Below are 70,731 nucleotides of genomic sequence, written 5' to 3' on the forward strand. Positions count from 1 at the left end.
CACATTTTATTGAATACATAGAAGATCATAAAATGCGGTGGTTGCAGAAGCCAGTCTGACTTGACATTCATGTCAAAATACCATTCTTTGGTGCCACGTGGCACATCTGCACATGCACGTGTGGGTGAGTACAGAGCATGCACCAAAATGTACGAGGTCAAAATATTCTACTGTATGTCAGTGTCAGATCTTCAATCCAAACAGTTAGCTTCATGTCAAAAAATATTGTACACAAATGTTTGTTGAAATCACTATAGATAGATACACACACACAAATATAGATATTAAAGTCCAGATTTAGCTGTTCTCTATTTGCTCCCTGGTACTTTTAGAAATATATATATATATATATATATATATATATATATATATATATATATATATATATATATATATATATATCATCTCAGATCTCAAGTTATATAACAATCAATGTGCTTTTAAGTGTCATGTGGACACCTCTTGTAACAGGACGGTAGGATGGACACAGAAGTTAGGGGCAGCGCATCAATCACATGCAGTCAGTTCCCAGGTTTTAAAGGTTTTTAATTGAACAAACACAAAAGAACAGAAGACTTAGCTCAGCCCAGAGCTCTATCAATTACTTACACCAACTAAACAACATCAGCCGGGCTGCTCGTCAACTTACCAGCTTACGTTTACTCATGAACCTCTTGACACATGTCTGTATGGCTCCATTTCGCTCCTTGCCTTTTGTTCACCTCCCAGACGAGGAGATCAGGATCAGGTGTGTCTCTGGCCACACCTGATCTCAATGCTCTTCTGACGGAGTGGGCGCAGCCTTCAGCCACTACCCTTCCCCTCAGGCCCTTACACTCAATGGCCCAATCATCTCCACCCTGAACCCTCAAGCCATGAACCCTCAGGGACTTACTGACGTCAGCTGCTAAGTGGCTGAGTGTGAGAAGCTGTGAGGGCTTGAACTGGTGTAAATAAGAATGGGACAGCGCCACAGCATCACGTAAATACATCCAAGAATCATTGTGTACAATTGTGTATTTTTAAAAAATATTTTTTATTCACTGATTTGAACGTCTTTCTTACAAGATGAGAAGTCATTTAAAATTATTTATTTACGCATTTTTGTCAACTAAATGTTTGATGGATGTAATAAAAAAACATGTTTGATGGATGTGTGTGTGTATATATATATATATATATATATATATATATATATATATATATATATATATATATATATATATAAATAAATAAAGTTGACGAGCAGCCCGGCTGATATTGTTTAGTTGGTGTAAGTAATTGATAGAGCTCTGGGCTGAGCTAAGTCTTCTGTTCTTTTGTGTTTGTTCAATTAAAAACCTTTAAAACCTGGGAACTGACTGCATGTGATTGCTGCGCTGCCCCTAACTTCTGTGTCCATCCTACCGTCCTGTTACAAGAGGTGTGTGTGTATTTCACGCTCTCTCTCTCTCTCTCTCTCTCTCTCTCTCTCTCTCTCTCTCTCTCTCTCTCTCTCTCTCTCTATATATATATATATATATATATATATATATATATATATATATATATATATATATATATATATATATATATATATATATAGATATATATATATATATCTATATATATATATAGATATATATATATCTATATATATAGATATCTATATATATATATATATATATAGATATATATCTATATCTATATCTATATATCTATATCTATATCTATATCTATATATATATCTATATATATATATATATCTATATATATATATATATCTATATATAGATATATATATCTATCTATATATAGATATAGATATATATATTTATATATATATATATATATATTTATATATATATATATATCTATATATATAGATATAGATATATATATTTATATATATATATATATATATAGATATATATATATATATATATATATGATATTGCATTGTGGGTAATCCCCTCCATCTAATGCTGACTTACGGAAAGTACATGTCTGCCACTGAGTACTCAGGCACTCGACAGTTTGACAATGTGACACCCTGAACCATCAACTACTCTGCTGGAGCGCGCCTCAAATTCAGGCCGTGTCTCCTACCGAACACTTTATGAAGTACACTGCAATTCAGTGCACTATAACACAGTGCACTAACACATGTAGTGCACTGTGTTGCTCATTAGCGCTGTATCAAATGGAACACTTACGTTAACCAATTGGCGGAAGTGACGGACGCAAATCTGTTCGCGGCACCCGCGAAAATTAAGCCGGAAGTGACGTCCGCAAATCTGCTCGCGATACCCGCGAAACTAAACCTGACAAAATGAACGCACTTCTTACCCTATTTTTGTCCCTTGTGTTCCCCTTTTTCCAACCTATGTGGAAACTGCGACACCTCCACAATCGCGGCAGGAGGATATAAATAAATTTATAAAAAGCTGGCGAAATGGCTCCTCCTCTTCCGCTACGTAGCCAAGATGGCGCCCGTTCAGTGCGAGTAGTGTCCATCGCTCTACACTACATTTTTTGACCGTTTGCAGTGCGCCATCCGGGTACTTTCAATGCACTGAATTCTGCTGGTTTTGTCAGTGTGGCGCACTAAGCACTGAAAGTCAGTGCTTGAAGTGCGCAAGTGCGCGGTAGTAGACACAGCCACTAAGTGCGGAGACTGGGATTTGGCCTTTGCTTTTAAAACTTTTATAAGCTTTTCCTTTCATGTGGTTATTATATTTTTCACTTTTGCATTCTTATGTTGTGATTTTAACAGAGCTTATGTTTTCTGAAGTTTGACTGAAACATACTTGTGCTATTAGTTGACTGTTGTTTCAAATGTTTGTTGAAACCTTGTGGAGAAAAAAAACACTATCTGAAATAATATTTTCGGCTATTTATCGCAACAAAATGTTAAAAAAAGAAATCCTCACTAAAAAGAAGAAATGTGGCCTGAGATGTACAAGCATTACCTCTTTGGTGCAGCAGAGTGTATTCAGTTGATTGAAAACATATTTAATACAGAAACATCTGAAAAGTTATGGCTACCCAAACACACACATACTCTTTTATGGTCATTGAACAGGAACTTCTTGATACTTTAGTATAAATTAGATTTTATTTACATGTTTACGTGAAACTTACACATGATGACGCTGAATTGTGAACAGGTTACAATGCAGCACATACTGTACATGAATGGACAACAATATTATTATTATTATTGTTAAATATGTGTCATAAATACTTAATAAATTAGAGGCTGGTGATTCTCTAGCGGCTGAGGATCAACTGTGGCTGAATCTGAAGCCGGGTCTTGCTGGCTAGGGCTGCCTTGCGGGTCATGGTGGTGCAGCGAGTCAGGATCTCCTCGGTTTTTGGCCTGGGTGGCACTCTGGGAGCCGTCTCACTTCCTGTGGACCTCTCAGATCCCGAACTGTCAGAGCTCGTGTTTGATCCACGGCGGTCGTACAAGCTGAGATCAGTGCTGCTCCCACTGTCACTAAACGTGGGAGAGGTGGTAGGACTGTCTGTGGGACTCGAGGATTCACTGCTTGAGGAGAAGTCTGAGGTTGAGGCGTCACTCTCCGTCGATGTTGGCGACCAGTTCTCAGAGAGGACATCCAGAGATCGGGCCTTTTGGAGACGGCCTGGCACTCTGGGCTCTGCTCTGGACTCTCCTGCAGAATTTCGTCGTGGGCTGTTTTCTTTGTTGCTGCCGGCGGGACGAGGAGCTTGAGGATCCCTGCTGGTCGCCAGGTTCAGAGTGGAACCGTGCAGCTTCCTCTGCATGCTGTAAAGGCCTGCCCGTGGGTTGTTGTATGGTTTCAGGTTCATGGAGGGGACGTAACCTGATTTGCCATTGAACCTGATGAGCCACCAGCCGTCATCAGACTTCCTCAACACTTCCACCACAGAGCCAATGGGCACAGACACCTCGTCGTCCCTCTTAGTTGAGTAACTCCTCACTGCGCAGTACAGGGCACCTAAAGGTCACAAAGAAGACAAAAAGCTCAGGAACTGCTGTACAGTTACATCTAGTCTTCATAAAAGTGAGTTTTAGTAGGAAGGAATAGATTAATGTTAACTTACAGTGGTTAAAGTCTACTTAACAGTGTTGGTTGTTTGTAATAGCTAGCCTTCATAGTAATATGAAGTAGGAGCTTCTGACAGGCATTGATTTTCACAGTAATGTCAGATGATGACTACAAGTAGCACAAACCTGTAAGCTGGAATCCAGCATCATCATCATCATCATCATCATCCTCTCCTTCCCATAACTCCAGGTACGGAGCAGGAAACCAAGCCAAAAGCTTATCCTCGTTCTCCACCAGCCACCAACCTGGAGAGCAAATAAAACATACTTTCAGCATAACAGAAATGAGTGTGTGTGTGTGTGGGTGGGGGGGGGGGGTAGCTCAAGGTTGTTGCTGATTTTCAGGAAGCAACTGCAATAAAAAGGTTTGGCACTGACCTGCAGGGTCTTTAATCAAAACATCCAGCTTCTCGTCCACAGAGACCTTAAACGGACGATTCTTGGTGTCCTTTGTCTCGTAAGCGGCCACGCAGCGGTGAGTCTGGGTGACAAACGGGTGAGTGACGCTGCCTGCATGCTGACGTGTCACATCACCGCCTCCTCCACCTGAGCCATCAGGCAGATCGTCAGACATCAGGATCATGATGCTGTGAGAGAGAGAAGTCAGTCATTTACTACCCAAGAACTTCTCTGAAACTCTCACATGACTCGACCTAAACACTGACAGGACAACCTACCTGTTCTTGGTGAAGTCTGACTGCAGGTCTTGGTCTTTGGGCGTGAAGAACTGAAATACTATGGAGCTCTGAGTCACAATTTGGTCGCACTTCAACAGCTTGTCGCAGTAGCTCTCCAGGAACTTCATGCGTTGGACGGATCGTGTGGATCCTTTCTGCTGGAGGCTGTTCCTCCTGGCCTGCCCTGGAGAGAGGAGAGGAAACAGTTTCAGGATTAATACCAGACTTGCTGAGAAGATAAATATAAGAACTATATATTTAAATCATTTTCATGACAATTAAATAGATGTCATTTCCATGGTATTTTCTGACTGCAGATATTAAACTGATTTGTGTGCTATTCCTCTAATTAATGTCTGCACATACACAAATGTTTATAGGAGACCATTTAAATACAAGTTGTAACACATCATTGAAATAATCTTACCTTTAAATTTGGGGATCACTCTGTCGTTTTTCTTGAAAGGGTTCATGTGAGGAAACCTCTTTTTCAGCAGCATCTGTTTGGAAGAAAATAACATTTTAATTATGTATTCTACAATATAAAAAGCAGACTTCATACACTAAGTTGAAGGTTTTTAGGTCTTACATGAAATTTCTTGAAATCCTTGAAGGACCTGTAGACGATAACTTCATTCTCGTCAGACCACAACACAGATATCATGAACATCTGTGGAGAGAGAATAAAAAAGATTTGAGAAACGTTTCACACAAACCCAAATACAGCAGAGATATTTAACACCTCACATAGATAACGATTGAGGTCTTAACTCACCTTCAGTTTTGGTGTGTCCCTGTGCACGGCTCCGGTGATGCGAGCACTGATTACAAAGCGTTGTTCACCAGCCATCGTCCACTTGTTTGTGTCTGAGCTCTCAGGATGAAAAGCTGCTTTCTTGACCTTCAGTCTCCAGCTGCTCTGCCTCTGCTGCTCTGCCAGATCAGAGCATCTGCTGTGGTTTATATGCGCTTCACATCACAGAGGCGGAGTGAACGTGCAGAGGCGTGGTCAGTGCTGATGGAGCTTCTGGGAATCAAATTTGGCAACAATGTGAGAGATCATGTTTTTTTAAGCGGGAATTTTACATGAAAACATGTTGACCTAGTTTCATTTTGAAACTGCACGTTCAGACGTGTCACTTGGCACCACAGAATACTATGACATGAATGATGACACTAGCTCATGCAACTGCAGCATCTTCTTTTTGCTTTATAAGTCATTGCAATCTTTTTTCTTAATATGACAATAAATAGATGCTTTTTTAATCCCCTTGGAGATATTATTCCCCACATTTTTCCTGAGTGATCGTAGTTTCAGAAGGAGCTCTCTCCCCATGAGCTACAGCTGCTCTTTCATCACCATTCAAGTGCAACACGGAACAAAACGTTCATTTTTCAGACTAATAATCATGAGATATTCTCTGTATTCTTTAAAAGTGACATTATTGTCATGAAGAAATATGTGATGTGTTACTGAGAGAAAGACAGAAACGACTGACATGATTTATGAATCAAAGGTGCTGCTGCTTTAAAAAAAAACACCCTCTGATGCAACTGACGGGAAACTTTACGATCACCAAACCAGTTCTTTGTTATAATAATGTGTGTGTGTGTGTGTGTGTGTGTGTGTGTGTGTGTGTGTGTCAGTGACCGGGAATCGTCAAGAAGTGGCACGAGATGTACTTTGAGTCAGTGATGTCACAGATCACTCAGGACACTACCATCACTTTTATGTTTGGTCAGAAACTTTCCCAACGTCTATATTTGGTTCCACGCTGTTTTCTTTGTGGGAAACAATATCTGAGGAGAAGTAAAGTACATGATGACCACAAACACTGGAAAAGTTTATATTTCTATAGAACGTTTCCTTTTCAAGATTCTGTGTTCAGATGTTTAAGAGCAGGTAAGAAAAATGTTCCCACAATTATTCTGCCTCACTTTTGATGAGATTATTGTGGAAGTTCAGTGTATTTTCATTTTTAATGGGAAAGCAAAATATTAGGAAATACATTGAAGGAAATCTTAACAAGATGCTGCTCCACTAAAATCACTTCTCATAGGTTGTAGATATTGTTACTGTAGGAACTGTTTTTCATCCTGTAACTTGACAAATGTCTTCATTGAAACAGGACTACGACATTGAAGATAGTTCTATTGTTCAAGTTATTTCACAACAAGTAGATGAATACTGCTTTAGGTGAGGGGGAATGTTTCAGGAAGGAGACAGAAGGAAAAAGCAAGCATGATGTAACTTCCAAAACTTAAGTACATATTAGATCCATTGTAGCAGATTTTTCTGTCTCCTGGAGTACATGCTGTCCAGTTATTGCTGCCAACATCAAACTCATGAGTAAAATATGTGGAGGCATACTATTTTATTAACCTCGCTGGCTCATGTTCAACAATGGACTGATGTAAGAATGTGACACACATTTAGTTTGCATCCTCTCCACCTGTTTGTAGGGTTTTTTACTCCATTCAATTCATTTTTTCCCCCATAACTCCAGGACATGCAGGTACAAATAAGAAAACTGTACCCCTCACTCTCAACGAGGCTGTGATGGAATGGTGAAACAAAAATGACGTGATGTCCTGACTTTTCCCTAACCGGCCGACAATATGACATTGGCAACCAAGAACTACAAGCAGTGAAACTGTCCCTGAAAGAGGAACATCACTAGCTAAAGGGTATAAAACTCCCATTCCTGGTTTGGACTGACGGCAGGAACCTGAAGTACATCCGCGCAGCCTAGAGACTAATTCTCTTACAGCCACGGGTCCTGAAATGTCACGCCTAATGGCCTTTCCTCACAGATCCAGAGGGAGGAGGAACCTACCTCGGGCTTCTCGTCCATCCTTCCTGATTCCTGTCAAGTCGTTGTCCTCACCTAGGAGATTAAAAAATCAGCGAAAGGTCCCAGTGTGTGTCATCTTAACCGCCTGTTTGTCGTGCTGGGGTTCACAGTCTGTCTGCTGGTTTCCACCCCAAATATGGAAGTCAAACTAAGAGGAAGAACCAGTCGATGGAAATGACGCTCTGCTGCTTGGTCCCCTGGAATCAAGCTAACAACACCCTGACCAGGTTTGCCACAGGTCACCCTTTCCGGTACGCATATGGTTTCCAGCCTCCACTGTGCCCCGCATTTAAGGTTTCTTGCTCTTCAGTCCAGATCGTCGTCCACCGCTGCTGCCAACCTTGGTCCATTTTGCCGACACCGCACTCCGGCTCTCCATCTACCAGGTGGGTCAGAGGGTGCAGCTGTCGCCCGGGACCTACTCTTGCGGGTTGAGTAGAAACTGGACCCAAGATTCATCGGGCCCTTCGAGATCGAAAGGATTATTAACAAAGCGGCAGTGAGACTCAAACTCCCGAGATCGTTGTGCAGCCACTCTATGTTCCACATATACAAGTTCAAACCCGTCCTGCAGACTCCCTGGGCTGCTCCTCTCGTCTCATTGAAGGAAGCCCGGTCAAGTTGGTTCATTGCCTACTTTGCTCCCGTCGCTGGGGTCGAGGTCTTCAGTGCCTTGTGAACTGGGAGAAGAGACAATGGGTTTCATCGACAGCACCCGGACCAGTCTTCCAGTACTAAAGTGTTTGCAGGGGACACACTTGTTTGGAAAATGAGGGTCTTTCCTCTGGTCCTGAGGAAGTCTAGCTCCAGATCCCTCCGCCCACCCAACTGTGAACTCTGACTGCGGCCTCGGAGTACTTCTAATCTGGAAAAAAGCTTTGTTCAATATTCGGTTAGCTGTCCCGTCTTTTTTTATTTATTTTAACATGAACCATTGAGCGGTTTTATTTTACATCCTTTAGCAACATCTAGTGGCGCTTGTGGATAGCTGCCCTGAAGAGGACGTTACCTTAATGAACCGTATGATCAGTCATCATACTGGGTATGGTTTAAAGCTTGCTAACTGTGTTTCTGCCTCTTTACTTCTCTGGGAGTGTAAGAGATGAGGACATACACTACTTTTGAGTGTGGGATCATTTTTAAATATTCAATCATAGTTGTTTTTTTTGTTTACTGGCAGATGGCAATGTCGTGGCAAGGGAAAGCAGACGAGAGAAAATTACGCAGGGATGGAGCTTCAGGCCAGAGCAGTGGGACAACCTGGGGCTTGGGGTCATCCACCTCCACCACAAATTCTGGGTCTGGGACTTTGAGAATTAGTGCTGAGGTGAACCTGGACTCAAGGTCCTGAAAGGCTTCCTTGACTGCAGAAGTCCAAAGGAAGGGAATCTTGCAGATGAGGGCAGTGCATGGGGAAGCAACCAAGCTGTAATCCCTGATGGACCTCTTATAGAAGTTGATGAACCCCAGGAAACATTGGAGCTGCTTGTGGGAATTTGGGACAGACTAGGTAGTGACAGCAACCTCCACAGGGTCCATTTTGTTGCTGCCATGGGAAATTAAGTATCCCAGGAATGAAACTGTGAAAGTGTAGAAGTCACTCCGCCTTCACAAAAAAAGAGTTCTCCAGTATGCATTGAAGTACAGATTGGGCGTGGTGCTTGTGTTTCTATTGGTTCATGGAAAAGTTGAGGATATCATCGAGGTACACAAATACGTGCCGGTTCAACACATCCCGGAGCATGTTGTTCACCAGGATCTGGCAGATGGCAGAGGCATTGGTTCAGCCAAAAGACATCACCAGGTGGTGCCGTGACACCAACCCCCCCCCCCCCCCCCCACCCCCCAAAGAACTTGTAATACAGTCAATGTAAGGGTAGTGTTGACGCAGCCAGGAGTAGACAAACATAATATTGAAGACAGCTTCCACGCAAAAGACACAATAGACAAACTTAGATTAGCTCTTGTGGAGAAATCCACTCGGTGGATTGCCAAGGACAGAAACCAGAGGCTATTCTCGTGGTCAGGCGCACGAGGCTATTGCGACTTACTAAATAGAAAACGTGTCCACCCTGTTCAGTGGGATTTTGTGCTTGTAGTCCAGCAGGTGAGTACCATTAAGTAAGGGGCAGAAGGAAGGAAAGAATCTCGTGGTCGGGGACAGAAGACTGAGTTGTTTACCAAATCCTAACCAGTAGGGTCAGCAACAGGAAAACAGTCTGAGCGAAAATGAGGGACTCTTTTGCTCTTTATCCCCATAATATCGGAAAGAAATCCTCACAAAAAAGTAAAATTTGGCCAGAGATGTACAGAGTAATGATAGCTAGCCAAATACACACCTACTCTTCTCTTCTCTATTAATTGAACAGGAACCTCTTGATACTTTAGTATGAATTGTATTTTATTTACATGTTTATATGCAACGTATTATGATACTGCATTGTGAACAGATTATGATGCAGGACATACTGTACATGAATGGGCAACAATACAAATAATCATACAATAAGCAACAAAACAATCAAAATATAATAAACTGGTGATCCTTTCCCATCTGCTGACAGCTTGTTTGACACATTTCAACACATTTGTTTGTGGATCAAGAAACCTTCACACTGGAGTTCACTCTATTCATTGAGCTTTTCTCTGCTGAAGTATAGTTTAGTGTGCACTATAACAATTTAAAACTTAAAGGAACCCTTAAGTGGCTTTAAAGCTAACCAGAATATTTGCTTTACTTTGGCAAGACAATGTCACATTCATGTTCTTGTTCCTGCTTCTTCTGATGCTTATTGTTATTATGGTATGTTGTGGTCTTCAACATATTACATTACATTTATTTATCTTGTCAAGGTTATGATCTCTTCAATTTCTGGTGTGGCAAGAAACTTAAATGGAGATATAAACAATGCTGTACAAAATATTCTTGACCGACAGACCCAATGGGGTCAAAGAGGTTCATTATTTCACAGAAATAAGAGGCTGAATCTAAAGCTGGGTCTTGGTGGTCAAGCCTGCCTTGCGGGCCATGGTTGTGCAGCGGGCCAGAATATCATTGGTTTTTGGCCTAGTTTGCACCCTGGGAGCCGTCTCACTTCCTGTGGAGCTCACATATCCAGAGCTGTCAGAGCTAGTGTTTGATTCACGGCGGTCAAAGAAGCTGAGATCAATGCTGCTCCCACTGTCACTGACACCAGGCTGGAAAGAGGCTGTGGGACTGCCTGTGGTACTTGTTGATTCACTGCTTGAGGAGTAGTCTGAGAAGTTGCTCTTGGTGCTTGTTTTTCTCTCGGTGCTTGTGTTGCTCAAGCTGGGTACACGGCCGTTTGAGGTTGAGGCGTCACTCTCCCTCAGTGTTGGCGACCAGTTCTCAGAGAGGACATCCAGAGATCTTGCCTTTTGGAAACGGCCTGGCACTCTGGACTCTCCTGCAGAATCCCATTGTGAGCTGTTTTCCTTGTTGGTGCCGGGTTTACGAGGAGCCTGAGATTTCCGGCTGGTTGCCAGGTTCAGAGTGGAACCGTGCAGCTTTCTCTGCATGCTGTAAAGGCCTGCCAGTAGGTTGTTGTATGGTTTCAGGTTCATGGAGGGGACGTAACCTGATTTGCCATTGAACCTGATGAGCCACCAGCCGTCATCAGACTTCCTCAGCACTTCCACCACAGAGCCAATGGGCACAGACACCTCGTCGTCCCTCTTAGCTGAGTAACTCCTCACTGCGCAGTACAGGGCACCTAAAGGTCACAAACAAGACAACAAGCTCAGGAACTGCTGTACAGTTACATCTAGTCTTCATAAAAGTGAGTTTTAGTAGAAAGGAATTGACACATGTTAATTTACAGTGGTTAAAGACAATATACGTGTTAATTGTTTGTAACGTGTAGTCTTCATAGAAATAAAAGGTAGGTGCTTCTGCCATGCATTGATTTTCACAGTAATGTCAGATGATGTCACTCCAACACCAGGCTTTCAGAGGTTCAGTGAGTTTAGTCATCAAGCTTGTTCAATGAGACCAGTTCTTACATTCATTCTTGCTCATTGAAATTACTTGTGAAGACAAGTAACACAAACCTGGAAACTGGAATCCATCATCATCATCATCATCATCATCGTCCTCTCCTTCCCATAACTCCAGGTAGGGAGCAGGAAACCAAGCCAAAATCTTATCCTTGTTCTCCACCAGCCACCAACCTGGAGAGCAAATAAAACATACTTTCAGCATAACAGAAATGAGTGTGTGTGGGTGGGGGGGGGGGGGGGGCAGCTCAAGGTTTTTCATGATTTTCAGGAAGCAACTGCAATAAAAAGGTTTGGCACTGACCTGCAGGGTCTTTAATCAAAACATCCAGCTTCTCGTCCACAGAGACCTTAAACGGACGATTCTTGCCGTCCTTTGTCTCAAAATCGGCCACACAGCGGTAAGCCTGGGTGACAAACGTGTGAGTGACGCTGCATGCATGCTGACGTGTGTCATCACCGCCTCCTCCACCTGAGCCATCAGGCAGATCGTCAGACATCAGGATCATGATGCTGTGAGAGAGAGAAGTCAGTCATTTACTACCCAAGAACTTCTATGAAACTCTCACATGACTCGACCTAAACACTGACAGGACAACCTACCTGTTCTTGGTGAAGTCCGGCTGCAGGTCTTGGTCTTTGGGCGTGAAGAACTGAAATACTATGGAGCTCTGAGTCACAATTTGGTCGCACTTGAACAGCTGGTCGCAGTAGCTCTCCAGGAACTTCATGCGTTGGACGGATCGATTGGATCCTTTCTGCTGGAGGCTGTTCCTCCTGGCCTGCCCTGGAGAGAGGAGAGGAAACAGTTTCAGGATTGCAGAGAATTAGATGAACCACATTTTTAAAGCATTTTCTTAAGGAATAGCTGGATGTCATTTCCATTGCATTTTCTAAATGCTTTTATTGTTTTAACAACTTTTAAAAATGTCTTTTTAAAGTTTCTATTGGTAGCCATTGCATTATCCGTGGTCGACACAGCTCTAGCTAACCATTGTCAACTCTGGTGTAAACCAAGTAGGTGTTTGAAGTGTCAGTAAATACTTGTTGTATGAAGACGCAGAGGATAAAGACATAGAAGCCATTTGTCTTCGGGGTTGGCTGAGTTTAATATTGATTTGTGAATATGTGTTTACCTTCCATACCTGTGCGCATATCTACTCGTAGATACTAAAGGCCTTGTACACGTTCTCCCATTTTCCGGAAATCGCTATCTATCTATATTATCTATCCCGCCCGTTCCACACAAACCCAGCACCTCGTCACAGGGGATCTCTGGAACTGGCAAGAGGCAGATTTAATTTATGGCTTTACTATCCAGAAATCACTGCACTTCCTGTCTCTCACTGAGACGTGGATCACACCAGACAACACATCTACCCCTGCTGCTTTCTCCTCTGTCTTCTCCTTTAGCCATACACCCAGACTCATTGGCCGAGGTGGTGTCACAGGTTTACTAACTCAGTGCAGTACAGCATTTCCAGCTATATGTTAACGGATTTAGAGATTTCAAGTCTCACCGAGAAAATATTCTATGGTTTGCCAGAGGTCTACACGCAGAAGAGGATGCCTGTAAGCACTGATCACCTCATCAAAGAAGAGGAGTTGGCAAAGTGGCCATACTTGGATGGTGTTAGCGTTCCTATCAAATTAAAGCTGATGTGGAGTTGTTGATAGGTACTAATGCCTCTAAGATGCCGTGTAGAATAATCTACAGCCATGGAAATGGACCGTATGCCATTAAGACCTTGTTGGGGTGGGTTATAAATGGTTTCCTTCAAGGATGCAGTGACTACTCAGAGACCTAAAGGCCTAGCCAGACAGGAAAGGACTGGTGTGGTCTGCACGACTGCAAACAAAGACTAGCACGCTGGATAGGCCAGTGAGCAAACTGTGCCTTCTACCAGAAGCTGACACATAAGTGACTTCTTACCCATAGGGGGATTTTTGGGGTTTTGTTTATTCATTAGTTCATTTTTTTCTGGGTTTATCGGCTCCATTTGATAAAAGTTGTATTGATTTGTTTATGCCCTCCCTTCTGCCATTAATAATTAGGGGCCGGTGTGTTGGAGCCACAGGGTGAATTAGGACATGCAGTTCCTGTATTTGAACACAGGATGGCACATTCAGTTCAAAAAACATAGGTAAGTGCCTGCTAATGGAAACAGGTGTGGGTGGATGGGAAGCACAATAGTTTTTGACCGTGCTCGTGTCAACGTTAACCAGTTTGTGGTATCTTGTGTTGTGCTGCAACATGTAAGATCAATCTATTTCAAGTGTATTGAACATTTCAGATGTATGCTATGGTGTCACAGAACAGAATAAATGTCGCGAAAAATATAGTGGCATAACACGCGTCCGAACATGTTCTCCCGTTCGCCCCCTAGTGGCTCTAATACTTACATTGGTTAAGGTTAAAGCCACTACACCCCCTGTGTCCTTCTCCTTCCACCCTTCTAGCAAGCCACTTTGTCGACTCCTTTACAAAAAGATAGATGACATACGCTCCTCATTTACTCATCCATCTTCTATAACTACACTTCCATTAACTTCATCTTCTTCCCTGTCACTTTCCTCTTTCACCACCTTGTCTCCCAATCAAGTTCTTATCTTTGTAACCTTTGCCCGCCCAACTACCTGCCCCCTTAACCACATCCCATCTCACATTCTCCAGCCGATTACTCCTGACCTTCTCCCCTTTCTCATCCATCTTATTAGCACCTCCCTCTCAACGGGCTGTTTCGCTAACTGCCCGAAGACAGCAAGAGTTAACCCTCTCCTGAAGAAACCCAGCCTCAACCCGTCTGAAGTCAACAACTACAGAGCTGTTTCTCTCTTTCCCTTTCTTTCCAAAACTCTGGAGCAAGCTATGTTCAACCAAGTCTCCTCCTTTCTCCACCAGAACAACCTTCTTGAGCCTCATCAGTCTGGGTTCAAGGCAGGCCATTCAACAGAGACTGCCCTCCTTGCTGTGTCTGAGCAACTTCACACAGCTGGAGCAGCCTCTCTCTCCTCTGTCCTTATCCTTGTAGACCTCTCTGCTGCATCCGACACAGTGAACCACCAGATCCTTATTTCCTTCCTCCAGGACCTGGCTATCTCTGCCTCTGCGCTCTCCCTTTTCTCATCCTACCTCAACGACCACACTTACCGGGTAACTTAGAGATAATCTGTGTCTGAACCTTGTGCGAGCACAAATGAGGTCCCTCAAGGCTCCGTCCTGAGTCCTCTCCTCTTCTCACTGTACACCAACTCTCTCAGATCTCAGATGTGCTTTAAAACATTGCGTAGCATGCTGCGAACAGATTGCGTCCAGTTTACATCCAGGACATGTTAAAACTTTACACCCCAGCCCCTGGCAATCGGCTTGTAGCTCTGTCTCTGCGAGCTAAACACTTAACAAAGTCATGACTGTTTGCTTTCCTGGCTCCTAAATGATGGAACAAGCTTCCCCTTAACATCAGAAACAACAGAAAATGTCTTCCACCGCAAACTAAAAACACATCTTTTCCGACTATCCCTTCAATAAAGAAAGCAGCGCATTAGTAGCACTTAAAGCCGTAGTTCTCAACTGGTCTGGGTGCGGGACCCACCATCACCCCTTGATGACAAGTCACGACCCAATTCAAGGAAAATGTTCAACTTCTCAACCTAACATAGTACAGAATATCATAGTATGCCAACAAGAAAAAAACAAGTTCCCCTTCCATTAAACAACAAAAAGTGCATCTTAAGGACACAAGGCAGTACAATACACATAGCAATTCAGTAACTTCAGCCTTTTTTAAACAGACTTAACAGCTTTCATGCACAATCATGAAATAAAAAAAGTCCAACTCCCCTTTAAAGTAAGAAATCCCCTTTAAAATAAAAGCACAGCACTTTTTTCTTCGAAGATTTTTCCAGCATGGACCTATAACCTGCGACCCACTTATGGGTTGCGACCCACCAGTTGAAAATCACTGACTTAAGAACACTAGCTTTTTTTATTGTACTTTCTTAATTCTTGAGTTTGTACACATGGTTGAATACACCTATTGTAAGTCGCTTTGGATAAAAGCATCGGCTAAATAAAATATCATGTAATGTAACTAATGACACAACAGTAATGCAGAGTAAAGGATTCTCTATGGATACAGCAGTGCACCGCGAAGGAAGAGCTAAATAAACCACGATTGTACAGATTTTAAACTGATTTGTGTGCTATTCCTCTAATTAATGTCTGCACATACACAATTGTTTATAGAAGACCATTTAAATACAACTTGTAACACAGCGTTTAAATAATCTTACCTTTAAATTTGGGGATCGCTCTGTCGTTTTTCCTAAAAGTGTTCATGTGAGGGAACCTCTTTTTCAGGAGCATCTGTTTGGAAGAAAAACACTTTTTAATGAATTAATTATTATTCCTACATTTATTCCTACAATATAAAAAGCAGACTGATTACAGCAAGTTGGAGGTTTTCAGGTCTTACATGAAATTTCTTGAAATCCTTGAAGGATCTGTAGACGATAACTTCATTCTTGTCAGACCACAACACAGATATCTTGAACATCTGTGGAGAGAGAATAATAAAGATTTGAGAAACTTTTCACACAAACCCAAATACAGCAGAGATATTTAACACCTCACATAGATAACGATTGAGGTCTTAACTCACCTTCAGTTTTGGTGTGTCCCTGTGCAGGGATCCGATGATGCGAGCACTGATTACAAAGCGTTGTTCACCAGCCATCGTCCACTTGTTTGTGTCTGAGCTCTCAGGATGAAAAGCTGCTTTCTTGACCTTCAGTCTCCAGCTGCTCTGCCTCTGCTGCTCTGCCAGATCAGAGAGTCTGCTGTGGTTTATATACGCTTCACATAACAAGAAAGACAGGAATGGTTTAGATAATTGATGAATCACACACGTGCTCTTTGAGAAAATAAACCCTTCAATTACACGATTTACAATTACCAAACCAATCATTTGTTCTTTGAGTGTGTGTGTGTGTGTGTGTGTGTGTGTGTGTGTGTGTGTGTGTTTTTCACACAATGACCTGGAATCGTCAGAAAGTGGCACAAGATGTACTTTCAGTCGGCCAGTATCAGATCACTCTGTACCATAAACATTCTCATTGTTTATTTTTGGTGCCACGCTCTATTTCTTTTCATGTGAAACAATGTATGAAAAGATGCCGCACTACTAAAATGATATCTTATAGGTTATAGATATTGTTTCTGTAGAAAAGGCATAAGAGGTAAAATAACAGTAATGGTGGCTCTATTCAAGTGTCCCAGTAGGACAGTAGGAGTCGGCATGAACAATAGCAGGAACCAAATGTGTTCATTGAAAATGTGTTATATCATTGTAAATATTTCAATAAGAAAAGTATTAATACATGTTTTTTTCACAAAAAGGAGGTAAATACAGCTTTAGAAATGAAGGGACTGTGTAACATAGCCATCATCAATAATAATAAAACTCAATATTACGATAATAAATAATACTTTAAATTTGAAAAATCTATAGTGACTTAAGGGTATAAGTATAAGTAAAGGCAAATATGCAAACGCCATCCTTTGTTTGTTGTTTCTTTACAGCCCCAGTAGGTCAGGTACAACTAATGAGGCTGGTGTCACTTCCAACACTTAAGCACATAATAGCTTCACTGTCGCTTGTTTTTTTCTGTCACCTGGAGTACATGCCGTCCAGTAACGCACCGCAGACATCAGACTCATGAGTAAAATATGTGGAGGCAAACAGTTAGATTTACGTCATTGACTTAGCCTACTGTTAACTCAGACTGCTCAGGAAACTGAATGATCTATTTACAATACACAGTTATTTATACAAAATAATTACTTTGTATTTTTAAAAGTCAGTAGGAGGGATTTTAAAATCTATCTGCAGTTTTTAAATATGTCAAAGCTCATTTCCTCTTCAAGGATGCTGTGACAAATTATGTATCTAAGTTTTGTCTCATCTGCATTATCTCATCACGTTACACTTGTGTCTTTGCCAAAATAGCACGGCCCATTTCCAACTGGAACAAAATGCATCTCAACAGCTGAAAAAAGACACAACATGAATAAAAGTAAAGGTTGTTATTATTGTTATGTACATTTGGCTATTTTTTTTCCCATGAAAAAATACTTAATACAAAATCATCACCAAAAACCAAAATTATTCAGCTGATAATTAAAAACAAAACACCTGAAAGGTTACGTCTCCCAAAATACACCCCTACTCTTCTCTTCTATATATATTGAACATGAACTTATTGATACTTAAGTATAATTAGATTTTATTGACGTGTTTACAGAAAACTTACACATGATGAAGCTGCATTGTTAACAGGTTACAATGCAGCACATCCTGTACATGAATGGACAACAATACAAATAATCATACAATAGGCAACACAAAAAAGTAAGAACATGTTCTGCAGAAAACTGGTAATCTTTTTCCTGTCTGCTGACGTCTCTTTTGACACATTTGAAAGTAGATCAAGAAGCCGTCACATTGAAGTTCAGTCTATTCATTGTGTCACAGTTCAGCTTCCAGTCTCTCCTCATAATCAGCTTTTCAGTGCACCTGTAAGTCACACCCACCTCATCAGCTCAATCCCTCTATTAGGCTCGTTCGGAGGAACTGCGCCTCGTCTGGAATGTAGACGAGAGCAGACAGGAACAGCAGGGGTCAAAAAACTGCGGTCGAGTCGGACAGTCTTCAGCTGCGTTCAAATATTACACAGGAAGTCACAAAACCAGTGACTTCCTGTTAGTTCTGCAACTTGTACAGACGTCGTTCAGATTTATTCATGTGTGTGTGTAAATATATATATATTCATGTGGAAATGTGCGTGGAGCTTCATCATTTGTTCTTTTTATGTCTGCCTGTGAAATACATTACGACTCGTTTTGGTGTGTTGTATAAATAAGCTTCATTATTAATATCAACCACAGAATATGTTTTTAGACTAAACCTGAGACTAACAGTCAACAATCGAGCGTTAAGTTTTACAACTACAATTTTCTCGTGATGTTTGCTGTCAGATCTAAGAGCCAATCAGCTCTTGATGTGGGGACAGCCAGGTGTTTCCCATCATGCACTGGGCAACGCAGTCGGTGGAGAGCTACTGCAGCACCTGGCTCTGAAATCTGCAGCCGTCTCGCTCTCGTGAGACTTTCGTGACCACATGTGCATGACATCAGAGCAAGTCGGGATCAAGTCGGGCGCAACGCTAACCAGCATGCATTGTGCACCGATCGCTGGTAATCAATGGATTTCTTCACAATAGCTGATCAGAGACTGACTATTGTCTCTTCACCCTGGGATAAAGCTTCCTTCAATATGCTGCTGTACTGCTTCTGGGTTCTTACCACACCCGCTCCACATTGAGGTTTTCTTATGCTGATTTGAACATGAAATACAGTTTATTGTAAATACTTACTGCCATCAGTCATAAACTGCTCACAGTTTAGCATAGATGCCAGGTATCTTATAATTCTTGTAAACTCAGCTGCTGCTGAGGCAAAGCCGCTCGCCTCTTCACCAGCAGTATGTGATTCCATCAGCAGAGGGAGGACAGAGGACAAGAGGCAACTCATGTCTGTGCTAAAATGGATCTATTATGTGCTTAAGTGTTGGAAGTGACACCAGAGTCATTAGTTGTACCTGACCTACTAGCGCTGTAAAGAAACAACAAACTAAGAAAGTATTTGGCTTTTGCCTAATTGTCCTTCATTTATGCATCTTAGACCCTGAAGTCACCATAGATTTTTCAAATGTAAAGTATTGTTGACCATCTTTAGTGACAATCCCTTCATTTCTAAAGCTGTATTTACCTTATTTTTTGTAAAATAACTGTGAAAAGAGAACATGTATTAATACTTTTCGTATTGAAATATTTACAATGATATAACACATTTTCAATGAACACATTTGGTTCCTGCTATTGTTCATGCCGACTCACTGTCACACAGTCCTACTGGGACACTTGGATAGAGCCACCATTACTGTTATTTTTTATCTCTTATGCTTTTCCTACAGTAACTATATCTATAACCAATAAGATGTAAGTGATTTTAGAGATGCGGCATCTTTTTAAGGTTTCCTTCTCTAAGGTTGTTTTTTATCTTTTGATTTTCCATCAAGAATGAACATACACCGAACTTCCAAAATAGTAAAGTCTCATCCAAAATGAGGCAGAATAATCGTGGGAACATTTTTCTCAACTGCTTTTTAACATCTGAACGCAAAATCTTGAAAAGGAAACTTTCTGTAGAAATATGAACTTTTCCTGTGCTTATGGACATCATGTACTTTACTTCTCCTCAGATATTGTTTCACATGGAAAGAAAAAATAGTGTGGTGCTAAATATAGACATTGGGAAAGTGTCTGGTCACATATGATAGTGATGGCAGTGGACAGTGTGAACTGTGACAATACTGACTGAAAGTACATCTCGTACCACATCCTGGCGATTCTAGGTCACTGTGTAACACAAACTGACACACAAACACACAGAGAGAGAGTATTATGACAAAGAACTGGTTTGATGATTGTAAAACGTGTGCGGTCAGTCTAATCAGAGGGCGTTTTCCTCGCAGCAGCACGTGTCTGATTAGTAGTTACCCATCCCTCTTTTTCTCACAGAAACACAATAAATTCCTTCTTTAGGACTATGATGTCAATATAAAAAAAAAGAAGAAAAAAAACAGTTCACTTGACTATCGGTCTGAAAAACTTAACGATTTGTGTGTGGCACTTGAATGATGATAAATGTCGTATTCAAAAAGAGAGAAGATTGCCATAATTCATACCACAAACAGACGATTACTAAATTTACTTTAGTCTTGTAAGTGAAGTCATGTTTTCCTTTCATTTACATCTTCTACTTCTTGTGTGTGCTTTTATGGGAGTACAGCACTTCAGACTGTGCTGCCATAGAAACAATGTCATTTTAGTTGAGTATGTTTTTCAGTTATTGAGATATGTTAGTATAACATCGTAAAAGGATCACATTTCAAATTGTTGACGGTTTAAACCAAGGGTGTCAAACTCGTTTTAGTGAAGGGGCCGCATGCTACCCATTTTTAACTCAAGTGGGACGGACCAGAAAAATCACAGCATAATAACACATAATTAACGACAATGTTTCTCTATGTTTAAATCATTAGTGAAGGTTTTTAGATGATAAACTCTATTTTAAGGTTTTTCAACAATTACCTAGAAACATAAAGACCAAAAATTCAAACATCAGCCCTCTGTTTATCTGCCTTGGCTCTCTTCTGCAGATTCAGTCTTTGTCCTGTGAAAAATAATAATAAACCTAATTTGTCACGTGGCAGCCTAAGTAATAATTATCTTTCAAAGTTACTGTCTTTCCAGTACCTGGAGAGCACTTTCTTTGCGGGCCCCAAGAAGTACCAATAGATTGTACCTGTTCACGTCACGAGGTTTATACAATGTTAAGGAAATGGGTGCAATTTTAAGCATTACATTACATTTAGCTGACGCTTTTATCCAAAGCAACTTACAATATAAGTGCATTCAACCGTGAGGATAAACCCTGAACAACAAGAATCAGGAAAGTACAATTTCTTTAATAAAGTCAAACTACAAAGTGCTATCAGTGAGAGACATTTCAGTGCTACTAAAGTGTTGCTACTACTACTCCGTTTTAATTGTGCTTTTGCTACACAAAAAATGGATCCCACTTTACTTGAACATTTCCCTGCCTGTTTTCTTGTTCAGGAGCATATGAGGTAGTGATACATCTGCATGAACTATTTGTAGGACGATCTTTGGGAGAGGAGAGCTTCTTTTCCCACAATGCACAGCGGTATCTGTTCTTTATAAATATCTGCTCGACTTCCGTTCTGTCCTTCAAACGTCTAGAACCATGTTGTTTGGTGGAGCGCGGAACTTACCTGCGGTATGTATTTCACCACGTGTTGGTATATGAATGAAATCATGAAACCTACTGTAGATAAAGTAATACCTACACTAAAGAGTGAAACAGCTAGATTTGTAAAGCGGCCGTTGTTAATTCGGTTATTGATATTTTTGTAATTTACCTTTCGCGTGACTAAAACTGAACATGCATAGCACTTTCCTAAATATTTCTGGTAGCTAAACTTGATTCACTTTACCATCACAAAGCAGTACAAAAGCGCAAACATGTGAACGACTAAACACCCTGAACTCGAAGTGCGCGAGGCCTACTGTGCGTAGCACTTTAGCTAATTCCGTCAGAGAGACGGTCCTGCATATGGCTAACGTTAGCAAATCCTTGAAAAAAGTTATTGTTTCTGCAGACAAACTAAACAATAACTAATATCTCTCACGTGATATGGTGAATAAAACTTTTTATTTGTCAAGTTGTATGACCATACATCTGTTTGATAATAGTAGCGTTGTAGGTGAAACCATTTTGACTAAACCAATAGTCGGACAACTTTGTAGTACAGGTTAGCAAACGCGTAGGCTGTCTACTGCCGATTTCTCCTTTTATTTGAAATACTAGCTACTCCTCCATTGTAAGCTGCCGGCCTTCATTGTGCACTAATGTGATGTTTTTGTTGTCCTCTCCAGAGATGCTTGGTCTCCTCTTGATGAAGTGCTGTGGCAGCCGTGTGATGGAGCTGCCAAGTCATGCCTTGAGTTTAAAGGTGAATATCCAAAACTTAATGTTGTGTTACATAAACACAGCTTTAGTGACTTGACATTAAAGTCTTAAGATTACATGGATAAGACCTACTTTGTTACGGTAGCAGAGCCCACGTCGCTCTTCCTTCCCACCCACACCAGTGCTAAGTCAGCTGACCAGGTGACATATCTGGCTTAGTGTTACAGCGCTGGTAGAGAAAGTCTCTGTTTTGGCTCTAAGCGCTGCAGGTTCTGTTTTAGAGTCTGCTGCTTGTGAGCCTTGCAGGGCATGGCCCAACGAGAGTGGCCTGTCCTGTCCAACAGCAGGACAGGCCTAGTGTAGGGCCCCACATTCATATACTGACGCTGCAACCGATGCTCATTTTTTCCCATGTTCCTATTGAAGGTTGAATATGGTTTGGCTGAATGGGTTTAGAAAATATTGTATGGTGTGATTTTATATTTTATTATTCATAAATTGAGGGCTGGTAAACTTTAGTGAGCCAAACATTTATTTTTACCTTGTCTTGTCAGATGCACAGCCTGGGACTGAAGTGATGCCGCAGGCAAACTGATGGTGAGTGACGCAACCGGTTGTTAGTTGTACTAAGATTCATGTTAATGCAGTGATGAATCAATTTATAACACATCATGCAGACAACACCGTGGTGACCATAAACGCTGAGCATTGCCGCCAACAGTCGGCAGTGATCAATGGTGTAGTTTTGTGTTACTGACTATTCATTTCTTTACAGGAGCATGTAGAGCAGCTGGCCTCCAGAGGGCAGCAGACAACTTCCTGAGACTGATCAAGGTATGTGTGACATCCTGTTGGCTTGGAATTAAAAGGGATGATTACTATTATGCATGTAGATGGTGTAAACCCAATTTGTACTCCCATGGCAGAGGCCTCCTCTCTGTCGTGGATTTTTAAATTGGGAGAGAGAACTCAGGACTTGGCACAGGTTTAAGTAAAACCATTTACCAAAACCTGACTGAAGACCTGAAACATTCCTGTAAATCAGTCTATTACACTAAACTTTGGCTGTCATGCTGACAACACCGTGGGGAACCATAAACCCCTGACGCTCCCAGAAATGGCCGGCAATTATCAGTAGTATAGTTTTGTGTTACTGACTGTTTAATTTCTTTACAGGAGCATGTAGAGCTGCTGGCCTGCAGAGGGTAGCAGATAACTTCCAGTGAACTGAGACTGATCAAGGTATGTGTGACATCCTGTCAGTCTGGAATTAAAAGAGATGCTCTCTATTATGCATATAGATGGTGTGAACCCAATTTGTACTCCCACAGCAGAGGCCTCCTCTCTGCCGTGGATTTTTAAATTGGCAGAAAAAAACTCAGGACTTGGCACAGGTTTAAGTAATCCCATTTACCAAAACCTGACTGAAGACCCGAAACACTTCTGTAAATAAGTATATTACACTAACTTGGTCTGTGTGCTGTATCATGCTGACTACACCGTGGTGAACCATAAACACTGAGCATAGCAGCTTATCAATAGGATAGTTTTTGTTTTACTGACTGTTCTTATTTCTCTACAGGAGCATGTAGAGCAGCTGGCCTGCAGGGGGCAGCAGACAACTTCCAGTGAACAGAGACTGCCCAGGGTATGTATGTCAGCCTGGTATTAAAAGTGATGCTTTCTATATGTGTGTAGATAGTGTAAACCAATTGTGTACTGCCATGGCAGAGGCCTCCCCTCTACTGTGGAATTTTTACATTTGGAGAGAAAACTCAGGACTTGGCACAGGTTTAAGTAATCCCATTTACCAAAACCTGACTGAAGACCTGAAACATTTCTGTGAATGACTATAATACGCTAAACTTGGTCTGTGGGCTGTTCAGTGATTCTTTTTCTTTGTGTGTTCAGTTTAATCCTGCCAGGCTGGATAAATTCTTCTCCACCTGCTGGGACCTGCCTGTCGTCGGCACGCCGCCATGGTGCAACCTGGTCGGCTCAAACGGATCAAGGCTGTAAACACAACTGGTCGCATGCAGACTTTGCCCGAGGCAATTATCCACAATTAATTGCAATCTGTAGTGAAACAGAGTAACAATGGCATCATGAAGACTTAAACGCAGGATGGCACATGGCCGTGCAGCACGGCAAATTACATTTACTCTCAGATTAAACATTATAGATGTAACGCAAATGCGCATCAAATCAGGTTTTTTTATTTGTAACATTCTTTTAAACGAGCAAATTGGTCATTTAAAATAAACTCATCTTGTGAGGAAAGCCTGAAAGATGATCAAATCTAGAAGTAAAAAGTATGAGAAATAGCCACAATTGCCCAACAATGACAGCTGCTACGTGTGCCTACATTTGTATTCAAGCCATTGTGGCATCTGAATGTATTTATAACTAGCTGCATCGACTACTTGAACTGCCTTCTCAAATGACTGTTTATTTCTGATAGAGGAGAGAAACAGTTTTCAATCCCACAGATTATTAAGATTTGAGTGGATTGCGGAAGTTCTTCTTTTCTGATCTGTCACTTTGAATGTTGTTAAAAGAGTAATAAACTTAGTTTGGTGCCTAATTCGTGTACAGAACTCATTTGTGCCCCATTGTGATTTGTCGCTTGTTAATCAAGTGAGGATTAAAATGTTTAAGTCTAGTACTGTGTCTAACTACAGACCACTACAGGTCTTCAATAACTCATGCAGACACTGATGGCAGGGACTAACATGCAATGTGCCACCTGCCTATTAAGCTAAAACTCACAGGCACAGCTAAAGGAGTGAGTTACCAATTTTAAGTAGCATCTATGAGGGTAACTTAAATATGGACTTAAGATCAGTCAGCACATTGACTCATGTGTAATAACTTTTGGACAACGTTACATCTAAAGCTTTAAATCTGCCCCGTCTGCCAGCCACAGTGTCACAGGGAAATGTATTCATGCACAATACTTTTTTGTTTCATTTTAGGGATTTTATTTACTGCATTGTTTGTAACTTGCAGTTGGCAGGCTATTTTAACTGATCCTTGCAGTCACACCCTCCGTCATGTTGGCAGGTACAGCAGTGGTGAATAAGTCCGTGCTAAATGATGACCAGGTGCTGCCCTCTAATGTATGCCTGACAACCCTGCATGGTAGAGCTATCGAGCACTTTATTCCATTCCACTTTAACCTGACAATAGTATGAGGGCATTTCTTGCTCCCGCGTGCTTTTACAAGATTACACTGTGGCCAAAGTATAAAAAAAAACAAGAGCTGAGATGCATGATCAAACGCATATCACATATTGGTTACGGTGCAGCTTAGAACCATGCTATAGTCATAATGTATTGTGAAACATTTTTAAAAAGTTGATGTCTTCTTGTAGACTATTTTCACTGTGGAATCATTACATCTGCTGCAACAATGAATTTGCATCTCATTAGACACTCAAAAGAGTCCAAGTGCGTATTTGATGAACCGTGCTACAAATAACTCCAGTTTCCCACAGAGCAACACTCACATACACACCCTCCCACACATTACCACACCTCGTTCCCATGTGATTTAATTTCACGCATCAGTACTTTGCATTTCATACAGGCTGTTTTTCCACCGTGTTCTGTCGTCGTTGTCAAACAGTTAATTTGATCCTTTGCGTTGCATCTTGACTTCGGTGTGAATTTCCTTGCATGTTCTTCAGTCAATGAGCATTTGTTACCATTTTCTTCGAGTGCATTATCTCAGGATTGAGATGGTTGTATTTTGGATAAATCCTTAGCTAATAAGACAAGTTTCTGAAGCATTGAAGCAGAGCTCTTAACCGTGACAGAGTCTTTAAGTGTTAAAGAAGCTCAGAGTGTTTGCGGCGCATTAAGCTCTGCCACGTGGCCCGCATGAGCCTGCAGGGGTCAGTGTTTCTCTGTGTATTCCTTGTTTTGACTGAGTTTCATGATATTGGCACTGATGTTACGTCATAATCATTGCCTGACAAATCAGTCCATGAAGCTAGCATTAGCTAGTAAGCAAATCAGTCCATGAAGCTAGTATTAGCTAGTAAGCAAATCAGTCCATGAAGCTAGCATTAGCTAATAAGCAAATCAGTCCATGAAGCTAGCATTAGCTAGTAAGCAAATCAGTCTATGAAGCTAGCATTAGCTAGTAAGCAAATCAGTCCATGAAGCTAGCATTAGCTAGTAAGCAAACCAGTCCATGAAGCTAGCATCAGCTAGTAAGCAAATCAGTCCATAAAGCTAGCATCAGCTAGTACGCAAATCAGTCCATGAAGCTAGCATTAGCTAGTAAGCAAATCAGTCTATGAAGCTAGCATTAGCTAGTAAGCAAATCAGTCCATGAAGCTAGCATTAGCTAGTAAGCAAATCAGTCCATGAAGCTAGCATCAGCTAGTAAGCAAATCAATCTATGAAGCTAGCATCAGCTAGTAAGCAAATCAGTCTATGAAGCTAGCATTAGCTAGTAAGCAAATCAGTCCATGAAGCTAGCATTAGCTAGTAAGCAAATCAGTCCATGAAGCTAGCATCAGCTAGTAAGCAAATCAATCTATGAAGCTAGCATCAGCTAGTAAGCAAATCAGTCTATGAAGCTAGCATTAGCTAATAAGCAAATCAGTCCATGAAGCTAGCATTCGCTAGTAAGCAAATCAGTCCATGAAGCTAGCATTAGCTAGTAAGCAACAGTCTATGAGGCTTCACTCTCCCGCCTTGCACACTGATGTAAACCTCAAGCTCTTAACTTTGACAAACTACATAACATTAATTAACAGGTTGTTCGGAACTTAACCAGCGGTTAATGACTTTATTTTTCCACACACTCCTCTTGTTCTGTTTTTCTCTCTATTTTTAGTCGTTCCCCGGTTCTGAATGTTACAGAGCATCTTTGATCTTTTCATCTCTGATTGGCTGAAAGCAGAAGCTGAGAGATTCGAGTGCTCTTTCTCCATCGTAATGCAAAAGTTACTTCATGCCAGCGACACGTCAAACCATTTTGTAACGGAAAAACATATCAGGGACACAATTTTTTATAATAATCATTTTAGTCATAATCATTGCCTGGCAAATGAGTCCATGAAGCAGTAGGCCTAGCAGGGTAGGCCTACTGCTTTGGCTTCTGCTTTATTATATAAAGCCCGATGATAAGCTGGGTTGCCTTTGGCATTCATTTGAAAATGTACAAATAACGTCATTGACTTCTTTTAATATATAACTGTTTTGTACATGAGGCAATCAATTGAGTATATGCAGGAACTACAACAAGGTCTCTTAAAAGATTGATATTTGCTGTGAATGAGGTCACAGGGAAATGTAAGATTTATAGATAGATATTTTTAAAGATAGATATTTCCTCTATGCCATGGAGGAAAATACAACCTGCAGGTGTTTTTCAGGGTTTTATTTCATATCCAAAGTGACATTGAGCTGTAAACATCAAACCAGTATTAATCTCATGGGGATCACTCGTGTAAACATTTGTAAAAAGTTATCAACAATCCAATACAAACAAACCTCTGACTCTCCATCAGCCACACAAACACCTGCAGCGCAAAAACCTCTGGTTCAGAAATAAATACAAGCGATGAGCTGGGTCCAGTTGTCCTGATCATCAACACGAGGCACTAGTCGGACTCTGCCCCAGAGATCTCAGGTGGGATCCTCTCTATGGACTCTGTGGAGGAGCTTCGGGACTGTTGGGACTGAGTGGCTTGGGAGGCTTGAGGACAGTCCACCCCAGAGTGCATCATGGGTAAGTAGATGTCATCCATATTTGGCAGTACAAACACTTTCTGGAGAAAGACAAGCAAAGGGTTGTGAGGAAAGCTGAGAAGATGCCAGAACTGGAGGTGCCGTTGTTTATTTAAAAGATTTTTACCTGAAACTCGTCCTGCAGTTTCTTTTCAATCCACTCGGTGACGTGACAGAAAGTCACCTCCCGCTCTCCTAGTTTGGGACGGACGTGCAGATCCAGCTTGGGGGGCACGCAGAAGCTGTACCTATGGAGAAGATCATAACAGTATACGTATCTATATTTAACTGCTGTTTTCAGTCTCCTGTCGTCTCAGTGCTCTAAACAGTCCCATCGCTCAGCCAGAAGGGATTGTAGAATAAATAAATGTTCTTTTGGCAGGAGGTGAGATGCGAAAAGTGAGTCATGCAACAAACCCAACATGCTGCTGAACATGAAGCCATTTGTTTTTGAATTCCCATTATTTCTAAAGCTCTAGTGCATTTTTATGACATGCAGAGAGACCATTTCAATATATATATATATCAGTGCCAGGTCGTTGATTTGGTACCTACGCAAGCTGTTTAGTTTAACAGCTGTTTGCCGTGCACCCCCGCACCAGAAGCACATAACCCTCTTTTAACAAATTAGTCATCAGTAAATCCTGAGATTCAAGATTCTCGCTCCACTAAAGAATCACAGCACATGTTAATATATGTAAATACCTAAACATAAGAAAAGCGACTGAACAGGAACAACACGAACAAGGAAAACTGTTAATTGCATTTAACATTTATTTTTTCACTGTCCCAGTTAAAGCCACAACCTCAATGCAGTAAGTCCTAATGATGAGCAGTGCAGAGAACCTGCTCTGATGCCTCGTGTATTTACCATATCCTGTCCGTAGGAGGCGGCGGGATGTTGACGACCAGAGTCCCCGACAGCTCTTGAACCTCCACAGTGAGCAGCAGGGGCGTGTTGGACATCTCCTCAAACTTCTTCTTAATGAACTCGTTCTCTGTCGCCTTCTGGAAGTACTTGGATTTAGTGATTTTGTCCATGAATCTCAAAATCTTCCGTCCAGTCTTTCCTCCCACTGTGCTGTAATGCAGGATTAGAAGAGGAGAGAAGAGGAGATTTAGTATTCAGACGCTAAAGTCAGAATCTGAGGCTGAAAATGTAAACGTAAAGGAAAGCAACAGCCATTTGGAGAGTGATGTGAGTGCAGTTTAGTTTCTGCTTTAGAAAAGTGAGCACGGAAAGGGTAAATAACACTTCAAGGTGTCGCTACTAAAAGTTACACTTTCTCCATTTTGAATGAGCTGAATCACACACAATTAGCAGTCGATGGTACATTTGTGATATTCTTTAATTAACGTTACCACTTTGAACATTTTTTTTTTTTACATTGGATAAATACAAAAAGTTATATTAGTACTTAGTATTGTAATGTACAGTCATACTAGCAGTATTTTCTTTTCATAAACACTACTTGATATATCAGTATTTACCCATCAGGAGCTGGTGTGGGTCCTTTCTCCCCCACTGGAGCCTGAGGCTCAGAGACAAGCAGCTCTTCCTCATCCGATGAACCCGCGCTGGAGGACTCCTCATCACTGTCCGCCAACACGCTGAAGATGGGCCTGCAGCTGGGACGAGAGGAGGCACGGACAAGTTAGGGCCGGGCGGATGGATGGAAAAATTACAGTCTGCATGTGAGCATCAGTCTGACAGAATCTTTGAGCAGACAATATGGACAGATGCTCATACTGCAAAGTCAGTGCATGCGGCTTGAAAAGATTAACAAACACAAGTTTTCTTTCTCTGTGTGAAGCTTCAGATGCTCCACAGACGGCTAACGGAAAGCTCTGCCTGGACTGTAATCCCCGCCGCCGCAGGGCGACGCTAATCAATGTAATGTGGAGCTCTGCCCTGTAGATCAGAAACATGAAGGATAAAGGGATAGAAAGAGAGGTGTGTGTGTGTGTGTGCTATATGATCTGGATTAAAATACAGGATTTACTGTCATGTGGGCTATCACCCCTACTACTTGGCCTGTGAATATGATGAAATACACCTATAGAAGATGTGGAACGTGTTGGTTTTTATTTTAAGGGTCCTTAAAGGGCAGATTACTCATTACGAGTAGAACTACTCAGCCTGCAACTAACAGCTGGAGGACGTCTTCCTTGGTTTTCAGTCAGAGCTTAGAGAGTCTGAGAAAATACCCTCGTCGACGATATCAGGCGAGGAAGGACCTGGAAGCTATTGAAATGCATGATGGGGATCGGAGGCTTCAGAGCCTGAGAAGCCTAATGTTACAACAAGTATTAAACATCGGGATATGTATCTGCCTATATTACTTCCATTTTCAACAAAAAAAACTACATATGATATAAGAATCAATATAAAATGACAGAAAACTTTATCTATAGCGCTCACCTGCATTACTCAAAGAGACTGATGCTGGTAGTGGTCGCTACTACTAATACTACTACCATAAATGATACTATCACATTATCTTATACACAAAAGGAGGTTTAGAAGAACTGGGAACAGACAAAAAGCAACAAATAGAAAAAACTATTCATAAAAGGCAGGTATGATGTGTGTGTGTGTGTGTGTGTGTGTGTGTGTGTGTGTGTGTGTGTGTGTGTGTGTGTGTGTGTGTGTGTGTGTGTGTGTGTGCGCGTAGCGTGTTTAGTGCTGACCGTGGGCTACCGGTTTCAGTCGTGCAGTCCGCATCCTGACCGCCCTCTTTACCCAGCTTGGACAGGTTGAATTTTGTCTGCAGGGTCATCTGCAGGGCACCGGTGTAGACCAGCTGCAGCTCCACCCACAGGCCTGCAGGGGGCAGCAGGAGGAGGTCAAGACCAGCGCTTTAAAAATCAAGACAGAACTCACACACACGCTCCGTGGTGGGCAGATTAAAACAGCTTTTACAGTGATTATCAAGCCTTGAAATTAAATATAAAACAAATTGCGACGGATTTAAAAATCCCCTTTAGGAGCTGAGAACAGGATAATTGGTTGACAGGCGGTTGTGTAACAGCGAATTGGAGTGGAGGTCAAAATCACGGGGTCGGGGCCATGCTGACACACTTTCCTCTCGTCATTAGGGGCATTGTCTGCCAGATTGCCTGATTTAAAAACACACACACACACACAAGCCAATGCTGAAGGCCGTGGCGTAACGACTCTCCTGTGAGATTACAACAGGATAACAGCGTCTGATCTGATACCCTGCAGTACTCAGCTGTCATCACATGAGCAACAAGTCATCTCCTCACTTAATCTTTTGCACGCGTTTGCATATCAGGTATGTGCATGTTTCATAATCTCCAGTCTGCACTCACCTCTGTTATTGACCTCGGGTCTGGAGGTCGTCACGATGTGTGGCATGGAGCAGCCCATATCCAACTCAGTCAGAGTCAGCTCATTCATGAAATAAGGCAGCTGGAAAATATGATTAATGAATAATATTAAATGCATTGCATTTATTGTTAACCATTTCTGTGACACAGCAACTTTTGATAGGAATCTGCTCGCACTCTGATGTTGCTCAGCTTCTTCTGGATTTTGCGGGAAACCACGTCAGCCCAGTGCTTCTCCCGTAGGAAGTCCCAGAAGATTCGACCAATTAGAGCGTTCGCCCACGCAGTCTGGCCCGTCCCAGGCTGCTCAGCTTGATCACAGGTACACTGGGGAAAAACAGGCAAATTATTAAGAGCTAGACGAAGGACAAGAAAAGTGAAGGTTTAGTACAATTTAGAGCTAAAAACAGAGGAATAAATGCTGAATGTCCAACTTTACTTTCTGCTTTTCCAAACTGTTCCTCTCTCGAATATCCCTCCCGCCTCACTTCATTAGCTTCACCTAAGTGTATCTGCAAGCAGGACTTACATTAACTTTGATAGTGGGACTTGTCTCTGTGCTGCCGGCTCCAGGACTAGAGAGGGGGGTCACCTCCTCTGTGGCCAGGAGACGGGCCATGTAGCTGGGGTAGTCCAGCAGGGAGAGGCCCCTGGAGCTGCTGGAGGTCTGACTGAGAGGAGCTGCAGGGACGCAGGGCACTGGAGACGTGAAGGGGGCTTCGTCCTCACTGCTGCCCACTCTGCTGCAGCCTCTGCTGCTCGGCACGTTGCCTTGGGCCGCAACGCTCTGTGCCACCGCCGGGTCACCTGGGACAATACCTGGCAGCATTCGGGAATCAATACATACAAGGTGTCACTTTGCCTTTCCCCACGACCAATGTTACTGTTTCTACTATGAAAGAAGCATTCCTTTTCCCTTTAAACCGTGTGCAGCCGTCCTTTCATAGACAGGCGTTTGAAGTTGTAAATTTTGATGCAATGGTGGAATTGGTGTGGAAGTTGGCTTTCGACAAAATGTCCCACGTTCGCTTGTTGCTTTGACCGGAGCCAGACATGCTGTTTCCCCCCATTTACAGTCTTTATGCTAAGCTAAGCTGACCGGCAGCTCAATGCAAAGACACAGGAACGTTATCAATGTTCCCATCTAACTCTCTGCAGAAAGAAAATAAAATGATCTTAATTTCCCAAAAGGAGGTTTGACTGACGACAGATCATAAGACTGATGTGTTTTATAAAATGCTTCCTTTCTTGCAGCTTCTCCCTGATGCCTTCGTCCTGTCCTGTCAACAAACAACTGTGAGATCTGTGTGTTTCCTCGAAAGGGATTGGTTTTGAAATGCAAAGAATTGGAGCATGTAATCCATAATCCACACATATATAGCATTTGTATAGATGCCTTATCTGGAAGCCCTCTCTTCTCTAATGCATTATTAACGTGTCTCATACCCGATCTGGACACACATCTGCCGGGCCTCTGTCTGTCCCTCTCCTTCTCCCCATCTGTCTCCATGGACGCAGACAGGAAGTGACGGAACCACTCTTCTTTCTCTCTTCCTGTGCGTCCGAAGAGGTAAAGAGTGGCGGGAAGGTCACAGACGTGTTTGGAGGAACTCTGTTGAGGACCGGCCGATTCAGCGCCCATCTCTTCACCCTGACTCTCCTCCGACCTTCCTCCGTCATCGTCCCGGGAGTTCGATCCCCCGGCCACTTGGATGCAGATGGGATACTTTGGATTCCACATCCTCTTGCGAGCCAACACAGATGGCTGCAGGAATACCTTCAGGGAACAGTGGCAGAGTTGTGTTGTGTCAAAGTAAAAGAAATGAGTCGTGCAGTCAGATGTCCCATTTATTTGTTATTCATTAATTTTGCGAAAAAGGATTTAATGTTTATTGCTAAATAAATTTCATTTCAATTCATGCTTTTCTCATCAATGCATCAATTAGGAAATATCCTATGCATTCATTAATTGTAAAGTGAACACTATCACAGCGTTGGATAAAGTTTACTGAGGCTCTGCCCTGCATACGATATCATGACATCACCAGAATACCAAAATATATCACGCCTTCCCTTTCGTGTTGATACCATTCAAAAAGATACAATGGCCTCAGATACAGAAGAAACATTCCCGCATCAAAGTTACTTAGTCATCATACTTGGCTCTTCGCAAGCTGAAAGGAGCGAGACTTGACGAAGGCGGCCTCGTGGACTCTCTCGTCGTACGTGGCCCTGCGGCTGATGTTGTTACGCGGGGAGTCCAGACGGAGACGAGAGCCCTCGAGGGCGGCAAACACGGAGTGAGTCAGAGCTGGATGGTACGTTTCTGGGTCGTAATCGTGTATCTCGTTCATCCAGCCCTGAAAAAGGCAGAAAAAGTGCAAATGCAATCAACTCCATTCACAGTTGCGAGTAAGTAATAAACGTGGGATCTGAAATTGTTCCGATCTTGAAAGACATGTTATGATGCATGGAATCAGCCTAAAAGTGAAGTAAACAGCAGAAATGATCAAGTGTGTCTTTCTGTTGGCACAACGATCAAACAAGATACTTTCTCCTCTTTGGATTTCAACACAATTTATTTTTAACATGGACAAATTAGTTGTGGAAGAAATGCAGCGTAGAAAGCGGGTCTGCAAGCGGAGAGAGGGTTAGTCATTAAGTGTGGCTTCAGCCGCATGGGGTCAGAGACCCCATGCTGGAAGCACACTTCATGTTCTCCTGCGGGCTTATTATTAGTTGGAATGCTGCAAGCATTCCAACTATTGTTCTTCAAATCTTTATTAAACTTTTTATTAGTTGGAATGCTGCAAGCATTCCAACTATTGTTCTTCAAATCTTTATTAAACTTATTATTAGTTGGAATGCTGCAAGCATTCCAACTATTGTTCTTCAAATCTTTATTAAACTTATTATTATTATTCTATTTCTTCCATCCGTATTTTGGACCTCTTCAACTCTTTCATATTTTCAGCTACAGAAAAAAGTTCAATTATAAAAATATTCAGTTACCTAAGGACACGATGGCTAAGACCTTTCATATTTCAGACTTTTCAAATCTTTGAAATATTAAGCTTTTTATGATTTTTTTTATAATGGGACCCAATGGGGAAATTTTCAAATCATCTTCAACTTCAAACGTTTACAGTTTCTTCATACGTTGAGCTTGAGACAATATTTAAAATTTCACATGTTGACAAAACCTTTAGCTATTAATCTACGCTTTTACATTTTTCATATTTTCTCAATTTTCAAAATTATTCAGCTTTTTATAAAAAAAAAATGAATGGTTTCCAATGAAGAACATCTTCAAATCCGCTTTCAACTCTTCAACTTCAAAAGGGAAAGACTCTGTCATGCCTTCAACTAGAGACACCATTCCACCTTTAAAATGTTGACAAAACGTTTAGCTGTTATTGTATTACTCATCTTTTTGATATCTCCTGTAGTGTTTTAACTGTAGGCGTTTTCGTTTTATAGTTTTTCCGCACCTTTTCTGCCTTTCTCATTATTGTGTGTTGGGCAGCTCACAGCGGTGACGTCAGACTCCAGAGCGAGGGCACTTGGCGATACACATATTTTAAACTTGCTCTCTACTCCAAACCGTATACTCTTTGGACATAATTTATAGCTCAAAACGTTGGAAATCTTGTCTTCTGCCGTAAACTGCGGTCGATAGGAATCCAACAGATAAGACGTGTTGAGGTCCGACTGAATGGGAGAGCCGGTCCGTCCCCAGCAGCAGCCCTTTGGTCTGTGCATCTACAGGCAGCAGGCACGTAAGCGGCCGCACACGCGAACGGGTCGCGCACATGAACGGCCGTGCTCGCGCGTGAACGTGTTATTATGGTCGCGTGCACGTTCGTGTGTGTGTGCGCGCGCGTGTGTGCAGGTCACTTTGGTTATAGACGTCAGGATGAACAGCGTCACTGACGTTCACGTTCTGAGGTTTGACGGATGGTTTTGTAGACACTCAGTAATATCAGGTCTCTCACCACCTGCACCTGTAGATCAGTGGTTAGCAACTCCGCCTTAGGAGCAAAGGGTCAGTGGTTCAAACCCCACCTATGACAGATTTTAATTTTTCAAAAAAACTTTTTTTTTTCTTCTGTTGGACTGGACACTGTGGCGGGCCGGGTCGTATGTTTGACACCCCTGATTTAGATGATGCAGTTTTCCTTTCAACTTTTCCAATTATACATTTAAACGACAATGATTTTCAACAGTTCAATGAAATGACTTCGAACTGTAACATTTTTCAGCAGGTATTTTGCCTTTTTTATATTTTCAGTAATGATTTGCTATTTATTTATATATTCATCTATTCCGCAATTTTCAGCTATATTAATATATTCAGCTGTTTTTACATATATTCAGCTATTCTTTCATTTTCAAATATATTTAGCTATATTTAGCTAATTTAAGCTATATTCCACTATGTTCAGCTATATTCAGCTATTTCTTTCAAATATTTCAGCTATAAGCTTCAGCTTTTTGCATTCCAACGCATTTTCAGCAGGAAATGCTCTTTCTAGTTAGTTGGAATGCTGCAAGCATTCCAACTATTGTTCTTCAAATCTTTATTAAACTTATTATTAGTTGGAATGCTGCAAGCATTCCAACTATTGTTCTTCAAATCTTTATTAAACTTTTTATTATTATTCTATTTCTTCCATCCGTATTTTGGACCTCTTCAACTCTTTCATATTTTCAGCTACAGAAAAAAGTTCAATTATAAAAATATTCAGTTACCTAAGGACACGATGGCTAAGACTTTTCATATTTCAGACTTTTCAAATCTTTGAATTATTAAGCTTTTTATGATTTTTTTTATAATGGGACCCAATGGGGAAATTTTCAAATCATCTTCAACTTCAAACGTTTACAGTTTCTTCATACGTTGAGCTTGAGACAATATTTAAAATTTCACATGTTGACAAAACCTTTAGCTATTAATCTACGCTTTTACATTTTTCATATTTACTCAAATTTTAAAATTATTCAGCTTTTTATTAAAAAAAAATGAATGGTTTCCAATGAAGAACATCTTCAAATCCGCTTTCAACTCTTCAACTTCAAAAGGTAAAGGCTCTGTCATGCCTCCAGCTAGAGACACCATTCCACCTTTAAAATGTTGACAAAACGTTTAGCTGTTATTGTATTACTCATCTTTTTTGATATATCCTATATTGTTTTAACTGTCGGCGTTTTCGTTTTATAGTTTTTCCGCACCTTTTCTGCCTTTCTCATTATTGTGTGTTGGGCAGCTCACAGCGGTGACGTCAGACTCCAGAGCGAGGGCACTTGGCGATACACATATTTTAAACTTGCTCTCTACTCCAAACCGTATACTCTTTGGACATAATTTATAGCTCAAAACGTTGGAAATCTTGTCTTCTGCCGTAAACTGCGGTCGATAGGAATCCAACAGATAAGACGTGTTGAGGTCCGACTGAATGGGAGAGCCGGTCCGTCCCCAGCAGCAGCCCTTTGGTCTGTGCATCTGCAGGCAGCAGGCACGTAAGCGGCCGCACACGCGAACGGGTCGCGCACATGAACGGCCGTGCTCGCGCGTGAACGGCAGCACACGTAAACGCCCACTAACGTGAAACGGCCGCGCGTGTAAACGCTCGCCAACGGGTGCGCCCGCGCCTCAACGGCCGCGCGCGTGCACGGCCGTGTGCGCGCGAACGGCCGCGTTAACGTGTTATTATGGTCGCGTGCACGTTCGTGTGTGTGTGCAGGTCACTTTGGTTATAGACGTCAGGATTAACAGCGTCACTGACGTTCACGTTCTGAGGTTTGACAGATGGTTTTGTAGACACTCAATAATATCAGGTCTCTCACCAACTGCGCCTGTGGATCAGTGGTTAGCATCTCCCGCTTAGAAGCAAAGGGTCAGTGGTTCAAACCCCACTTATGGCAGACTTCAATATTAAAAAAAACAACTTTTTTTTTTCTTCTGTTGGACTGGACACTGTGGCAGGCCGGGTCGTATGTTTGACACCTCTGATTTAGATAATGCAGTTTTCCTTTCAACTTCTCCAATGATACATTTAAACGACAAGGATTTTCAACAGTTCAATTAAATGATGTTGAACTGTAACATTTTTCAGCAGGTATTTTGCCTTTTCTATATTTTCAGTAATGATTTGCTATTTATTTATATATTCATCTATTCCGCAATTTTCAGCTGCATTAATATATTCAGCTGTTTTTACATATATTCAGCTATTCTTTCATTTTCAAATATATTTAGCTATATTTAGCTAATTTAAGCTATATTCCACTATGTTCAGCTATATTCAGCTATTTCCTTCAAATATTTCAGCTATAAGCTTCAGCCTTTTGCATTCCAACGCATTTTCAGCAGGAAATGCTCTTTCTAGTTATTATTCTATTTCTTCCATCCGTATTTTGGACCTCTTCAACTCTTTCATATTTTCAGCTACAGAAAAAAGTTCAATTATAAAAATATTCAGTTACCTAAGGACACGATGGCTAAGACCTTTCATATTTCAGACTTTTCAAATCTTTGAAATATTAAGCTTTTTATGATTTTTTTTATAATGGGACCCAATGGGGAAATTTTCAAATCATCTTCAACTTCAAACGTTTACAGTTTCTTCATACGTTGAGCTTGAGACAATATTTAAAATTTCACATGTTGACAAAACCTTTAGCTATTAATCTACGCTTTTACATTTTTCATATTTTCTCAATTTTCAAAATTATTCAGCTTTTTATAAAAAAAAAATGAATGGTTTCCAATGAAGAACATCTTCAAATCCGCTTTCAACTCTTCAACTTCAAAAGGGAAAGACTCTGTCATGCCTTCAACTAGAGACACCATTCCACCTTTAAAATGTTGACAAAACGTTTAGCTGTTATTGTATTACTCATCTTTTTGATATCTCCTGTAGTGTTTTAACTGTAGGCGTTTTCGTTTTATAGTTTTTCCGCACCTTTTCTGCCTTTCTCATTATTGTGTGTTGGGCAGCTCACAGCGGTGACGTCAGACTCCAGAGCGAGGGCACTTGGCGATACACATATTTTAAACTTGCTCTCTACTCCAAACCGTATACTCTTTGGACATAATTTATAGCTCAAAACGTTGGAAATCTTGTCTTCTGCCGTAAACTGCGGTCGATAGGAATCCAACAGATAAGACGTGTTGAGGTCCGACTGAATGGGAGAGCCGGTCCGTCCCCAGCAGCAGCCCTTTGGTCTGTGCATCTACAGGCAGCAGGCACGTAAGCGGCCGCACACGCGAACGGGTCGCGCACATGAACGGCCGTGCTCGCGCGTGAACGTGTTATTATGGTCGCGTGCACGTTCGTGTGTGTGTGCGCGCGCGTGTGTGCAGGTCACTTTGGTTATAGACGTCAGGATGAACAGCGTCACTGACGTTCACGTTCTGAGGTTTGACGGATGGTTTTGTAGACACTCAGTAATATCAGGTCTCTCACCAACTGCACCTGTAGATCAGTGGTTAGCAACTCCGCCTTAGGAGCAAAGGGTCAGTGGTTCAAACCCCACCTATGACAGATTTTAATTTTTCAAAAAAACTTTTTTTTTTCTTCTGTTGGACTGGACACTGTGGCGGGCCGGGTCGTATGTTTGACACCCCTGATTTAGATGATGCAGTTTTCCTTTCAACTTTTCCAATTATACATTTAAACGACAATGATTTTCAACAGTTCAATGAAATGACTTCGAACTGTAACATTTTTCAGCAGGTATTTTGCCTTTTCTATATTTTCAGTAATGATTTGCTATTTATTTATATATTCATCTATTCCGCAATTTTCAGCTATATTAATATATTCAGCTGTTTTTACATATATTCAGCTATTCTTTCATTTTCAAATATATTTAGCTATATTTAGCTAATTTAAGCTATATTCCACTATGTTCAGCTATATTCAGCTATTTCCTTCAAATATTTCAGCTATAAGCTTCAGCCTTTTGCATTCCAACGCATTTTCAGCAGGAAATGCTCTTTCTAGTTATTATTCTATTTCTTCCATCCGTATTTTGGACCTCTTCAACTCTTTCATATTTTCAGCTACAGAAAAAAGTTCAATTATAAAAATATTCAGTTACCTAAGGACACGATGGCTAAGACTTTTCATATTTCAGACTTTTCAAATCTTTGAATTATTAAGCTTTTTATGATTTTTTTTATAATGGGACCCAATGGGGAAATTTTCAAATCATCTTCAACTTCAAACGTTTACAGTTTCTTCATACGTTGAGCTTGAGACAATATTTAAAATTTCACATGTTGACAAAACCTTTAGCTATTAATCTACGCTTTTACATTTTTCATATTTACTCAAATTTTAAAATTATTCAGCTTTTTATAAAAAAAAAAATGAATGGTTTCCAATGAAGAACATCTTCAAATCCGCTTTCAACTCTTCAACTTCAAAAGGTAAAGGCTCTGTCATGCCTCCAGCTAGAGACACCATTCCACCTTTAAAATGTTGACAAAACGTTTAGCTGTTATTGTATTACTCATCTTTTTTGATATATCCTATATTGTTTTAACTGTCGGCGTTTTCGTTTTATAGTTTTTCCGCACCTTTTCTGCCTTTCTCATTATTGTGTGTTGGGCAGCTCACAGCGGTGACGTCAGACTCCAGAGCGAGGGCACTTGGCGATACACATATTTTAAACTTGCTCTCTACTCCAAACCCTATACTCTTTGGACATAATTTATAGCTCAAAACGTTGGAAATCTTGTCTTCTGCCGTAAACTGCGGTCGATAGGAATCCAACAGATAAGACGTGTTGAGGTCCGACTGAATGGGAGAGCCGGTCCGTCCCCAGCAGCAGCCCTTTGGTCTGTGCATCTACAGGCAGCAGGCACGTAAGCGGCCGCACACGCGAACGGGTCGCGCACATGAACGGCCGTGCTCGCGCGTGAACGGCAGCACACGTAAACGCCCACTAACGTGAAACGGCCGCGCGTGTAAACGCTCGCCAACGGGTGCGCCCGCGCCTCAACGGCCGCGCGCGTGCACGGCCGTGTGCGCGCGAACGGCCGCGTTAACGTGTTATTATGGTCGCGTGCACGTTCGTGTGTGTGCGCGCGTGTGTGCAGGTCACTTTGGTTATAGACGTCAGGATTAACAGCTTCACTGACGTTCACGTTCTGAGGTTTGACAGATGGTTTTGTAGACACTCAATAATATCAGGTCTCTCACCAACTGCGCCTGTGGATCAGTGGTTAGCATCTCCGTCTTAGAAGCAAAGGGTCAGTGGTTCAAACCCCACTTATGGCAGACTTCAATATTAAAAAAAACAACTTTTTTTTTTCTTCTGTTGGACTGGACACTGTGGCGGGCCGGGTCGTATGTTTGACACCTCTGATTTAGATGATGCAGTTTTCCTTTCAACTTTTCCAATGATACATTTAAACGACAAGGATTTTCAACAGTTCAATTAAATGATGTTGAACTGTAACATTTTTCAGCAGGTATTTTGCCTTTTCTATATTTTCAGTAATGATTTGCTATTTATTTATATATTCATCTATTCCGCAATTTTCAGCTGCATTAATATATTCAGCTGTTTTTACATATATTCAGCTATTCTTTCATTTTCAAATATATTTAGCTATATTTAGCTAATTTAAGCTATATTCCACTATGTTCAGCTATATTCAGCTATTTCCTTCAAATATTTCAGCTATAAGCTTCAGCCTTTTGCATTCCAACGCATTTTCAGCAGGAAATGCTCTTTCTAGTTATTATTATTCTTCTTATAGTCAAACCACTACTCCTCCCAGAGCGTTGCCAGCACATGCGCAAAAATTACATCGAAACGTGCGGTTTGCGCGGGAATCGTGAGGTATGACTTTTCTAAGAGATTCGCCCGTACGTTTTCCCGAAAAATGCAAAAAACATAAAAAAAATTTCACGAAACGTTCGTAGAGGGTGGCGCGCCAATTAACAGAGTGAGAAGAAGCGACAGAAACTGTTAAAAAAATAAAACGTATTTTGTCTTTACTCCCACAATGTTCACTCTTCATACACCATTGTTGGATAGAAACGTTGGAAATCTTGTCTTCTGTCATAAACTGCGGTCGATAGGAATCCAACAGACTCAGACGTCTTGAAATCGGACTGAATGTGAGAGCAAGTCCACCTCGCTCTGCCATCCGCCACCATGTTAAATCTCCCTCCAAAACCACGTCTCCCCTGAAGCTCGTACCTGATTTGTAAATCGCCCGTACAGACACATGTTTTATCGTACAGACTCGCCAGTCACAGTATCTGTTCATCAGGTCTTCCTAACGCTCAATATGCGATATCGAAGCAATAGTGGCTTTTAAAGTACCATTTTTTTTAAATAGTTTGAAAGGAGTTCCACAGTATTTAGGTCTATTAAGCTCAGCGTAAGGAAGTCCCTTTGAAGTCATCACCATGGCAACCTTTGATCTAGCGACCCACAGGTGTTCTCGTTAGGGCAGTTTAACAGACACGCAGACACTTACACACGCACACACAACACAGATGACTTCTGTCTCTCTGTCTGTTTGTCTCACACACACAGACACACAGACACACATACATACACACACACAAACAAACAAACACATACACAAACACACACAGACACACAAACACACACACACAAACACACACACACAAAGACGTTTACGTGTGTTTTATATTGTGTAGTTGTCAACACTGTGATCATTAATAAGGTCATATGATATTTCATATACGTTTGTGTGTGTTCAGGACGTTCAGTAGTTTATTTCCTTAAGTCCACAGTCCAGTCTGCCTCTAATCAGTCTGCTGGCGCTAACTTGGTCACCATGACGACGGCAGCACACAGGTGCTTCATATCAACCAATCAGTTTAACACACAAACCAACTCAAGTGCTTTGGAGGAGAGACGGGCGTCAGAAACAAAAGCTATATATTGCGACGTCTTACGGCAGTAGTAGCCACACTTTCAAAATTTCTTGCGAAATTTTCTAGTTCATGATAATGTTACTTGAGAATATGCATGGAATATAACAAACCCCTTGATCAGTGCTCCCAGACAACACTTCTGTTCTGTCGTGCTGTTGTCAACAAACTTCACCAATCAGAGGATTTATCAAACCAGCAAACTGAACGCAGAACAAATCTAGAGGTATTCTAGTTTTAGCCATTTCGGGGAACATTGTCATTTGCTTTTTTGCTTAAACGATCAGCAAAGTTATGTCAAAAGTTACATTTATGAACTGTTGTTAGGGAATGACAGCCTGCCGCAGTGACTGTAATATTATCACCACATGTTAAACCATTTTGTTATCAAGTGAGCTTTAGAGGTGCTGGTAAGTGTATTTTTGCTAGCTAACTGCTTCCAGTCTTCATGCTAAGCTAAGCTTATTGTCTCCTGGCCTTTAAGCATCATAGGGATATATGAGAGAAATCCATCTAAATCTCAGCCAGTAAGTGAACTTTTCAAAACAATTTCTTTACTATATAGTCACTTACTTTGGACAATTCAAATTCAGATGCATTTTTGTGTGTCATTTTTCTGGCTTTAAAATACTGTATAATAAAAAGATGAAGAAGCTTCGTTCAGTCTGAAATATATGCTGAAGTGTTCATTAGGATGGCTGAAAGTGAACTGAATGATGTCATAGGATCCCCTTTATGATCTTGATGCTCCAATTAACTCATAAACAATATATTACTGACATTTCATTTGTACTTTATTTATAGCGGTGTCAGTCTCTGCCCTCGTGATAGGAGTTTGACTCTTCTCAGTCTGTCGCCTCATTACCGGAAACCTCCCAACCCCTGCAGTTATAACTTTCCCATCACAACAGCCGTCGGACTGAAACCAATCCGCTAATGACCAAACAAGGGAATTATCTCGACACCCAGACAGTAAATCCCCCATTCTCGACTACTGCCACCTCACTCCAACCCACAACTGCCTCGCACCCAAACAAATTACAGCTTCCTCCTGCCTATATCCTCCACTAATGGCCTCCGGAGCTGACAGCGTCTGGGTGGAAGCTGTCCTCTCCAGTAGCGACGTGTTTCAAGCTCAGCCAGAACGGCAAGTACCGCCGCAGCTCTGATAGGTTTTTTTTAAAAACTTTTAATTGCACTCTGTGAATTGTATGTTGTTATGTGACACTTACTAACGCTTTAGACAGTGAAAGAAATAGTCAGGTGGAAATACTCAGTTGCTTAAGTGACTTGACACGATGTCCTTTCAGAGCAAATCAACACGGGTGAGAACTAACTACATGTACTCTTGTTACTGTAATTGGAGTAAACATGCTTTTTAAAGTGAATCCCAGTATCAGATGCTTTCAATGAGTTTAGTTTCTCCCTGTGTCCGGTCTTCGTGCTAAGCTAAGATAACTGTAGCTTCCCACTGGACAGACAGGCACAAGAGTGGCATCAATCTTCTCAGCTATTTCTCGGCAAGAAAGCGAACTAATGTATTTCCCGAAATGCAAACTAATACAACAAGGCTTGGGTGGCTGAAATAAATGAATCAATAAATGAAAAGTGCTCAGGTGTTTGATGCAAGACATGTTGAGAAATGTGCTCGTATTGGACCGAGACAGCAGTGGCTGAAAATAAGGTGACAACAAAAAAAAAACACATTCCTCCGTAATGACTCATCACATTTACCTTGAGGCTGTCAGGCTCAGCGCTGACGGAGCCGTCTGACGGGATCCCCTCTCCCAACAGGGTCGGCGCTGGTCTGTGCGGAGGAGTCGAGCAGCGAGACCTGGGCGAGCCCATCCGGATGAGCAGCAGTCCCAGTAAGAAGCCCAGCGCTAATCCCAGAGCCAGGCCAGAGAAGTACGGACTGAGCGGTAGGATGAAATAGCCGTAGGACAGCACTGCCACACAGAATAAACTCCTGCGTGGCAGAGGATGAGGCGCTTGAGAAAGGTCAGAAGTCCTAACCGGGGGTGCTGCCGCGGCAGGCGATCTCCTCGGCTGCCCGCGAGTCTCCACGGCCAATACCCGCATCACGTCGCCGTCTGTGCATATTTCCAGCTCCTCATCCCTGTGATGTTGTCTGTGGTGATGCACAGGACAGGAGCCACGCTGGCCTCTCACCGGATGCCTAACAGAAGGCCAGTCAAACACAGGCGAACCCTCAGCCTCCGTTTTTCTGGTGTTCCTCACAGGAGACTCAGAGAGAACTGTGTCCGTGCTCCCTTCACGCCCCAAACCTCGGGAGCTGACCGGGTGAGGCCCCTGGCTTTTACACTGGTGTCTGGGGCTGCCGGCGCCCTCCTCTCTCATGATCTTACTGAACATGTTGCTGAAAGGCTCGTGCACGGCCTCTGAGAGCTTCCTCTTGGTGTCCTCCAACTCCATTTTGAAGAAGCTCCCTCTCAGACCCTCTCCGCCAGGGGAGTGGGAGCTCGGAGAAGGGGGAGCAGTGCGAGAGTCCCCGGTGCTGCGGGTTTTTGGCTGGGTGAGCTGCTTCCACACGTGGAAGTTGAGGCGGGAGTCTGACTTGGACTGCGACACCTCTGGCTCTGAACGGGAGATCTCCGTGGAGATGGACTTCACGAGGCTGACGATGGGCCTCGGTCTGAGAGTGGAGCTGTCTTTGAACTCCAGCTCTGTGGAGAGGGACTTGACCAAGCTCGCAAGGGGTCGGTGGGTGGGGGAAGAGGAGCTCGGGGAGAGGAAGCTGGGGCCAGAGGCGGAGCAGCTGCCCAGAGAGCCAGGGTCTGAAGGGGAAAGAGGGACGTGGAAAGCTTGGGACTGCAACTGTCTGTCGTCCTCAACAGAAGGCTGCCTCTCCTTGGAGAGAGAGATGGAGGGGTAGTCGTCATCGTGGTCGAGGGAGAAGATGAGCTCACTGTCGTCCAGACTGTCCCAATCTCCCTCCGTCCCAGTCAGCTGGATCACAATCCCTCGGGGGAGATGCCTCTTGGCGCCAGCGACTGGGGAGAGGCCAAGCGACGGGCTGTGCGCCTCCTGGAGAGGTCTGCCACCTCTTCTCTTCTCACCCTCACTTCTTCTGTCCCCGTTTGTTCTTCTCGCCGCCATTTCTTGACTTCACATTACACAGCCAAGGCACCTGAAAGAGAATAAATGAAGAACACTGTCAGCTACATTAATAAGCAGAACAAATAAAAGCAGCGAGAGAATGAGCCACATCGAGAGAGGAAGGGCTTCTTCTCCATGCTTGTGACTCATTTTCATAGAAACCGCTTACCTGTGCCAAGCCTGCATTAATGTGACAACGTCACGTCGTAATCTGTTGACTTTTGATCCAAATAAGCACCTCTCCCATAGCTGTCGCTTCACGCACTAAATGGGTTTTAGAGGTATGTAAAAATAGGCATGACAGACTGTCTCCCCCAAATTTTGCACAAACTAGGGCAGCATAGTCTTGGATGTAATGTCTTTTGGGGCTGATTGGCTATATATAAATATAGAATTGGTTCAATTTCTGTGCTTTCTTTGTACATGAAGATGAACTGGAAAATCATAGTTTGAGGAGGGATGCAGCATTTCAGGACAAAGCAAAGAGAAGTTATTTCTGGCTTTGTCCAAATTGTTATCTCCGAACAAATACGTAAAAATCATGGGGATAAAGGCATTCCCTGCTCACCCTCTGTAGTAGTATTCAGCACGCCATCTCCCAAAGAAAACAACTCCAGTGTCTTCCAGCCTCACCCCCTCCAGAGCTCACTGTCAGCCGAGCCACAACCCTCCCTCTGGTGTCTTCTCGAGCTGTTTAAAGAGTTACTTATGTAACTCTGAAATGAATCGTGAGGGGAGTTTAAATTTGCCTTCCTTCATCCACCTCCTGTGGCTTTTGAAACGCATTATCCAACCATCGCCTACTGACTTGTAAAAATGATGCCAACACAGAACAGAGAGGCGTGTGTGTTATCTGCTGTCATTTTGTGGGAGACGAGAGCAGCTTGTGTGCATCACCGGACACAAGCTGGGAAACGGCGCGCCCAGTTGGGACCCTTCCCCTCGCTGTATCTCAGGGTCAAGTGTAAGGCCTCTTGCAAGTCAAACCCTACGTCTGACCGGTCGCATTTACGTAACTGTATTACAGCGCCGTGTGGCACAATTTCAACCAATTCCCCAGCAGCTGGTGGATTCTGACTAATCTGCTCTCACCCAAAATGGTTGGTGGGGAGATAAACCTCACAGACACACATGCAGCCGGGCAGCATTAGACCTTCATCACAGCTTTTCACGGGGTGGGAAGGGGGACCAGGACCTGCTGCAAAGTGCCAGAAAACAAACACATGCGCTCACACGCACATGAGGCAGGCTAAACCACTGTTAAGCTAACAATATTGTGTCCAAGCTAATTTTGTAGAACACTATGACAAAACTGGCCAATGTTGTCATAGTCTCTGCTGTATCTGGACTCCACAGCTGCTGTTTTTTTTATTACTCATCGAAATGTTTATTTATTTAGTCAGCTGAGTCATCATTTTTTGCATAACCTCATGTGGATATGAAATACATGGAAGAATCAAATTAACAAGTTAAGGAAAATCTTTTGGCCTTGAGTGTTACAATATCCGCTTTAAACAAAAGCGTGTGTTTGACGCCACAGTATCAAATGAGAAGAAGAGCATGCTAGCAGTTCTGTGAGGCTGTATACAGCATGTACAGTGCTTTGAGCTCAATGCTCACATCAGTATGCTAACACAAGGACAATGTAATAGTTTTGCAGGGACAATATTACATTTACCAGGATTACCATCTTGGTTTAGCGTGCTAACCATTGCTAATTAGCACGTACGGCGAAGTAAAACTGAGGCTGATGGGAATGCAATTAGCTTTTGCTAATAAGCTAAAGGAGTGTACAAGATGGTGCAGCTAAAAAAAAGATGTTATTACAATTCATCCTGTGGGTATCCATTGAGTAATCGAAACAACAAACCATGTTTACGCTAGTGAACACATCGATGGGATTAATCACCAACCATGAAGGTGTGAAATTAAATATTGATTTTAATGATATTGATCGATAGAGCCACAAGGCTAGCATAGCGTTATTAAGTAATACATGCATCATAAAGACTCAATTCGATGGAGGTAATGTGTAGTGTATAGATTACTGGTTATTTTTGAAATGTATTATTATTATTTAACTGTCAAAAGTCACAAAACTGAGTAAAACTTGGACAGTATAACCAAAGAAAGGCAAGAAGGAAGAGTGGGGTATGTGGACTGTAAATATACATATGCAAGTATTTTTTTTTATTTTTATCAAAATCTGCTTGATTTTGGGTCTCCAGGCAGATTCTATTTGTGGGCGTCATTTCAGGTTCCTTAACCAGCAGCATGCAACGCTTAATGACACACTGTAGAGTAAGAGCTGGTAACATGCTCCATAAGGCTGCGTGTGAAGTACAGCGTGATCATGTGACCAATGTAGCACGAAACACAGCAAACATCTGCTCTGAATGCACTGCGACGTGTTTGATCAAACCTTTCTCAATCAGTGAAATCATCAGCCTAACAGCATATCTGTTGCTGAGTGAGTGAGTGTGTGGGTGTGTGTATGTGTGTGGGTGTGTGTATGTGTGTGTGTGTGTGTGTGTGTGTGTGTGTGTGTGTGTGTGTGTTGCCATGCACCCTCTGATCAGACACGAACAGTAACAATCTCAGATTAACATAAATGCAGGGTTTTACTGTGAAATCTGACAAATCACACAGCTGGATTATGGGCTAAACCAACATTTGGTGGGGTGTGTTTCCAAGATAGCTCATCCCCCCCCAGTGTTGATTGGAGCTAATAGTAACATCACAATCCTTCAGAGTACAGTGCTCTTGTTTATAGCTTGAGGTCAGATGCTTCTGCAGGATGCAGGGGTCACTGAATGTTTTGATGAGTTTGAACATAGATTTTAACCAATAGGTATCATGTTATCACTTAGTTCTTCAAATAGTGCACATATGCACATAAAGTCCACACGTACATAAGCTGAGCCTGTTGGACCCCTGTCAAAAAGTTGCAAACTTTGTCTTATAGCTTCTCAAATGTGAGAATTTTCTCTTTTTTTGTTGTTGTTGTTGATTATATAAAACATGCAATTAAAATATGGCACATTGAAAATTGGACACCTTTTTCTCTAATTTCTGATATTTTACTGCAAATAATTGCAAGAAATAATCAACAGATTATAACATAACACAACTACTTGTGAGTTGCAGCGTTACCAGAGTGAGTAAATGAGCTGAAACAGATCTGAGAACAAAATCATGAGGGTCATATTACAAAAAAACAATGCAAACAAAACAACACATGGCTATGTGCTAAAATTCACTTCACTGAAATCAGTTCAACACTTCCACCTTCACCCCCAGAGCTGCACCCTTTCTCTTTCTGGACGACTAACATGCACGAGACAAGTGTGACTTGTAGACATGACATGAAGAAGTTCACCATCAGTGCGCACTGAGACCCAGGCAAGAAGCATTCATGCAGAATGTGCAACCCTGATGGTGTTTTGCAAGAGAAAACTAGAATAACAACATGAATGGAGATGAGTAATAAAATATACTTACATTACAAAATGATTTGCATGGAAATCTGACTAAACCCGCCGACCAGGGATGTTGTCTGCTGGCTCCCTCTCCATTTGTGTGCGCAAGGACCGCGGAGTGAGAAATCTCATCTCTCTCTCTCTCTCTCTCTCTCTCTCTCTCTCTCTCTCTCTCTCTCTCTCTCTCTCTCTCTCTCTCTCACTCTCTCTCCCTCTCTCTCTCTCTTTCCCTCCTTCTCTATCTCTCTCCCTCACAGTCACAAACACATACCTCCCCTTCACCGACTGCCTGCATCCAGATGTGTCACGCGCTGCCGAGCATCACAGCTCACCACCAAACCGATTATGAAGAGCATGGCCGCGCTGCATGATAATCCAGATTAAGAGTCCTGCAGCCCCAACAGACGCGCGAACACAAAACTCACCCACACTCCCCTGCATCCAGAGTGTGGATGCTGTCTAATTACATAAAACACGGTGACAGATAAAGTTCAGCTTGAGGGTTAGTCAAGTTCTCAACTGGATAGCATACATGCTAAACTGAAGTACTCAAGTATCCAAAGTATTACTAATAGGTCCACTTTTGTGAGTCCAATGGCAAAAAGGGTGGAAATACTCCCGTGAGAATAAAGAAAGGAAGAAGAGGATACACTAATGAGTTTACCTCCCATCTCTCTCCTGCCCCTCTTCCATCTTGGCCTACATAAAACACACAAGAAGCCCTAGAAATGACAATGTGAAGAACGGGCCGAGTGGTGTGCAGGCTGCAGCTGGGTCGAGAGACAATAACCCCCATCCATCAGCGACTGGAGGATGTGCTCCTGAACAGTGTGGCTGGCTGCATGCATGACTGACAGTATCACCCAGGACCCCATATTACAGGAATATACGCACAGAACATGTATCTGTTGCCTTTGTATGAATATGTTCTGATAATGTCTTTATACTGATAGTTTAATATGTTTGTGTTTAAGCAGGATCTAAGCACCCAGGGCCTCAACATGGGAAGAAAGTTGCTTTTAAATCCACACAGGGAAAGCCAAACACAACCAGGACAGTAAAAGAAAAGAGGTTAAAATACTGACCCACCAGAGGTCCATTGGAATTGTGCATGCTGACCTTAACAACGCTACGGTTGTGGACCGCCGGCTGCAGCCACTGAAAGTCAAACTGACTTTGTCCTGACTCGTCCTGCCTGCTGCTCAGCCGGGAGTCTGTGTGGATGGAGAGACCACCTGGTACAGAGCGCCAGCGCTCGTGCTGTATATTCCACTTAATGAGGCCGTGGACATGTGGTCTCTGGACCTAATAGTTGCAGAATTGTATACCGGAGGATGGACGAGGATGTGCTGAGCTGTATCAAAGAGACTCGGGGGATGAGGGGGAGGAGGGGGGGGGGCAGCAGAGAAAATGCTGGATAGAAGAAAAGAAACACGGAGCAGTTTTAAGAACCCTCCCTCCAGCAGATCTTGAGCAGGTGATGAAGATGAAATGAGGAAACCACAGGGACCAGCATAGATCAGCACGTCAAACCCCCAGAGGCTCTGCAGCAGTCTCCCATTCGGAAACCTGCACATTGATCAAGGACTTAGGATGCTGAGTCGTATCAGACATGCAGGACCAAGCAGCGCTCTGGAACATGTTAACCTCCATACTGTTTGTTACTGGTCGTACGAGACCAAGTACAGCTGCAAAGCATGCAGCAAACTCCCCGCAGTATATTGTAGTGAGTAAAAGAATGTGTTTCATTTAACGATAAGTTGCCTCACTTTAAAGCAACAGGCTTGATCAGTGATCATTTCTTATCTGCACACTGCAATATCTTCATATTAGCCCTGCTATGTAACCACTGAGGGCTGTAGCTCCTAATTATCATACTGTATAATTAATACGACGCGATAAAAATACCTGATGGCTTCAGACTGAAGTGATATGAACTTAATCAGCGGGGAGTGACACCTCATACATAATGAATATTAAAAGTAGCTGCTTATAGTTTTCCTTTTGAAATATAAGTCCTCATCTTCTCATGCTATAACCTCATTATCATAGTAGATGTGTACGGCCCTCTCTTATCTTGGTATATTACTTTAATTTCTGCTTTACATAAGAATGAAATCCAGACTGTAGTCGCGGGGGAAGACTATATTTAGAGTGCAGCTCTGAAGGGCCTGCTGTTCAACATATCTCCATGCCATATGGTTTCATGATGGGTTTGTGAAATTGAATGAGTGCAGGAGCCCGGGGGGCTTTGTTGCTCCCACTAACCCCGTCAATCTTCATGCAGGTCTAGTGTGAGTGAGTGACTGTGGGCATGTGCATGTTGGCCACCCCCCTTAATACACACACACACACACACACACACACACACACACACACACACACACACACACACACACATACCTTGCCATCTGTTGACATATGTAGTTCAAAAATAGCCCTCCACCAGAAGCGTCTGTGAGTGGCGCACAGATAAGCAGAGCCGGGGTCTCGGCCGGTGTCTGTGCAGGTTGCAGTTCCTCGACGTGAACATGCGTCTACCGTCAATAGCCCCAAACCACTGCGAGGCTGTTTGATTCACAAGTTTCAGTAAGTCTGTCTCCGTTTCTCGCGGGTTGTTTTTTAGCGGTCCGACTGAGAATGCTGCCCTTTCCTGACCAGTTCATGGAATTCCACCCGATACACGGCTCCAATGTCAGACTGGACATCTCGGGGACGCAGGCCACGCGCGTGGAGAGCTTTGCCAACGGCGTGTGTTTCAGCAAGCGGCCTCTGAAGCCCGGGGAGATCTTTCTCATCGAGATCGAGGATAAGGAGCTGGGTTGGTGCGGCCACCTCCGGGTCGGCCTGACTGCCAGGGACCCCGGGGGCTTCGACGCCGTACCTGAATACTCCATCCCAGACATGACAGACTCGGGGGACAGCTGGGTGTTCGCCATCACTCGCAACCACAACAAGATCGTAGAGGATCCTGGAGCTCACGAGGCCGGAGACGGAGGGCCGGCTGGCGGCCGGAGGCTCGGACGAGGGGAGGCTGGAGATGGAGACAGCAACAAACCAAAGACTTTCTTCACTGACTCTCACTTGTACATTGAGGACGTTCGGATCCCCATGGACAAGCTGGTCGGTCGGAGCAGGCCCGGACGCTACAGCCACATTTTGGATGACTTGTATAAGACCAACGCACTGCCTCCCACGGCCAGACGCAGCCGGATAGGAGTACTGTATGTGACTAAAGGGCAAGACCTGGCGGATATGCACATTATCATCAATGGTGAGGACATGGGAGCTTCCGCAAAGGGGATTCCCTCCGTCCAGCCCCTCCATGCTGTGGTGGACGTCTTTGCTGCGACCAAGTGTGTCCGGATTGTCCAGGTGGAGTATGGATGTGAGTGTTACATTGATACCGTTAATCCATCATCACTGAATTATAAATCAAAAGGGCCCCCGGGCTCAGACCTGCCACTGTGTAACATTTGACAGGTGATACAGCACTCGGAGACACACAAGCTACACAAAGATGTTGTTTGTAGTCATTTCATGTCTGTTTGTAGTCTTTTTGATACTCTCTGTAGTCTTTTTGTGTCCCTTTATGGTCATTCTGGATCTCTTTGACGTTGTCTTGCATGTCTTTTGGATCTCTTTGTGATCATTTTGTGTCTCTTCGACATTATTTGATATCTCTTTGTAGTCTTTTTCAGTCTCTTTGTAATTGTTTTGCATCGCTCTGCAGTCTTTTTGCATTTCTGTCATTTTATGGGGTTTGTCTCTGTGGCCATTTTGTATCTGTTTGTGGTTGCTTTACCATAAACGTTATGACGATAATAACTCATATACAGCACACTTCTACATCTGTAAATAGGCTCTAACCCAGGGGCCATTCAGTAATCCATCCATACTTTTAATGCATTTCTTCCTTCCACAAACTGTTTGTCTTTTGTCTTCTTTCTCTGCTGCTTCAGTCTCGTCCTTGCAGACATTGTGCAGGAAAGCCATCCAGAAGCACATTGTCCACCGCATGGCCATTGACTGGCTGGAGCTGCCTGAGGCACTAAAGCACTACTGCAAGTATGAGTGAAGGATACGGACCTGCAATGGACAGAAATACCATTTCTGATTACTCTCCTTGTTTCTATAAAAAAAAAAAAAAAGTATTTTTATGACTGAAGTTCTTGTCTCATTTATAAAATAAGTCTGAAAGTGTTTTGACAGTTATCTTGATACCTGCCAGACTCTGATAACACTGACTTTGCCAGGTGTTTATCTGCCTGAGGACAGATTTTATCAAACGGTAGCAATGAAACTTTACAGGTCAGCTTGAGTCTCCACAGACCAGGAAAGTGGATCACCTCACTGCAGCTCTGATGTCTTTGCATTGCTCCTCTCCAACAAAGAATTGACTTTAAAGTCCTGCTGCTGGTTTATAAAGCACTGAATGGTTTAGGGCCGAAGTATGTTTGTGACCTGCTGCGACCTTCTGAACCATCCCGACCCCTCAGGTCGTCTGGTTCTGGTCTACTTCCTGTTTCAAGAGTCAGAACTAAACCACAGAGGCAGCGTTCAGCTTTTCTGCTCCACTTATCTGGAACAAGGTCCCTGAAAGCTGCAGGTCTGCTGAGACCCTCAGCTCCTTGACATCCAGACTGAAGACTTTCCTGTTTGCTGCTGCTTTAATTGAACCAGACTCACGGATACCAATCGATTTCTGCATCTCACTGCTGCTTTTTGTTTCCTTTTTGACAGTTTTTAATGTTTCATATATGTTCTTAATTGTTTTTTAAATCTTGTTTTCTTCTGCATTATGTTTTGATGTTTTTAATGGTTTTATGTGAAGCACTTTGAATCACCTTGTGGTTCAAATGTGCTATACAAATACACTTGCCTTGCCTCGGTGCTATACGCCCTCTTTGGTCTCTGACTCCTATATTATCATCCTCAGCTTTCTAAAAAGTGAGCCATGTCTTGTGCTTCTTAAATATTGTGACGATTCAGATCATTTTAATGATCATAACACTAAAAAATTCAAGCTGTAATGGGAGTGTAAACAGCTCAGCTGTAGTGGGTGTTTGCATGCAACAGTGAGGAGGATCAATACCGAGGTCATGAATACATTTGATCAAATATTAAAAAATCTGACAACCTCAGCGGCGGAAACAAACTTTTTTTTTTCGGGATGGGTTATTACAAAATCTGTGTGGATGAAGGAAAGTCCTGGTATGTGATGTCAGGCTTGACTGTCAGAATATGAATGTGTGCAACGTTAACGAGTATTGTCATATGATAAATATACAAAGGGGCCTTTTGAAAAATCCACGCGCGCTCCTGTTGTCCCACACTGACATCTAGTGGAAACACAGGCCACCGCAGTGGGAGGAGCTCCCGATAAATCTCCATCCTGGATTAGTTCACACGAGAGGAGGAAGAACGGGAGCGCGTCCGGTCATCTGTCACATCTGACACCAGAGACGGGACCAGATCCAGATCCGCTGCGTCTTCACCTGCAGGATGTCTTTCTGCCGCTTTCTTGGCGGGGAGCTCTACAAAGATCATTTCAAGCCAGGTGAGCAGGCCGTGGCTGTTTGGTGAGCAGGGATGTGACGTAACCTCCCTGTAGTCTGGATTAGAGGTTCGGCCGAGGTTCCGCTTCAGATGAAAGGCTTTTCGATGGAGAACTATTATTCAATTGTTGCGTAATATCATAGTGATGAGTACGGAGGGAGGGCACGTGGGGTCACAGAATTTGGCAAATGTATTTATTTATTTTCCATGGTATATCAGATTTGTAAATTCAAAGTGAAGTTTCTACTAGAATTTAATAATAGCAATAATAATTATAATGCTGTTAAGAGTTAAACATACAAATGTGCTATTGATTATTAAAATAAACTTGCATTAAAGTTGTGGTATATTTAAGTAAAATCACCCTTTTTAATAGCCATTTAGCCCCCTCTTCTGGGGTTCAGGTGGTCGATCAAATAATGTTTTTTTTCTTGAGATAAATGTTTTCTACAAAAAAAAAGAATAAAATACAATTACGCTTGTTTAGAAGTTGTTTTTGTGGCTATCCCTTTAATAATCTAGTGACCCCCTGCACAGCTTTACCATTGTCCTATGCATGTGGGAAATGAAACAATGCAATGGTTCTTAAAAGTGACTCTCCCTCGCAGGTATGTACGTGTGCTCCCAGTGTAACCATCCACTGTTCTCCAGTCGCTCCAAGTTCTCCCACTCGTCTCCCTGGCCGGCTTTCACCGACACCATCAGAGAGGACAGTGTCACCAAGATGATGGAGACGCTCACTGCCTTCAAGGTCACAGTTCTTTGTTTTTCTGCTGCATCATATCACACACAACACACGGGGATGCGAGCCAGGAGGACGACGTGTGTTTTGTGTCCGCAGGTTCTGTGTGGAAAGTGTGGCAACGGGCTCGGCCACGAGTTTGTAAATGACGGACCAGAGGACGGAGTCTCACGCTTTTGAATATTCAGTCACTCGCTCAAGTTTGTCCCAAACAAAGGTAAAATGACCACAGACCACAGTGAGTGAGGCATATATAGGCACGAGTGCGAGGCCAGCGGTTTAAATGTGACTGAGGACAGGTTTAATTGAGTATTTCCAGCCAAAAGTAGAAAATATTAATGAGATCCCTCCACAGTGAGGTCTGCAGATACACTCAAATAAAGAAGGATGTTTCATTGTGAAAATGTCATGGTAGTATATGCTGTAGTATATTTTAGTATAATGATCACAATACAACAAAGTGCATACTTACAGACGTGTTCTTGAGAAAAATATGTAATCATTGTATTGGAAACTAATTGAAATTTTGTTTTAATTTGAAATAGTCAATACAAAATAAAATGTAAGTAAATGAATTTAGATCATTTCCATTACTGCACTCAAATGTTTGTCTTTTCCAATTTGTCTATTAACAACGTTCAGCTCCTCCGCTACACATTCATCTATTTCCTTATGATTTGACCGATATCAAGGTTTTGTGTAATTGTGGGTCAACATTGTTCTCTTTTGTCTCTCTCCCAGTCAAGGACAAGCAGTAAAGAGCGAGCTACGAGTTTGTACTCCAGCTGCGGTAACTGCCGCTCAGTCCAGGACCAGGACCAGGTCGGGTCAGTGGGTGACGTGGACGGGGAAAAGGCCCGAGAGGGACGTCCCGTCCACTGAAGAAGCTTTGACCAGCCTGCGACAAAGTGACCGGACCTCTGCAAATATTCCTCAACTACCTCATACTTAAATCCACAATTATGATTTTCTAAATCTTATCACTAGCATAATCTTATTAAGAAATTAGGAATGTATGCTACGTGTTTCTCTATCTGTTTAAATGTACTGCTAAGGTTGAATGTAACCGTGTTGTCGATGCACTGGAGAAGCTCATATCGTCAATCTGCTCTTTTAGTATTTGTTTATTTCAAGATTCTGTTCAACTTTAGAAACGTTATTTTCCTTTGAAAAACTTAACTTTGGGTCAAGAGTTTAGTGGACAAATATAAAGCTTTTGATGACTGCTCCATTGTTACAGGATATTAATGAGGAACAAACAATAAATAATAGTTTAAAAGATTTTCATGACTTTTATGATTTATTTTCAGTGAAGGTACGTCAAGGACTGTACATTTCTATTTCATGTTGCTTTGTACTTCAAAACAATTGGAAGGGAAATATAATATGTTTTACTATAATACATTTACATGACGGCTATTGTATAATTCATGAATTATGATTTTACATTTCAAATGTATGATCAACATATGAAACATGAGGCATTGTTATAGATTAAACTTCCCAGGTTGAATACAACACCATGTTAAACTGTAAACATTCCTGTTCCTTTAACATTAGCTTTACTTGCACTGACTAAAGCATTGAAATGCTACCATATCAGTAATAATAACTAAATACCCAAATATATGAAATAAATACTTTTTAGACAAGTAGAGGAACTGATGTTCCTCTAACTGACCTCTAGATGGCGCTATCATCCTGCTCATCACGCTCTACTGATAGTCTGATGTAAACAATACGGGATACTCACTGTTCTTGTACAGCTGGGGTGTACTACCTGCATATGCATGCTGGCTTGTCATGAGCCTGTCTGTGGTTATTGTCGTGCATTAATTATGAATGTTGGTTGTTTCAGAAGCTAACAGGGGCCCAGGCCCTCTGTGGCCCAGCTGCCTCTGGGGGTTGGCAAAGACCATGAGGTTGAGAGGACTAGGTCTGGTGAGAGACTAAGGGCTATCATTACAAGGGAAGTTGCCTACACACACTCACAACAGTGACCGCCATACTCGTCTTGGACAAGTCTCTTTTCACCTTATGTTATGTCATGCTTTGATACCTTCACATATGGCATTTACACACACACGCCACAACACACCAGAAGACACACGCTGTCCTCCATTTCTTTGGTCTCGCCACAGACAAGTAAAGTTTAAAGCATGTTTTCTCTCTAAACATCACTTCTTGTAGTGTGCAATTATGGGAGGTCATCACAACATTCGTTGATGTTGTTGAACTCTCAGTGTCAACAATTTTAATATTCCAACTACGCTGCTACACACACACTGCCAACACTATTCAAATGTATTTCGACCGTCAGCGTGGAGGAGAAGCCTGACCTTGCATTGAGGTTGTTATGGCTGAGTACATTTCCTCTTGTGTTGTCTTGGCAGGCAAACACTCAGCAGTTTTTTTTCTTTCAGTCCATTTGATGAGGGATTTACCCATGATGCCTCACTGTGCTCTGAGTGTGTGCATTTTTAGCAGAGGTGGTCCCGCCGGCAATCAAACCCACAACCTTGGCAGTGGTCTGGTTATGCGCTGCCCGTCAAACTGTACAGGAGTGGCTACGTCTGATAAGCATAAAGCAAACACAGGGAGATGAGAATGTGATTGCTGCGTCAGATAAGCGAGGTGGCCTCTAATTAAAGCAAAAAAAGCAGACCCTGGATCATCTTACGCCGCTCCATCAGTCTGAGAGGTTTGGTGCATTCTGGATGTAATGGAGCTTTCTACACGCTGAACTTCAACATTTTGCTCGGTTCATTCAGTCTTTCCTCTCATTAGCTTTCCCTCGTCTCCCGTTCTTCATTTTCTTTCTTCGTTTCTACTTATTTCGATTTCTTTCTACGGCTGCTAATAGAAACCATGTAGAGCGATCGCTGGCCTGCAGTTTTAGACAAAAATATGCTCACACTTAAACAACAGATTTAATAATCTGTGTAGAGTATGAGGGGAAAATGTATTCTATTCAAATATTTTTGAAATGCAGCGCACTAAAATTACAGTTGCATGTCTTCTATTTGTCGGTGACAAAAGTATATAATCTTACTTAACAATTTGATAACCCTATGCAGTGGCTAACTTAATATTATTAAGCTAATATTAGCTAGCTACCTTCAATAAATAATGTCAGCCTGGAACCTGCTATAACTTGGAAAGCTGGCTTCAGATTTAATATGAAACAAACACATTTTTTCTAATAAAAAACTAGGATCTTTGGATGTATTTGTATCGTTTTAAGACTTTGACAGCCATGCTAGCAGATCTGCGAGGCACCTTGAGCACAGTGGTGCTTTGAGCTAACAGCTCATTTCAAAGTTTCAACACAGTTCTCACAATAACACTTACATGAATATGTTTACAGGTTGTTATGCGGACCGATGTAACCATGTGTTAGCATGCATGCTCCAGAAATCTAGCCGTTGTAAAGTTTGTGCATTTGTCCCAAACATAGGTCGACTGTACATATGTTAGCCTTTGGCTAACTGGCAACGTACAGTACGCACCAACCGCATGTGCGTTAGCATTCTTGTGTATTTTGTTCTCTCAGTTATGTTCCACCAGTCTCTTCTTTTCTCCTCTCGGCTATGCACTTTGGTCGCTGTACTTGTAATGTTCAACTCCGAGAATGAACCTTTCGTCTGATGGTTTTCTTTTCTTGCTTTCATTTCTTGCATCTGACTATAGTTGCATAATGTTATCTTTGGGTTAAGGAAAATACTTAATGAGAGTGTGCTTAAAATGTTTTTCCTTTGAGGTTGATGTTGGTAAATCATAGTAACCTTTCAGTCGATGCTTCGCTATTCTTTGTCCCAGTGAAATCAGAATTCAAAGAAGTGCTTTGGCAATAACAAAGTGTCACGTGTCTGGCCCACAACTACCAAACTGGTTTGAACAGAGATGCAGTTCATAAAATGCTTCCTTAGGGCTTTCTGTGCTTAACTGTAAGACAAATACATCAGCACTCATTTATCTCCCCATCACTGACGTTACCCACTGCATGACTCACATTCAGAGCAAAGCACCATTTTGGGGTTTCACATTGTGTTTGCCATAAATGAAATGAACGTATCTACAGAGGAGAAGGCCTCTCTCAATGCAGTGTGAATTCAAGACACCTTTTTTTAATCTTAGCGGTGAAACCCCTCAGAGAGCAGACATTACACTGTTGGGTCACACAGGCAGTTCATTAACCCGGCTGCCCCGAGACATTTTTAACACTACTTACACAATGTTATAAAAGGAAAGGGTCCTCAGAGGACAGCTGCATCTTCTAAAAAGGTATTTTTTAAATGTGTTTTCAACAGTTCTGGTAGAAATCCCCAACCACAAAATGATTGAAAGGGGAAATGAAACCAAAAGAGTGTATTCTATGAAAGTAAACGCTTTGGTAATCAAGACAAACACGTTTTCAGACTTGATCAACATTATTTCAGAGAAACTGAGTGGAAAACCCTCCATTGTACCATTTTCCCCAAAGTGGATAAACCCCCAGGGTTTTTCAGAATAGACGACATTTCACATTTATGGTCTGCAATTTCTTTGGGTTTCAGCTCATGAGCTCCAGATCAGATAAGATGATTATTCAAAATTGCCCCATCAGTCATCACTACCCCTGAGCCAAAAAAACAGGTGGATGACATCGTGGTTATTAGGGCATATTACAGCAGGATGTCGTGCCAAAACACACACAAACACACACTCACAGAGACAATGGTTTTGTTCTGGGACAGTGAAGTGCTATTCTCAACATCGAGATTAAGAGTGAGATTGAACCATTAGACATTCACGTAAATGCCTCTTCTCATAGGGGCAACTGCTACACAATGAAAGCTTTACCGCGCCAGCATCGGGGCATGTTAGTGGTATCCTCTCCGACAGGAAGACGGTCTCCTAATCTCCTTTTTCAGGATTATTATACATAAACTGGTAAGCCTGGTTGAATCTCACGTGAATGTGAAACGTCAACCCCACCTTCACCAACAGAAACTGTGAATGTTCTGTTTACAGGAAGCCTCAACTTGCTCATTCACTCCGAGGCATGTGATGTCATCATGCACTAAAGAAAATTATATTCAGCTCAACTGCTCTTGGCAGCAAACTAGTGTTTTAACAACAAGGTGTGTCTGTGAAGTCAGCAAAGTGCCACTTACAACGTGATTAATTTCCCCCATGAGTGATTGTTGAGCATTGTTGCAACATTATGAAATTTGATGGTTGTTGAGATGTTTGCACGTGTTATTTTACTTTTATTTGTTTGTTTAGTTGTTCAGTAGTCCTTACTTTGTAATGGATGTCAAGCAAGATGGCTTCAAGTAAATATTGCACCTCTATGAAGTTAGAGGTATTCATTTTAAAACGATTGGTCAAAATCAATTCAGCAGAAACCGAGATATTTGCACCTTATGAGCTGGAAAGAACTTCTCCCAAAACTTTTTATTATAAAAAGTTTGTCCCTTTGACTGCTATTGAATTTTTTGACGCATAATATTATATTTTGGACCGATCTTCATGGTGATCCAAGCTGTGGAGGAGCTCTTCCATCTGTGAGTCACATACCTGGTAAGAGGAAGAATTAACTGGACTTTAACTTGGAACAGCTACTTCCACTTTGCAACAGCCACAAGGTCCCTGTTTGTTTTCGTACACATGCTTGGGTTGAGTAGTAGTATTCAAAATGACAAATAGTTGTACCGACATGCGTGAAATATGTGGACATTTGTGTGTCATTTGAATTCTGACACCTAAACTGTTGACGTCATTGTCAACTGAAACAAAAACACTCACAGTGTTCAAGCAGTGCTAGAGTTGAGTTTGGAAAAGTAAGTCTGTTAACAAAAGCAGTACACGTGAAAATGTATTTTGTCATCCTATTCTGGTGTAGTCAGACATTTAATCACAAACTGTCTACAACCATCATCCTCCCCGCTGACAGCTAACCAGTCCATCAGTGGGACAAGAGTCACTTAGCATCTGGGCTAAATTATGCTCCATCCTCTGGACACGGAGCAAATTGCAACCATCCATCTTGATGTCCTGACATGTGCTGCCTGTAGAGCGCGGCGCCCGCCTCACCAAGGCCCGCTCGTGTCCCCAATGTCAGCTGTCAGGTCCCCGCGGACCCCACACACCTCTCGCCATGCATCATACTCGGAGATCCAGAGCATTGAGCTGCGGCTCAATAAGTCAGGGAACGGGCGGCGCGGACAGCGAGGTATCGACACCTTTGCGCTTCAGATGAGGTTTGAGCTAGAAAGCAACAAGGGTGTTTGCTGACTTATTGCCTTTCTGCTGGGATGTCTCATAATTGCTCTGATTGTGTAAACAGTGTTAGTCTATTGTGTCTCTGTACTGTATATTTAATACTCTGGTATGCTACCACACTATTTTACAATATTGTCGTTTTAAAGAAAGGTCCATAGACCTAAAGATGAGGGCATCTGGAAGCTCAAAGCCAGGTATGTTCACACAAGCTGGTTCGTACAAGGTGTCATCCAACCACGTCTGTAAGAGCAACTTTACCTGTAACGAACACTGACGGACGCAGCCCTCCAGCTCCCAAGTTGGAGAGGTGCACGAGGAGAGAGTTTCAGATGCTGCCTGATAATCTGCTGACAGGGAATTCATTTGAAGCATACTTACGCCTTTAGCAATTTACACAATTCATTTTTTAAGAAGGTGTAAAAACACCAAACACACCAAATGTGCATACAAAAACACAAAATGTACAGATTTGTACATTGCTTGTGGAAAATCGAGTACCACTGGAAACTGTTGATAGTGTTTTGCAAATTCCACAAAACTGTAATTTAATTGTTTCTGGGACAGACATGTGAAGATAAGCTGTTTCTTAGCCAGACACAAACTATGTTGCGGTTCAATAGTTGACACCTTAACCCAAAGGTCACAAGGGTCACAAACTGTTTGAGTTATTAAAAGCATTTTGTGGACACTTTGAGCGCCACAAATTGAGTTCTATTTACCTCCGTTCAAATCTGGGTAAATAAAACCAAAGCTATATTGTAATATGTTTAGTTTTCTACTTGTCTCTTGTTGCATCTACTGCTGTAATCCTTCAAAGTAAGTATCTTATCTGAACTTAAAATGTATTTTTCTCAGTAACCTGCATGTACTGACCCTTTAATCGACAACAAATGAAAAGCAGGAACAACTATACGTCGTATCTGGCAGCAGCAGGTAGAAGCACATCCAGGTTGAAGCTTCATCTGCTCAATCGTCACCGTCGTGGTTTTCCTTCTGCCGAGCCACATGTCTGCATCAGAGCGAATGCCCCCTGACAGCGCCGCTGACTGTTTGTAAACATCGTCTCTGAGCGCTGTCTAACCGCGTTATCTTCAGTCCCGGGAGCAGATAACAGCCGAGCACCACGACTGGCTTCAAAGCTGCTGAGCTCCCCGAAGCCGGAGCGACGCACGCTCCAAAACTATTTAATCAGGAGCTTTTTTGGAACTGTGATATGCTCCGAAAAGCAGACCTTGCTGTGTGTGTGTGTGTGTGAGTGTGTGTGTGTGTGTGTGAGTGTGTGTGTGGTGGCAGTGGTTGAGGGGGTCATGTTTGTTTAGGCTGCCTGTCTCTCTCCGTGGGTCAGGCTCAGGCTCACAGAGGTATAATTCTGTGGTGAGACTGCCGAAGATCTTGCTCGTTTTCAAAGTTTTCCTGAGGCCCCTCGCGCTCCACGGTCCATTGATTTCCACAGCTTAAATCGTCCAATAATCAAATGGAGGATTCTGTGGCATTTTGATGAAGTTCTAACTTTTGAAAAGCTCGGCCTCCGCGGAGGCACCGCGTCAGAGACCGATGCTGGCATTAGTCCTTTCTCATTCTGTCCTTGGGTTCTGCTAACTACCTATCAGATGGTCGACCAGCGCGGTGTGCGTCTATATTTACAGCCGCGTCCAGCTTGTGATATATCATCCCCCTGCGTGGAATTTTATAGCAGAGAAGAAGTGACCAGAATGATTATAGGCCAGTTTTCTGTTGCATGAATGACATCATGGCTGTAGATCACGGAATCGTATGGTTTTGGAAATCCTCTATACGAGGCGCAGTAAATTGCTCGGTAGCTGTAGCGTGCAGTCCAGGATTCTGGGCGAAATGTTTGAATCTGACGCAGAGGGAAATAAAAGGTCGACGAGGGGATGCCTGCGCGCCAGAACACACACATGTGCATGTGCTCGCGTAACCTGTGAGAAGAGCGGAGGGCTGGTCAGCACATTTTACAGGGTGGCCTTATTTCGGTGTTACACCTGTTAGATAAGCTATCAGAGGAGCTGATTGCTTACTGCTGTGAAGTGCAGCACTGATCAGCTGATAGCACAGCTGTCATTAAAAGAGCCTGACGTCAATTGTGCTGTGAGTCACTTCAGAGCGCGGCTGTGTAATGACCTACCTTGTTTTTGTCCTGTGAAATAAAAGCCTATTGTTCATAAAATGCATGTATTCACTTTTTTCTGTCGTTATCTGCCTGCTAAATATAACGTGACAGCCAGGAAACAGTTACCTGGAACAAAGCACATTTGAAGGGAAAATATGCTTACTGTGCATAATTGCTGCTGGCCTTTTCGTATCTGTTTGCCCCCGGTTCTTGATCTTATCTGAGATTGAATGAGAAATGTGAGATTTGAAACCCTGAATGACACGAACAATGTCCGCCTGCTCCTACAGATACTGTATCTTCCTGTTAAAACAGTCAGACGAAGACCTTGCAACTCATTGTGGTGATGGCTGTGTTTTTTAAGACTTTGATCTTTCTCTGAAGAAAGTAAAATCTAAAAGCTTTGGGTTCATAAAACCCTTTTTCAAACCCAACCACCTCGAAGATGCACACGGCCTCCTGTTTCTGAAGAGTGGACACTCAACTTGTGAAAAGAAAGTCTCCGAGTTTTAAAAGAAAAGAGAAGAAAACATCACTTTTGAATCTTGAATCATGTGTTGCGGGAGAAACTAACTCCATTGCCTCAGCGAATGTAACATTTAGTTTCAGACACTTTCTTCTCTCGATCTTGTCACAGCAGATGTCAGATGTGAGGAGACGAGCTGATTTCTCTCCATGTTGTTTTGTCTGCACCGCACTGTTGCATGACCCACCTGAAGCCTTATCTCCTCCTGCATTGTTACACCACAAGGTTGAGAACGGGCCAAAAAAACAAACAGGAAGAGCATATCAACACACACCAACAGATCCTTATGGATTTCCCTAAATCCCATTGCACAGACAGTACATTTATAATGACCCAGTGAGAGTCTAAATATTTGTTTCCACGAAGCAGAAACCATCTGAAGTTCATTTGTTCCCGTCCAGTTTTTCTCTCAACAAAGAAAGACACTTTTCCCTTCACAGTTTATACAATAAAAAACATTAATAAAAAAAAAATCTGGCAAGAAATAAACAGTGGACGGTTTCTATTCCTTCCTCTAAACAACCAACCCAGAAACACTGTGAGGTTTTATTAGACGGAGGTTACTGTTTAACCACAATGACCTGCAGTAAATGTGATAAGCCTGTGCGGCATCAGGTTGGGGCACATGGAAGCAGCTCCCCTCACCTTTTCCACCCTGCAATGACTCAGCTGCAAGCTGTAAAATCTATTAAAAAAAAGTGTTTTTATTATTACCCTGAAATGTCCCCGTGTCACACAGTGAGGCTACAATCCTGTGCAGGCATGTCTGGCACTTCACGTGCCTTCTTTACTCCACAATTGAAAACATTTTTCGAGCAGCGACCTCGTGGCCACACCCATGTGATAATGCACGGTGCTGCCGTGCCCTATACTTACCCAGCTCGCCGCAGAGCTCTGCCCTGCAGTTAAAGCTGAGGGTATGGCCCTGCCACTGGCTTTCACACAACACGCAGGCTTACAGATCACAGATGCTCGGGCTGTGTGGACGCGCTCATTGGCTGCTGTGTGTGTGTGTGTGTGCTGTGTTTGGTAAATGGTCATCTGCCAGGCTTTGTTGTCTTGTTGACATCTTTGGTACAGAGAAACACATTCCAGCGTGTTTTTCACTGTTGAATTAGAGATGCCGTCCATCAAAGGGGCCGTCCAGTGGTTGCTGTCAACTTTTTGTTCCTTGGATGTTTTGTTGATCTGGTATTAGAAGAGATGAAAACAACCAGCAAACATGTCTTGTTGTCATTTTTTTCCCAGAAGTATAATCAGCCCCCACAAAGCGATTATCCTCGCTCTCATTTTGGCCAACCACGTAACTGCAACAAATTAAATCCTTGCGGCCCACAATGCATTTTGCCCATGGACTTTTGCGCATAGACTCAAAAATGTGTCTTTATATTGTTTTGTATTAATATTGTTAATTTCTATTATTGTTGTTTTGTTTCATCATCATCATCACGTCACAACTTTGGAATTTGATCAAATAATTACAAAACTAATGACCCATTAGCTTAACGTTATTTTTAAACCAAGACGATGAAGATAGTAGATACTACACGTCATGACAGGTAAGACACAGGTGTAATTGATCAGGTTAGTTGTGGCCTCATTCTACTTTGTATGTCAGTCACTCCTGTGAGGCCGCATGCACAATACCAGAACGCTGGCCAAGCTAAATGGAACAGGGCCGCAATTAATGTTATTACTTACACCTGAGTTAACTCTGCAACGACGTGTGAACATGGCTGCTGTGAAGAGGACACGCTGATGCCATCTGGGTTTGATTTCTAGTTCTAATAATACAGTCATGGGTTATGCGGCATTCACGTGGGTACATACATGCCATAATTACATGCGGCCGAGACGGAATAATCGTTCACGTCAGCCTGCTACTTGTAATTTGTGAGCCAGAGGTATCAGTAATTTCTGACAGCTTAACTCCCGCTCGGTAAAACAGAAGTATATTAGTGTCAACAAATCGGTGCAAAGCCGCCATCAAAATGATATCCAATATTAAAACTCATGAACCTAAAACCAATTCATCAAATTTAAAAAGACACGACATACATTCTGTCAAGGGTGGAAATAACAGATTATATTTACTCACGTTAGTGTAAAAGTAGTATTTTGTGTACAAGAAACATGTTTGTGTATGTAAAAACAAAGTCCTGTGAAAAAGTCTTGTTAAACTGAAGAAAATGGAGAAAGTCTCATCTTGAATGAAGCAGAGGAGAAGCTGCAGGTGCGCTCCACCTCCAGATCTCCACCTCCAGAGAGTTCTGTTCACTTCAAGCACGGCCAAATAATATAAAACAAGTATTAATGTACCTTGGTTACTCTTTTTGCATCCATCTTCTTGTTGGATTTAATGCACAACAGTAAGCGAGCACGCAGAATGACTCCCACACGTTGTTAGTGACCTGTACAGTATGAACTAACATGCAACAAGGCTAACAGTGGATCCTTCAGGTGACTCGTAACCTTCACTGAGCAACTAATACTTCTGTTTAAGACGGTTAATCCCTGACGGTGAAAACCTTTTCAATATGAGGAGGGCAGTGGCACCAGAGTGGACTGGTTATACTGGTGAGCACAACAACACGCTGCTGAACTCTCCAGGTGAGACACAATGTTTAATGCATGTCTACGTTGTCTGCTTTGAAGCTAAAAGACGTTCCAGTGTCCAGTTACGTCTCTTTTCTGGTGCATTCTTGTGAGGAAGGCGGTTGAATGTTTATAAATGATGATCAGCTGTAAGCTGCAGAGTGGTCCGTTGGGTCGGACATAAGGGGTCTTGTTCAAGTTGTTTCACTTGTGTTTAACCAATTTCGTAGCTTACGTTATTCAATTTAACAGGATATCATCCCCCCTCATTTAAATTGGTCGTAACGCAGTGACAATCGCTCCGAATACATTTTAAACAACTTTTACTCACTTTTTCACACATATAAAGTGTAAGCTTGAGTAGAATTTCCATAAAGTAGTCACTGATTAAGATATTATAGCAATCTTTACACCTCTGTTGACTGTTGCAAATATAAAGCTAATGTAAGCTTATTTCTATTGGTCTGGTGAAAAACAACAACTCAGAATAACACAAAGTTTTCACGATATTAAATTAGTCTAATGTAATCCTTACTGGTGTTAAGCAAGGTAACACCAGCTGTTGTAAAATCACTTTCTGGAAGCAGCTATCATAGAAAACACCTTTTCATGAACTTTGGACTGAAAAAAAGAAACCCTGCATGTAACTCATCCTTTAATCCGTGCTGGCTTTAATGATGATGATGTTTAGGGGAGTTTGGTGACTCGTTGGTGTGGGTGGGTGTGTGTGTCTGTGTGTGTGTGAGACACATTCCATCCAGGTGAGTTAACAACGCATTTGAAGAGCAGCTCTTCAGTTGCTCGTTGCATGCATTGTATCCTCAGTGATCCGGTGCAATGCTGGGACAATGCTCTGTATTCTCCTGCGGGACAATGACTGCAACGCCCTTCTGGACAACTTGAGATGTGGGGTGTATTCACAGCCAGAAACAGTGAGGGGATTAGTTATTGTGAGTAAGACAAAAAACGGAAAGGCTTTTAAAAGGGACACAAAGCAGAAAGTCTATGGTAATACATGAATTGGTTGAAAATGCATTGAATTTCTTGACCTCTGAGGGAAATTTCTGCAATCCTCACCAACTGTTTGACACAAACTTTTTCTTTTAAAAGACTGTAATTCTAAAAAAAACTAACAGAAGATACATTGTTTTCTTCCGAGGATTTCCTTTTGGAAGGTACAATGTGGTTTCACTCTCAGAGATGAGGTATAACATTTGTTGCTGCCAATAATTTGTCTAGTTTGACTTGTGCAAAGTTTATTTTGGACAGTACAACATCTACATTAAAATGTCAGTTAGTGGACCTTTTAAATTTAGATTATTTAGTCACAGTAGTTCGGGGTCTTGTGTGTTGAGAAAGACTTTGAAGCAGCCGCCTCAGGTCGTCACAGGGACTTTACCGAGGATTACAGAGCACAGCAGTGACGGCTGGGCTTTGTACAGCTGTCTGACTTCCCACAGACACAGACCTTACACAGGTGGGGAGGAATTCAACACCGACGATGTCACTTACAGATACAGGTGTGTGTGTGTGTGTGTGTGTGTGTGTGTGTGTGTGTGTGTGTGTGTGTGTGTGTGTGTGGGAATGTCTTTCTTCAGGTGTTCCACTGTAAACTGTTGAAGGGAGCAAAGTTCCCATACATTATTGTCATTTAGGATTAGATGGATATTGCACACAATGGCTGATGTTGGCCTAAATATACAGCACACACTGCAGACGTGAGTTTCTTTTTGTACACAGTCTAGTGTTTACATTCCAATATGACCAATATTAATACAAAATGTTGCTGAATTTTGCCTAGAAAAGCTAATAATATGTCTCTATTTGTTAAAAATTGAGTTAAGACCTGAGTATGACTTTTGACATCTGTTTCACATATCAAGACATAACATAAATGTATAATTGTTTAGCAAAGCCACTTTAAAAGCTAAAAACCAAGTCAAATCCACCTATTCTGTCTGGAAACTCCATTAATTGGACTCTTTGCCACAGATTGAAACTAAAGCAAGAGCGCTAAATCAAAGGTTAGCTAGCAGGACACGTCGCTAGCGTTAGCTAAGCACCGCTAAAACTACACATTGACCTTATAATTTCCCCCTAGCTGTAAAGAAATATATAAATGTTGATGAAATTATATCTTGATAAAATCAGTTAGTTGTGTATTAACTAAACAACGCAAATTCAATCGTGGTGGACAAAAGCGCCAAGCTAACGCGAAACTCTGGCTAAAGCTAACTAGTTTAACCGGAAGGTGTAAGTCATCTCAGCTGGTATCTTAATAGTGAATATATTTATTAATGTAAATGAATGAACTAAATAAAGTTCATTTGGAGATGAAAGCTGACAATTCATTTGAAGATTCACGTTCTCATTCCATATCGATTTCCCAGAGGCAGAGTGCCCTTAAAAGACATTTTGCTGACAAACAGACAAATATGAACTACTTTCCTGTCAAACTGCCTTAAAAAAATAGAAATCCCTTGAACCTTGCACTTAAAGAAAAGACTCACAGACTCTGTATGGTACACATTAAACATAACAAAGCAAGCCCACATTATTGATCACTTTGACTACAGAGTGGCACGTCTCCGATTGTTTTTCAACATCACAGCGGATCAATATGGAGGAGTGCTGGGAGAGTACAGCAGGGTAAATGATGCCTTCTCTGTTTAGAGACTTGGGGAAATTGACATACTGCCTGGTTGGAGGAGGCCCGGGTCGATAGATATTGTCATCCCCCTCAGATTTATCATCCTTATGGATGTGCTGCCATGTAGCACCTCACTTAGATTCCAACATATAGGGTGAAAGTGCCAATAAAGTGTGATTTATAATCTAACACATATATTTTCAAAAACTATTTTGGGAAAATGGGTTTAATTCCGAGAAGCATCCATTTCAGAACCACCTGACACTGAAGGTTCGTGATGGGTTTCCTCCGTCCAGTATAACTCCACCATGGCACAATGAATCCCAACTTCACATCAGTACATCACACACAATGTCAGCTCCTCACCATTAGCACAAGAATCCCAAGAGTGGTGGAAGGAACAATACAGACAATTTACATTACAATGTAATGTAACTATGTTTGCTCTCCATTTTGACATATTTGCAGGACTTTTGTTAAAAAAAATGCATGAAAAATTCTGAGTAACTCTTTCATCAGATATGAATATCGTATTAGGATCCGTTGATTGTGACGACTTTCAAGAGCACGCAGGGAAGTTGTCTGACGCTGCTATGCGACCATAATTAGCTGTATAAATAAGTTTAACATTTCTATAAGTGTATAATAAAAGTTTTGGATAGCCCCTGCGCACTTAAATGATTTACCATAAATGATATATTTTTGGAAACAAGTACAAATAAAGATATTATAAAGATAATTGGTTGTTCCTTGTCACATGACGTGTGCAGTGCTGCACTCCAAAGGTTAGCTAAAAAGCCCCATACAACAACAACGGCTTTTGACATGATTTAATTTAATTGAATGTTTTATTACAGATTACGATAGTTCAATTACAATAACATGTTGTTTTAGCTTTAGGTGAGGCCACTTCTATCTCTACACAATCTTACTCTCATAACGCTGGAGCTTTGGCTGTCTATGTGGAAAAAATGCACTGAAATGGACAGCAGTTTTTAGTCCAGAAAGCGTGTGAGATAGTCGTACACCACGTGTCTGTAAGTGATAAGTGTCCTCAAGGAACACAGAGAGATTCAGACAAACACATTGAAGCCTTTGTTTGATTTGTCTTATCCTTAAATCGGCAAAAATAGCAAATATGGGGAATGATTGCACAAAATGTAGCCTTAATGTTTTACATTAATGCAACAGAGCAGCCATAGAACAGCATGACATTTCATATGTAATGTATTATCTTTGAAGCCACTTGAGGTGGAATTATGAGAGAGATATTGGGACCATACGGGTTCACAATGAAATGAAAAAGGAACAGGCAGTTGCACAATCCCAAGAGAAAACGTTTGCAGGCATGAACACAGGGCTGACTTTAGTTGTTTTGCTGCAGCAGTAAAGGCTA

The 70,731-nt window shown here is 42.1% G+C and overlaps 5 protein-coding genes, 1 long non-coding RNA gene and 1 other non-coding gene across 8 annotated transcripts; 4 read left to right on the forward strand and 3 right to left on the reverse strand.

Moving 5' to 3' along the window:
- Nucleotides 1-3,225: 3,225 nt before the first annotated feature.
- On the reverse strand, nucleotides 3,226-5,591 carry LOC137789916 (NADPH oxidase organizer 1-like). The gene is made up of 7 exons (XM_068583790.1): nucleotides 5,528-5,591; nucleotides 5,342-5,422; nucleotides 5,180-5,252; nucleotides 4,753-4,936; nucleotides 4,454-4,662; nucleotides 4,202-4,321; nucleotides 3,226-3,965 (listed from the first exon to the last, which is right to left on the reverse strand). Exons 2-7 carry the CDS (start codon nucleotides 5,420-5,422, stop codon nucleotides 3,253-3,255), a joined length of 1,380 nt encoding a protein of 459 aa, XP_068439891.1. The 5' UTR covers nucleotides 5,528-5,591; the 3' UTR covers nucleotides 3,226-3,252.
- Nucleotides 5,592-10,595: 5,004 nt separating this feature from the next.
- On the reverse strand, nucleotides 10,596-16,360 carry LOC137789730 (NADPH oxidase organizer 1-like). The gene is made up of 7 exons (XM_068583496.1): nucleotides 16,286-16,360; nucleotides 16,100-16,180; nucleotides 15,918-15,990; nucleotides 12,228-12,411; nucleotides 11,929-12,137; nucleotides 11,679-11,798; nucleotides 10,596-11,341 (listed from the first exon to the last, which is right to left on the reverse strand). Exons 1-7 carry the CDS (start codon nucleotides 16,358-16,360, stop codon nucleotides 10,596-10,598), a joined length of 1,488 nt encoding a protein of 495 aa, XP_068439597.1.
- Nucleotides 16,361-22,204: 5,844 nt separating this feature from the next.
- On the forward strand, nucleotides 22,205-24,823 carry LOC137789934 (uncharacterized). Its single transcript, XR_011077863.1, has 6 exons — nucleotides 22,205-22,282; nucleotides 22,794-22,836; nucleotides 23,015-23,073; nucleotides 23,416-23,481; nucleotides 23,822-23,887; nucleotides 24,151-24,823. It is a non-coding gene; the product is annotated as an uncharacterized lncRNA (long non-coding RNA).
- On the forward strand, nucleotides 22,417-22,613 carry LOC137790045 (small nucleolar RNA SNORA74). The gene has a single exon (XR_011077876.1). It is a non-coding gene; the product is annotated as a small nucleolar RNA SNORA74 (small nucleolar RNA).
- Nucleotides 24,824-27,442: 2,619 nt separating the features above from the next.
- On the reverse strand, nucleotides 27,443-49,002 carry tex2l (testis expressed 2, like). Its single transcript, XM_068583815.1, has 12 exons — nucleotides 48,888-49,002; nucleotides 44,001-45,417; nucleotides 33,498-33,698; nucleotides 32,785-33,115; nucleotides 31,868-32,157; nucleotides 31,516-31,665; nucleotides 31,321-31,420; nucleotides 30,676-30,808; nucleotides 29,476-29,613; nucleotides 28,856-29,065; nucleotides 28,112-28,232; nucleotides 27,443-28,025 (listed from the first exon to the last, which is right to left on the reverse strand). The coding sequence occupies exons 2-12, from the start codon at nucleotides 45,384-45,386 to the stop codon at nucleotides 27,858-27,860; spliced, it is 3,228 nt and encodes a 1,075-aa protein (XP_068439916.1). The 5' UTR covers nucleotides 45,387-45,417; nucleotides 48,888-49,002; the 3' UTR covers nucleotides 27,443-27,857.
- Nucleotides 49,003-51,340: 2,338 nt separating this feature from the next.
- Nucleotides 51,341-53,994, forward strand: neurl2 (neuralized E3 ubiquitin protein ligase 2). Its single transcript, XM_068583610.1, has 2 exons — nucleotides 51,341-52,253; nucleotides 52,828-53,994. Exons 1-2 carry the CDS (start codon nucleotides 51,506-51,508, stop codon nucleotides 52,941-52,943), a joined length of 864 nt encoding a protein of 287 aa, XP_068439711.1. The 5' UTR covers nucleotides 51,341-51,505; the 3' UTR covers nucleotides 52,944-53,994.
- A 280-nt stretch (nucleotides 53,995-54,274) lies between these two features.
- msrb1b (methionine sulfoxide reductase B1b) lies at nucleotides 54,275-56,413 on the forward strand. Of its 2 annotated transcripts, none has more exons than XM_068583656.1 (4): nucleotides 54,275-54,425; nucleotides 55,033-55,175; nucleotides 55,266-55,388; nucleotides 55,986-56,413. In XM_068583656.1, the coding sequence occupies exons 1-4, from the start codon at nucleotides 54,371-54,373 to the stop codon at nucleotides 56,046-56,048; spliced, it is 384 nt and encodes a 127-aa protein (XP_068439757.1). In that variant the 5' UTR covers nucleotides 54,275-54,370; the 3' UTR covers nucleotides 56,049-56,413. The 2 variants fall into 2 exon arrangements, with proteins under 2 accessions (XP_068439757.1, XP_068439756.1); XM_068583655.1 differs by having other exon boundaries at nucleotides 55,266-55,383; nucleotides 55,908-56,019.
- The last annotated feature ends 14,318 nt before the right edge of the window (nucleotides 56,414-70,731 follow it).

This window comes from Clinocottus analis, unplaced genomic scaffold (assembly GCF_023055335.1).
Source record: "Clinocottus analis isolate CAN_PGR_092001 unplaced genomic scaffold, fCliAna1.0.p SCAF_19, whole genome shotgun sequence".
NCBI classification, from domain to species: Eukaryota; Metazoa; Chordata; class Actinopteri; order Perciformes; family Cottidae; genus Clinocottus; species Clinocottus analis.

Bases quoted from the DNA above. Each gene is read 5' to 3' on its own strand.
- tex2l (XM_068583815.1), bottom strand. From the start codon at position 45,386: ATGGCGGCGAGAAGAACAAACGGGGACAGAAGAAGTGAGGGTGAGAAG. The intron at 30,809-31,320 runs GTGAGTGCAGAC...TGCCCCCTGCAG, and splicing joins ACCCGAGGTCAATAACAGAG to GCCTGTGGGTGGAGCTGCAG. The intron at 29,614-30,675 runs GTCAGCACTAAA...CTCTCGTCCCAG, and splicing joins ACTGAAACCGGTAGCCCACG to CTGCAGGCCCATCTTCAGCG.
- LOC137789916 (XM_068583790.1), bottom strand. From the start codon at position 5,422: ATGTTCATGATATCTGTGTTGTGGTCTGACGAGAATGAAGTTATCGTC. The intron at 4,937-5,179 runs GTAAGATTATTT...TCCTCTCTCCAG, and splicing joins AGTGATCCCCAAATTTAAAG to GGCAGGCCAGGAGGAACAGC. The intron at 4,663-4,752 runs GTAGGTTGTCCT...TCTCTCTCACAG, and splicing joins TCAGACTTCACCAAGAACAG to CATCATGATCCTGATGTCTG.
- LOC137789730 (XM_068583496.1), bottom strand. From the start codon at position 16,360: ATGGCTGGTGAACAACGCTTTGTAATCAGTGCTCGCATCATCGGATCC. The intron at 15,991-16,099 runs GTAAGACCTGAA...TCTTCCAAACAG, and splicing joins AGGATTTCAAGAAATTTCAT to ATGCTCCTGAAAAAGAGGTT. The intron at 12,412-15,917 runs GTAAGATTATTT...TCCTCTCTCCAG, and splicing joins AGCGATCCCCAAATTTAAAG to GGCAGGCCAGGAGGAACAGC.
- neurl2 (XM_068583610.1), top strand. From the start codon at position 51,506: ATGCTGCCCTTTCCTGACCAGTTCATGGAATTCCACCCGATACACGGC. The intron at 52,254-52,827 runs GTGAGTGTTACA...CTGCTGCTTCAG, and splicing joins TGTCCAGGTGGAGTATGGAT to TCTCGTCCTTGCAGACATTG.